This window comes from Scyliorhinus canicula, chromosome 14 (assembly GCF_902713615.1).
Source record: "Scyliorhinus canicula chromosome 14, sScyCan1.1, whole genome shotgun sequence".
NCBI lineage: Eukaryota > Metazoa > Chordata > Chondrichthyes > Carcharhiniformes > Scyliorhinidae > Scyliorhinus > Scyliorhinus canicula.
Genome location: NC_052159.1, coordinates 26,517,552 through 26,589,640, shown reverse-complemented (window position 1 = coordinate 26,589,640; position 72,089 = coordinate 26,517,552). Strand labels below are relative to the sequence as shown.

The 72,089-nt window shown below is 45.6% G+C and overlaps 1 protein-coding gene and 1 pseudogene across 13 annotated transcripts in view; both read left to right on the top strand.

Annotated features, from left to right (window-relative positions):
- LOC119977492 (inositol polyphosphate-4-phosphatase type I A) overlaps window positions 1–8,276 on the top strand; it is a 246,016-nt gene extending 237,740 nt beyond the window's left edge. For 8 of the 13 annotated variants that reach the window (XM_038818515.1, XM_038818517.1, XM_038818516.1 and 5 more), the window contains one exon: window positions 3,706–3,886. In XM_038818515.1, coding sequence (XP_038674443.1) covers window positions 3,706–3,886 — 181 coding nt within the window. Of the gene's footprint in view, window positions 1–2,685; window positions 3,501–3,705; window positions 4,527–5,623 lie in introns of those variants that run through there. The other 5 variants (XM_038818525.1, XM_038818520.1, XM_038818524.1 and 2 more) reach the window with 3 other exon arrangements.
- Window positions 8,277–34,213: 25,937 nt separating this feature from the next.
- On the top strand, window positions 34,214–62,154 carry LOC119977871 (annotated as a pseudogene).
- The last annotated feature ends 9,935 nt before the right edge of the window (window positions 62,155–72,089 follow it).

Genomic DNA, 72,089 nt, shown 5'->3' with positions numbered 1-72,089 from the left:
AAAGATGAAGACAAGACAAGGCCAGGCATTGTGCGTTTTTAAAAAAAATCAGACAGGATGTCAGAGCATGATGGCCCTTTTCAAAGATTGATTTTTAAATTTAGAGTACCCAATTAATTTTTTCCAATTAAGGGGCAATTTAGCTTGGCCAATCCACCTATTCTGCACGGTAGCATGGTGGTTAGCATAAATGCTTTACAGCTCCAGGGTCCCAGGTTCGATTCCCGGCTGGGTCACTGTCTGTGCGGAGTCTGCACACCCTCCCCGTGTGTGCGTGGGTTTCCTCCGGGTGCTCCGGTTTCCTCCCACAGTCCAAAGATGTGCGGGTTAGGTGGATTGGCCATGCTAAATTGCCCGTAGTGTCCTAAAAAGTAAGGTTAAGTGGGGGGTTGTTGGGTTACGGGTATAGGGTGGATACGTGGGTTTGGGTAGGGTGATCATTGCTCGGCACAACATCGAGGGCCGAAGGGCCTGTTCTGTGCTGTACTGTTCTATGTTCTATCTTTGGGTTGTGGGGGCGAAACCCATGCAGACACGGGGAGAATGTGCAAAATCCACACGGACAGTGACCCAGAGTCGGGATCGAACCTGGGACCTCGGCGCCGTGAGGCAGCAGGGCTAACCCACTGCACCACCGTGCTGCCCCCTTTTCACTCCCAACTATGAATTAAAGTGGGCAGCACGATAGCATTGTGGATAGCACAATCGCTTCACAGCTTCAGGGTCCCAGGTTCGATTCCGGCTTGGCTCACTGTCTGTGCGGAGTCTGCACATCCTCCCCGTGTGTGCGTGGGTTTCCTCCGGCTGCTCCGGTTTCCTCCCACAGTCCAAAGATGTGCAGGTTAGGTGGATTGGACATGATAAATTGCCATTAGTGTCCAAAAGTGCCCTTAGTGTTGGGTGGGGTTACTGGTTTATGGGGATAGGGTGGAGGTGTTAACCTTGGGTAGGGTGCTCTTTCCAAGAGCCGGTGCAGACTCGATGGGCCGAATGGCCTCCTTCTGCACTGTTTAAAAAAAAAAAAAAAAAATTCTATTCTGAACGATTCATGTAAGCGCTTAAAAAAAAAAGTGTTCCTCCCACAGCCCCGCCCATCCAGCTGCAGTTTCCTCATGATACAACTCCGTGACCCTGGGGGTTATCCTTGCAACCTGCTTGTTGCAGCAACTAACAAGAAGGTTGTAGATTAAAGGCAGTCAGCAGGAAAAAAACGCAGAACAGACGAGGGTTTTACAACAGTATACTAACAATAGTGACTGATAACCATGCCAATATGGTCCAGTTGGAGCCAAAACTTGTACGACTGAAGGAAGGGAGGAAAAACTTCCATTAGCTGTTCAGGTGCCTCTCACTTTCTGGTGAATCAACCTGAACCAAGTGCCTTTTGCTGTCCCAATAGATCTCTCTTCATTTAGTATTGTTTTATAATTGTGTAATTCGTGTATCAAGGAATCCTTGTTTCAACTTTTATTTTGCATCATTTGATGAGAATTGAACGATGTATGCTTATCTTTAGGAAAATGTTGAGAGTGGATTCACTTTATGTAAAGGAAAGGGTAGGCTTTTTCCAATAATGCAAGTCAATTATCAAATACCTTTCTATACTAACGTGTTTTGATGTAGAAAAACAGACCGGGGTTTTAAAACTGCATTTCCATACAGTGACTTCACAGGTAGGTTATCCCTTAGTGCTGTGGAGCAGGGTTTAAAACTGCATTTCCACACAGTGACTTCACAAGTAGGTTTATTGCTATGGATCAAACATCAATCATGTAATGCCTGTGATCGAAGTTTCTCTCCCAGTGAATAGTTTGGATATTCCTAGATATCTGGATTTGGATATTTTGCCTCCTGTCTTGGTGGTGGGGTGGGGGTGAGGGCTATGAAGGGTGTGTTGGAGAGGCAGAAAGACAGAGAATGGAGATGGTACAGCAGCATGGTGGAAACAGATAGAAGTGTATCAATTACTAGTTTTCTCCACTTGGTGGTTCCCAGAGAATATAATCTTTCTGTTCCCAGCTTTGGTTCTGTGTGGAAACACAAAACTGAAGGCCTGCTACCACCCCACGGGATGGTGGAATCATTTGCCCTGTGCCCTGAGCTTACTGACGGCTGACTCAGGAAAGGCCTTTGCAAATGATGTAGCTTCATATTGCCCATTTTGCAGCTACATCTTCCAGGGAAACTACGGCAAGAAAAAAATAAAATAAAATAGAACAATTTGTCTTTTTTCAAAGCAGTACGTAATTAAATTGAAAGCCATGATGTGTCATTTTAAAAACTAATCTTACCATCAGCATTTAAGTTGAATTAGGAGATCCACATGATTGAGCGCAAGGAGAAGTGGCTTTAATAGCTGGAATGGTATGCTCAGATGTAATCTTCTGGCATCGTCTATACAAAATAAACTCTTCTGCAGTTTGCTCTCGTTGCATTCGCTCAGTTCGCAGCAGCAGTGAAATTGCTTGTTACTTGTCCATCAGAGCTACGTGAATGTGACAAATTAAGGAACTGTTTGAGCTTTTCTTTTTGTTTCTAGAGTTCTCATTTATGCATTATTCATCAGTTTTGTTCCATATGTTTTACAAATATCATAAACATGAAACCCTTTAAATAGCGCTCAAATATTGAAAACGTTTCAGCACTAATTAAGGACATGTTCTAAATTTGCTGTACATCTATAAGAAAGGATAAGAACACAGTAAATGGCCCACCACCAACTGTGGTTGAACCCTGTTTGCATTCACTGACGTTTTAAGGTTAGTTTTATTGTGTACCTTGTCTCAAAGTTTCTTGTGGTTTTCTTATCCTTTCTCTGTTTACCTGTCATTTAACCCTGTCTCACCTAAATATTTCAGAGGGGATTTTAGCTGGTGGTCTAAATTTCTCCAACTAAATGATTGCCTTTTTTTTTCTGACAACTAAATTATTTAAAGAACATTCTAACCATTATAGTTGAATATAAAGCTAACATTCATACTTCAAATTCCAACCCAATTCTCATCAAATGATACAACTTCCCATGTTTGCGAAATTGGTATCGTAAACATAGTGTGAATATTTTCCACATTCCCCCCACCCCCCCAAAAATGTTTCAGCTTTCTGAAAGAATAAGCTTACTATTACACGAGAAACAGCAACCAAATACATCTGTTCACCACATTGTGACCTGCAGGAAACATTCTAGATAAATTAAAAGAACAACTTCATTTCTGAGGCATCTTTGTGTAATTTACTTTCCCTTTGAAGGTGAGAAAGGGTTAAATACAAGGATGGTTATTCACGTTCAGTTTGCTTGTATAGTTAGACGCATGATCAGGCATGACAAACGTGCAGCATGTACTTGATGCATACAGACTGAACATGAGAAACCATTGTCATTCTTTCTGAATTTTCAACTTTTCTCTTTTTTTCTCTTTTCACTCTTTCTCTTTCTAATGTGTTAATTTTGTCACTTTTCTTTTCATTTGCTGGTTTTGGTGCTTCCCTTTCTAATTTCTCCTGTAATTTGTATCTGTGAACTTCATTTTTGTTTTAAACTTGCTCCTTCTCTCCACCCCCCCCCCCCCCCCACCCTTCTATTTTAAATATTCTTGCCTATTCTTTTTATGCTGTGTTTGCTGCATGCTTGTTTTGCTTTCTTCCAACACCACCACCCCAAACCCTCTCCCCCTTTGCCATTTCCTACATTCTCCCTTTTCACAGCATTGGAACGCGGGAGGTAGTCACACAGAAGAACTTGAGTGGCCTGGTGCCCATCCGTGATTGCAGGCTTGACCCCAGCCTCCTTTATTCCATCCCTTTACTTGCTCTTAGCCCCAATTTAATGATTGTATGCGTCTTTCTGAGCCTGGCGTATCTGCTGGCCAGATTTCGATGCCAATGAAGAGAAGCCACTTTTTTTTTAGGTTTTAAAAAACAAGTTTAGCTACTTGTTACTCAGCCACCGAATGGAAGGATGTGCAATAGTATTGTCCATCTTAAAACTTGCCTTACAAATGTCAAACTTTACACTGTACTTTATGTATATATTTTATCAAAGCTTAAAATAGAGGATGTATGAAAAATTCTATTAATTGTATACATTAAACTCTTGTAATAGAAACATATGACAAGCCCCTCAGTTTCTTGAAATATATCTAAACTAAAAGAACAGCGCATATACTGTGTTTTAAAGAAATTTATTTAATCCCTTTCTACACATTCTAGTGCAGTCAGAACATTTCTGTTAGCTGTTGTGTGACTGTTCTATTGTAATTTTCTTTTTGTGTTGAGTTCTGAAACCACAGCACTTTCTTGGAATAAACCGCATAAGTGGTAAAACCTCTTCAAAACTGCTTGTCTGTATTTAACAAAATAAAATTGTATTTAAAATTATTTTGAAATATTATACTCTTTTAAAATGTATGTTGGCCATTTTTGGGCTAACTTGCTTTGTGACTTATGTGACTTGCTTGCATAAGAAATGCTTTACTATTAAAGAAAGATCTGTTCAGACATCTGAGCAGATTTCCCATGACAACTAATTTGCTTGTGTAAATAGAAGGCATCTGTTGTACTGCATTCTGCTTCTGCCTTTATAGCACACCCATTTAGTCTGTATAAGTGAGTATCAATCAGTAACATTTTCAGCATGATATAGATCTATTGCAGCAATATGGAGGAAGAGCAGGGAAGTGGGACTAAGTGGATAGTTTTCTACAAAAAGCCAACACAGGTGATCTAAACGGCTACCTCCAGTGCTGTATGATTATTAACCAAATGCCCTTGTATATTCTTCCCTTTAATCCTCTTCTGAAGGCAGTGTTTCATCACTACATAAGCGGCCTTCAAGACCTCACCAACCTAATCCAATCCTAATGTAGGTGAGAGCGTTGATGGATATTTGACCGTGGAGTCATTGATCCTGCCTTAACATATCACCCATGTGATTGTATTTCTAGCCACTGTCTCATGATCAGAAACAGGAGCCCTGCTGATTTTCCACTTTCCTAACCTTTAGCCACCAGTGATTTTTTTTTATAAGTATCCTAAATGTTGCTAGTTATTTCAGCACACACAATAGATCAACCCTGTAACTTCTCCTGGTCTGTGATTCATGTTCACACTGGTCAATTACTTTACCCATTAAACATAAAGTGCACTTAGCTTTCACACAAGGAGGAGTTGATTTTGAAAATAACTCCTCCTTTGGCAGCTCTGACGTTATCAGAAACATGTTGCATTGGGCTGCCATTATTTCCAGTGACATTCACAGGTCAACAAACTGGGAGTATTTATAACCATTTTTATATAATTCAACTGCTGATCTGTAATTTGTGGACACAGGTATTTGATGTCAGTATAAACCATTGATGTAATTCTGAACAGGAGGATCTAATCAATGATTTTGGGTGTGTTATAATTGGATTCAAACCTGGCTTAAAGCTAACTTTTTAAAAACATGACTACAAACCTGAGCAATCTAGTACTACTCTATAAAGCACATAATTACATAATCACTACTTCCCATTCAGTTGCCCTTTTTATTAACCAAATACCCATCTTGTTGTTGTCTTAAGAGTTTTTTTGTATCATTTTTTTTCTTTGCTGCTATCATTCTCTGTACTTGTTTCTTCCCCAGCGAGGGTTGTCGCCGAGAAAACACGATGAAGAATGTTGGATGTCGCAAGTATGCGTTTAATATTCTACAATTGAAGGCTTTTCCAAAACATTACAGGCCACCAGAAGGAACCTTTGGAAAAGTCGACACTTAAAAATAGGAAAAAGACCTTAACAAAATGTGACTCCTGTGAATGACTACTCGTTTATAGTGATAGTTGTGGGGCTTTTACAATGAAACATGTATAGTGAAGATAGCTGTCAACCAAAAGAAAAATAGCTTGTTGAACAGTTAAATGTTTCCTGAACATGTAAATGTTCCACAGAATCACCCAATTTGATCTTTTTCCTCTATATATGTAGAGCATGCTCTTTTGACTAGTTTGTCAATATGTAATATAGTACAGGATAGAGTAGATTGTGGAGCTACCATTTAAAAACAATCTGTGTAAAACAAAAAATTAGAAGCACACAGGAAATAGAGGTCCCTTAAATATTCGGTGAAAACAGTACACTCTATTTAAAGAAGTGACCATTGGCATTGTGTAGAATTGAAATAAATTAGTTCCATCTCCGCGCACATTTCAGATGGCTTATTAGATAGAGACTTGGTTTTGTGTTTTACAAAGGTACTACAGATTTTGAAGATGTGTTTCTTTGCTACTTTTGGAAGTGACCGAGAAACATTTGCTTAAACTTCCCAATTTCCAGCCACCGATATAGATAAACCAAAGCAACATTGTGTATTGTGTTTACTGTTAGACTGTCAAACCCAATGGCAATAGCTCCTGCTTTACAGAATATCTATTCATTGTTTTCCAATTCTAAGCAGTAAAAGCACAGGCTGGTCATGTTTTTTTTTCAAAAATGTATGCTGTTTAGTCACTGTCAGATCTGAGTTTTCGGCTAAGGGCATTGAGTTTATACAAGAAACAATATTGTGATTCCAGAAAGAGAAAAGGAGAGTTTTCTTTCTCAGAGTTTGCCCTGATGTTGCAAAATTTGGATTGCTTTAGAGCATATAAATCGGGATGAAGAAAGACTTTGTTGCAACTCATTAAATCTCTTCCTGCTCCCCTCACAGTAGAACCATACAGATTTGCTTCAACTGTTTTTCTACCATTCCAGTTTCTGCAACCAGTTCCCATTATGCTTGCTGCTTAGTAATTACTTGTTAACCGTAATCATAAGGCAATCTTTGTTGCTTAATATTGAGCTAATAAATCCCCTTCCATCTTGTCCTATTTTATTTGGTATGTCCTTGTATAAAATACTTGTTTTACTTTCTTTTTTGGCTTCATTATATTATATTCTTATGAACGTGAGCTAAGCTATAATTCTATCGCAATTACCAAGAAAGTGATGCACGATGAAGCTTTTGTTGTTATTAATTAAACATATATTTTGGTCAGACCATTTGTACTTCTATGCACCTTGGTTGATTTTCAACCAAACATGCATGGTTGTTTCACAGCACTTTTTGTTTTCTTGCCTAAAGGGTGTCCTGAAATACATCTCTGCTTTGAGAGATGTGGGATTGTCTAACTGCAGCTGACATGGATCACTGAAGAATCATATAATTGTTAAAGTACAATTTGAAAAGTTAATTTGGTCTGTGGCACCTAGAATGCAGTACATATCTGCCAGGCTCCAAACAATGGTACACATTCCAAGTGCTTCTGTGTGGGTATATGCAATTATACACTATGTAAGAGTTAAAGTTGTATGAATTTTCACATTTAAAGGCACATACTTGGATTAAAACCCTGCTTGGAAAAATAACATGGGGTTCTTGTATGTAAAGCCCCAAGTAGATAAAGTAAAATGCATTTTTATTGCACTATTAATTTTGTTATGGAAATGACACAAGATTTATTTAGAAGGTTTACAAAGTTTTTAACCTTTTTATGTAGAAAGTATTTGTTGCTGATCTACAAGATGCAAAAGAAAGTTGGCGCAAAGTAATTTCACTAATTGTGTGAAACCGTTTTTCCTGTTAATTTTTGCTCCAAAAGTGTTGCATTGCTTATTAAGATTCTCTCCAGATACCATACGGGACATAAAATTAAGAAACTCAAACACACCACTAACGTCACAGAAGAGCAAGCAATCGGAATGGAGATGTATATAGCTCTGCAGGACAAGTGTGCTCATTTTTAATTTAGCTCACGTCTTTTCAGTGGGGCAATTTGTGCAACATTTGGAGCCTTATTTCAATTCAAAAGAATTTGTCAAAAGTTTGAGTAGAAAATGGTCCGTTTGTAAAACTAAAATGGTCATAGTTGAGAACATTGTAATAGAAGAAAACGAAGTTGTTCTTGTATACACTCAATTATGTTGTATTATACTGGTAAAGTTTGCCAATTCTGTAAATTAACAGATGTGTAATGCATATCTTATTAGCCATGTAGACTTTGGGGATGCAGTTATGGTTTAAGTCACATTTTTTAAATGTATATAATGTATATGAAAATATCATTCCCGTCCAAAGCTGTTTCATGTAACCTTTTTACAAATTTTATTTATTTATGTTCGCAGTATTCAAACTGTTATGAGCTTTTTATCAGTGGAATTATTTTTGTTTCCTCTGATTGCATTAGATTCAAGTAAGCTGTATAATGTGCTCTCCAAGTGCTCACCTATGGTATGAAATATTAAACAGAAACTGACAAGTTGCTTGTGTTTAGTTGTGTTGCAAATCTTTGTTACAAAACAACAAGTTGAAAGTGCTCCTAGATAGCTTCTTTTATTCTGATCTTGTGTTAGTAAATGTTTTGATGGTGCATTGAAGAAACATTAAATCATATCAAACCGGAAGCCCCAACTTCAATTCAGGGTCTGTGCTGAGTTATCTGATCTCAGTCTGGGCCACAGATCAGTTGCTCCAATTGGTCTTTGTGTCTAAAGTAGCCAAAGTTTCCATGGCAGTCACTCCTGATAGTGTGCATGTTTGAGGTACGTTTTCGGTATTATTGAGTTAAGTCATGTTGTCCTCTGCAGGCAATACTCCTTCCCAGAATGGCTCTATTAATATCAAGCTCAGACTGCCATGGTGTTGGCTTGTTTTCTCTATACATCCAAATGACTAACTAGAATCAACTTGTATTTAAATAATGTCAAAGAACATAATTTAAATAGCCCACGTTATCGTAGTGGTGGGTCGGTTTAGTTCAGTTGGCTGGATAGCGGGTTCATGATGCAGAGCAAGGCCAACAGCACCGGTTCAATTCCTTTACCGGCTGAGGTTATTCATGAAGGCCTCGCCTTCTCAACCTTGTCCCCTTGTCTGAGGTGTAATGATCCTCAGGTTAAATCAGTGCCAGTCAGCTCGCCCCTTCAGAGGAGAAAGCAGCCTGTGTTCATCTGGGACGATGGCAACTTTACTTTACTTTCAATTGGCCATAAAATCATCTAGTAACTGTTGCAGGAAGATAGTCTTACAACATGTGAGCCACGTTACACACACTACATTTTTGCTAGTGCATATCCTGTGAAAAGTGTAGAACAATGCGAATGTACAATAATACAATATTCCACGTAAAATAAATCTGATTATAAATGCAGAATTTTAATTCATACTAATGCATAATCTTCAAAAGTAGCAAGGCTGAAGGTTCACCTCGGGCACCTAATATTCTTGCACCGACCCAGATTTAATTATTCCTAGGTGGAAAGTATACTCTCCTCACAGCCCGCCATCTCCAAATTGCGATAAAAGCATCCATAATTCATTTGTGCACTTGTGACTAATTTACCATTAGTACAAGGCGAAATTGTAGGGGCAAGGGATCAAAGTCTGTGTAGCAAGGTGTCGAGACAAGCTAAGAGAGAACGGTACTGATATGGGAAATTATTGGCATAGAAACTAGGAGCAGAAATAGACCATTTGGCCCTTTGAATCTGCTCCGCCAATCAATGTGATCATGGCTGATGGTCCATGTCAATGCTGGATTCCGCTTTCCATACCTCTTGAAGCCATTAAAATCTAAAAATGTATCTATTCTTGAATACGTTTAGAGACTTGACCTCCACAACCTTCAGTGGTAAAGAATTCCACAGTTTCACTGCCCTTTGAGTAAAGGAATGTTTCCTCACCTCAGTCCTAAATGGTCTGCCTCACATCCTGAGACTGTCCCCGGTTCTAGATTCCCCAACCACGAGAAACATCCTCCTTGCATCTAGTCAGTCCAGCTCTGTTAGCATTTTATATGTTTCAATCAGATCTCCTCCTAAATTCCAGTGAATACCGGTCCAGTAGAACCAATCTCTGTCATAGGACTGTCCCATCAACCCTGCTATTAGCCTAGTGAACTTCTGCTGCAATTCCTCTATGGCAAGTGTATTCTTTCTCAGGTAGGGAAATCAAAATTGCGCACAATTTTGTTTATATAGTTGCAGTAAGATCTCCCTATTTCTGAAGTCAAATTCTCTTGCATTGAAAGCCATATGACCATTTATTCCCACCCTGTTTCCTGTCTGTCAACTAATTTTTGATTTATGCCAATGTATTACCACCTATCTCAAATGCTTTAATTTTGCCCACGAACCTCTTACAAGGGACCTTATCAAAAAAACCTGAAAATTCGAGTGCACCACATCCATAGTTTTCCCTGATCTAACCAGTTACATAATTGAACTTGATTTGCTTTTTTAATTGCTGGCTTTGTCCAATCCTGTTAATGATCTCCAAATATTCTATTACCACATCTTTAATAATAATAATTTATTTTTAAAAATATTTTATTCAGGCGACTTCATAAAAACAAACCAAAACTGAAGAAAAATCGTGGAACATAAATAACCAACACCCACCCTCGCCCCTGGACTCTCGTGTCTTCCGACACCCTGAAAATCGCTACTTCTGGACATGGGGCACCTTCATCCCCAGCACCTTGGACATTATGTCCACAAACCCCTGCCAGAACCCCTTAAGCTTCGGACATGACCAAATCTTGTGGGCATGATTCGTGGACCTCCATACACCGCGCACACCTATCCTCTGCACCATCAAAAACCTACTCATCCGTGCTGCTGTCATATATACTCTATGAATTACCTTTAACTGAATGAGGTTTAGCTTCGTACACAACAAGGATGCATTCAACCTCCGCAGGCCCTCAGGCCATGTCCCGGCCTCTACCTCCCCTCACAACTCCTCCCACTAGCGCTTTATATCTCCTGCCCAGGTCCCCTCGCAATCCATAAACTTGTAGACCAGGAAAAGCTAGCACCTCTCCTCACCAAATCCCGGACCCGCAGGTACTTAGAACCGTCCCCCTTAGGCAGCTCATATTCTTCCTCCAGGTCCTACTCAGAGAGGTGTAAGGGCGTGGAATGCCCTGCCTGCAACAGTAGTGAACTCGCCAACACTAAACGCATTCAAATGGTCATTGGATAGACATATGGACAATAAGGGAATAGTGTAGATGGGCTTTAGAGGGGTTTCACAGTCGGCGCAACATCGAGGGCTGAAGGGCCTGTACTGCGCTGTAATGTTCTATGTTCAACTTCGCCAATCTGCCCCCTATAAACAGGTCACCAAATTGCTCATTCCCTGCCTGCATCCAACCCCCCCCCCCCCCTCCGCCCACACAAACCCAGAAATCAGTGCACTAATCCTTTTAAAGACCGTCTTCAGGACAAGGATTGGGAGATTCGCCGACAGCTGCCTCTCAAGAGCCCGTTTGGTTCTTGCCTATCACTCCCAGGACACAGTCTTCAATTCTCAAAGCCAACACATTCGCCAACAACTTGGTGTCTACGTTCAATGGCGATATCGGGCAGTACAACCCACACTGCTCTGGGTTTTTGTGTCCTTTTTCAATATCAGGGCATTGGAAACCTGCGATACTTTAGGGGGTGTCCCCTCCCCTCTGCCTAGCCTTGTTGTATGCCCTTACCACGATCCTCAGATTTTGCCTTCTGGAGCAATTCTCCAGATCCTCCACCTTCTTCAGCCTCTTCTGGGTCTCATGCATCATTCCCGTCAGCCAACGGTGATGCCAATTGCTCCTCGTGCTCCTCCACCGCCTCCTCCTTTCTGGATCGCCCGGCCCTTGGGACTCCAGCCTCTGCTCCACTCTCTCGATCCCTGCTTTGATCGGCTCGATCACTTTGGCCATGTCTTCCAGGGCCTCCTTCCTCTGCTGGCTGAACTCCACAAGCTGCTTTGTTGACCACTGGGTGGGCAGGGCAGACCCCTTGCCCTCCACCATCTTATCTTGTGGCGCACCACGAAGACTCTCCTGTTCCAGCAGCTCAGTCTTCTCGCCCAACTCCTAGTTCATGGAGCCACACCAGAGGAGTAACACCTTCTAAAGTTACTCCTACACCTCTTTCCATCAGAAACTTCACCCTCCAGACGGGGAAAAGACCAGAAAATACCGTCTTGAGCGGGCGCCACCAAATGTGCAACCATTCACTCCATGGCTGCCACCGGAAGTCCCACATTTTTTTATAATAGACTCTAGCAACCTCCCCACTACTGATGTCAAGCTAACTGGTCTGAAATTCTCCCTTTTTCTCTCTCTCTCTCTCTCTCTCTCTCTCCCTTTCTTAAACAGTGGGGCTACACTTGCCACCCTCCAATCTCGGAACTGCTCCAGGGTCTATAGAATTTTGGAAGTTTACCATCAATGCATCCAATATTTTCAGGGTCACTTCTTTTAATACTCTGGATGAAGATTATCAGGCCCTGGTGATTTGTCAGCTTTTAAACCCATTAATTTGGCGGTACAGTGGTTAGACTGCTGCCTCACAGCGCCAGGGACCCCGGTTCTATTCCAGCCTTGGTTGACTGTGCAGCACTTTCTCCCAGTGTCTGCGTGGGTTTCCTCCCACGGTCTAAAGATGTGCAGCTTAGGTGGATGGGCCATGCTGAATTGCAACTTACTGTCCAAATGTTAGGGGGGGAGGGGGGTTCTGAGATCGGGCAGGGGATCGGGTGGTCTTTCAGAGAGTTGGTACAGACTCAATGGGCTGAATGGTCTCCTTCTGCCCTGTCGGGCTTCTACGACACAAATCTCCTGCACCATTTTCTTACTAATACTGATTTCCTTCAATTCCGCCCTCTCACTAGACCTCTGCTTCCCTAACAATTCTGGGAGGTTATTTGTGCTCTGTTTTGTGAACGGAGAATCAAAGTATGTGTTGAACTCTTCTGCCTCTTCTTTGTTCTCCATTTTAATTTCCCCAGCTTCTGACTGGTGAAATTTGTCTTTACTAATTTTTTTCTCTTCACATTTTTTAGAAGCTTTTACAGTTCCCTGCAGTTTTACTCTCATACTCTATTTTACCCCTCTTGATCAAATTTTTTTTCCTCTTTTGCTGAATTCAAAAATGCTTCCAGTCCTCAGGCTCGTTGCTTTTTATATCTCCTCTTTGGATTTAATATTATTCCTAATTTCTTTTCTAAGCCATGGTTAAGCTACCTTTCCTCTTTTTGCACCAGACAGGAATGAATAATTATTGTAATTCATGCATACGTTCTTTAAATGTGAAACATTGGCTACCCTTTAGTGAGGTTCCCCAATCTATCCTTTCCAATTTGCGCCTCATATCCTCATGGTTCCCTTTATTAAATTTCAGGATCCTTATTTCTGATTTGACTACTTCATTCTCTATCTTACGAAGAATTCCATCATGGTCACTCTTCCCCGAGGAACTCCGCACAACAAGATTGTTAATTAATTAAACAAGGACAGAGGTTCTGTTAAGGGAAACAAGCAGCTAGGGGCGAAATTAAAAAGCAGATCCAAAATGGTAATAATCTCTGTATTACTACCTGAATCATGAGCCAATTGGCACAGAGTCAATAAGGTTAGGGAGGTAAATGCATGGCTTAAAGATTGCTGTGCGAAGAATGGGTTTGAATTCATGTGGCTTTGGCACCAGTACTGGGGAAGATGGGATTTGTTCTGATTGGATGGTCTTCACCTAAATCATGCTGGGACCAGAATCCTGGTGAAACGTAGAACCAGGACTGTAGATAGGGCTTTAAGCTGAATTGGGGGGGGGGGGTTGGAGGAACATAGGAATTAGGAGCAGAAGTAGGCAATTCAGTCCTTCTAGCCTATTCCGCCATTCAATTAGATCATGGCTGATCTCTTCCTGGTCTCAAATCCTCCTCACCTGTTCCCTATATCGCTTTAACCCATTTTAAAAATCAGACATATATCTATCTTCTTCTTGAAACCATTTATTAATTCAGATTCCACTGCACTATGAGGCAGCACATTCCTCAAGCTCACCACTCTGCGAGAAGTAGTGCCTCCTCATCTCAGTTTTAAATCTACCTCCTCTCAACCTAAATCTCGTTCTAGATTGTCCCACAAGAGGGTGCATTTTGTCTTTTTTTTATCAATCCCTTTTTAGTATTTTAAATACCTTGATCAGATCCCCTCTCTTCCTTTAACGAGTATGAGTGGGAAGGGGGGTTCAGTTGCAGGGAAAATTATAAAATCAAAGGAGAAGGTAGGTGTGCAGATTAGTGATGTGGCAGATACCTACCAGAAAATAAAGCGAGGGACAAGGGGTGAATGTCTTTTTTGCAACAAGGAATTATAAAAGAGTAGGGAAATTTGACAATGGAACAACTTTAAAAGCTTAGTATCTGAATACACAAAGCATTCGGAACAACATTAGTCAGTTAATGGTGCGGCGCTGAGAAGGTGTTTGACCGGATAGAATGGGGGCACTTGATGGAAGTTCTGGAGCGGTTTGGGATTGGGCCAAGATTTATGAACTGGGTAAAGCTACTATATAAGGAGCCAAGGGTGAGTGTCTGCACAAACAACATCAGCTCGAGATACTTTTCTCTCCACCGTGGGACTCGGCAGGGGTGTCCTATGTCCCCCCTGCTGTTTGCACTCGCGATTGAGCCGTTGGCCATCGCATGAAGAAGTTCGGGGGTATGGAAAAGACTAGAGTGGGGTGGGGGGATAGAGCATAGGGTGTCCTTATATGCCGATGATTTGCTGTTATATGTGCCGGAACAGAATGTGTCGATAGGGGGAATATTGGAGCTGTTTTGAGTGTTTGGGTCTTTCTCGGGGTACAAACTAAATCTAGACGAGTGAATATTTTGTGGCGTCTCGGCCGGGGGTAGGGCAGGGGTGAGGGGGGCTGCCATTCCGTAGGGCAGGGACTCACTTTAGGTACCTGGGTGTGCAGGCTACCCAGGAGTAGTGGGGGTGGGGGGCGCTCCGCAAGTACAACATTTCTAGTTTGGTGTGGAGAGTGAAGGCTGATCTGGCAAGGTGGGATGGTCTGCCTCTGTCACTGGTGGGTCGGGTACAGACAGTTAAAATGAACGTGTTGCCGCAATTTCTGTTTATTTTTCAATGCCTGCCGATTTTCCTCCCAAAGGCTTTTTTCAGAGAGATTGAGGGAAGGATTATCTCATTCATATGGGGAGGGAAGGTGGCCAGAGTGAGGAAGGTGCTGCTAGAGGGGAAGGCAGGCAGGGGGTTTGGGTCTTGCGAACCTGATGTATTATTACTGGGCAGCGAATGTGGAGAAGGTGCGGAGCTGGGCCAGAGGGGTTGATTCCCAGTGGGTCAGAATGAAGGAGAGTTTGTGCAGGGGGTCGAGATTGAAAGCAGTAGCAACAGCACTGTTCCCAATAGCCCCGGGAGTCCGGTAATAACAGCTTGATTGAGAATTTGGAGGCAGTTTTGCCAACACTTCGCGTTGGGGGCAGGGTCAAGGGAAATGCCGATTCGGGGGAACCACAGATTTGAGCCAGGGAGGTGGGGTGGCAGTTTTTGGAAATGGGAGGAGAAGGGAATTAAGACACAAAAAGATTTGTTTCTTAGGGGTTGTTTTGCAGGACTGATGGAGCTGGAAGCAAAGTATGGGCTGGAGCAGGGGGAAATGTTTAGATACATGCAGGTTCAAGATTTTGCCGGAAAGGAGATACAGAGCTTCCTGGTGGAGCCGGCCTCCACATTACTGGAGGAGGTGCTGATGTCAAGGGGACTGGGGAAGGGGGTAATGTCAGCGGTTTACGGAACTATTTTGGAAGAGGAGAAGGCACCACTGGAAGGGATCAAAGCAAAGTGGGAGGAAGAGTTGGGAGAGGTGCTCCGGAGAGTAAATGCCTTCACCTTGTGCGCGAGGTTGGGGCTGATACAGCTGAAGGTGGTGTACAGGGCACACCTCACGAGGGCGAGGATGAGCCGATTCTTTGAAGGAGTAGAAGATGTGTGTGAACGTTGTGGGGGGGGGGGGGGGGGGGGGTGCTAATTATGTTCATATGTTTTGGTCCTATCCAAAGCTGGAGGATTACTGGAAGGAGGTTTTTAGGGTAATTTCTAAAGTGGTGCACGTGAAACCGGGCCCCCAGGTGGCCATATTCGGGGTGTCGGACCAGCCAGAGTTGGAAACGGGTGCCTCGTTGATCGCCTGAAGGCGGATCCTGCTGGGTTGGAGGGCAGCCTCTCCACCCTGTGCCCTGGTGTGGCGGGGGGACCTGTTGGAATTCTTGACTCTTGAGAAGGTTAAGTTTGAACTGAGGGGAAGGACGGAGATGTTCTAGTCTGGGTAGTAAAAGGGAAGAGAGTTGCTAAGGAAGATGAAACCAGAGAGTTAATAGTGGGGAATACAGAAATGGTGGAGATGCTAAATCAATATTTTGCCTCATCGCAGTGGAGGACACTAGTACCATCCCTATAGAGACGGGTAATTCAAAGGTAATAGAAAGGGTGGAACTTATCAATATCAATATGGAAACATGAAACAATATGGGATTGAAGGCAGACAAGTTCCCCAAGCCTGATGGCCTACATCCTACGGTGTGGAAGTGCCAGTTGCGATAGTGGATCCATTGGTTATAATATTCCAAAATTCCCTGAACACGGGAAAGGTTCCAGTGGATTCGAAAAATGCTAATGTAACACCCTTATTCAAAATGGGAAGGAGGCAGAATGTAGGAAATTATAGACAAGTTAGTTTAATACCTGTTATTAAGAAATAGTTTGAATCCATTATTAAGGAAGTATTGTCATGACATTTGGAAAATCAAAACACAATCCATCATAGGGGCTGTTTAACACAGGGCTAAATCGCTGGCTTTGAAAGCAGACCAAGGCAGGCCAGCAGCACGGTTCAATTCCCGTACCAGCCTCCCCGAGCAGGCGTCGGAATGTGGCGACTAGGGGCTTTTCACAATAACTTCATTTGAAGCCTACTTATGACAATAAGCGATTTGCATTTCATTTCATTTTTTATCAGAGTCAACATGGTTTTATGAAGGGTAAATCATGTTTGACTATTTTGCTAGTGTTCTTCAAAGATATAAGAAGGCAAGTGGATTACAGGGATCCTGTAGATGTAGTACATCTGGACTTACAGAAGGTGTTTGATAAGGTGCCACACAGAATGTTAATTCACAAGGTTAGATCACCTGGGATTAGGAGTCATTTATTAGCTTGGATAGAAGAGTGGCTGGCAGACAGAAGACAGAATGAATGGGTCTTTTTCTGGATGGCAAGGTGTAACTAGTGGGGTACCACAGGGTTTGGTCCTCAGCCCCCAACTATTTACAATCTATATTAACAACTTGGATACAGGGATATAAGGCTCTATAACCAAACTTGAAGGTGACACTAAAATAAGTGGGGCAGTAAGATGTAATGAGGGAATAATAACCTTATAATAATAATCTTTATTAGTGCCACAAGTAGGCTCTCATTAACACTGCAAGATAGGTTAGGTGAGTGGGCCAAAATGTGGAGATGGAGTTTAACATGGATAAGTATTAATTTTGATCAGAAAAATGGGTAGGCACCTTACTATCTAAATGGGCAGAGACTTTGGGGTGCTCCAATGCAGAGGGATCTGGATGTCCTCGTGCATGAGTCACGGAAAATGAGCATGCAGGTGTATCGGGTAATGAAGAAAGTGAATGGACTGTTGCCATTTATAGCTAAAGAACAGAGGTGTAAAGGTAAGGAAGTGTTGTTGCAACTGTACAAGGCATTGGTGAGACCACACCTGGAGTATTGTGCATAGTTTTGGTCCCCTTATTTGAGGAAAGATGTAGCGGCGTTGGAGGCAGTTCAGAGGAGGTTCACTAGGTTGATTCCAGAGATGAGGGGTTTGTCATATGAAGAGAAATTGAGCAGTTTAGGCCCATACAGGCTGAAAATCCCTTATCCCAAATGCTTGGGGCTGAATGTGTATTGGATTTTGGAATTTTTCAGATTTTGGAATATACTGCGTAAGAACGACGTGCATTGGGAACTGCCCATGTGCAGAATGTTGGGAACTGCGCATTTGCAGTGCATTTTGGAACTGCATATTGTAGAATTGTTGGAACTGCGCTTTTGTGGAGATTGCGGATTTTGGAATTTCGGATAAGGGATGCTCAATCTGTACTCTAGAGTTTAGAAGAATTTGGGGAGATCAAATTGTGGTATATAAGATGATAAAGGTATGGATAAAGTAGACGTGGAGCGGATGCTTCCTCTTGTGGGGCATTCCAGAACGAGAGGTCACAGTCTCAGGATAAGAGGTAGCAAATTTAAAACAGAGATGAGGAGAAACGTCTTCTCCCAAAGGGTGAAATCTGGAATTTGCTACCCCAGAGTGTGGTGGATGCTGGGACAGTGAGTAAATTTAAGGAGAAGTTAGACAGATTTAAAATTAATAATGGGGTGAAGGGTTACGGAGAACGGGCAGAACGATGGAGTTGAGGCCAGGATGAGATCAGACATAATTGTATTGAATGGTGGAGCAGGCTTGAGAGGCTAAATTGCCTACTCCTGCTCCAAGTTCTTCTAAGAAAGAACTATTCTGTCTACTTTTCACCTTCCAGCTCTTGATCTGTAACCCTGGACTGTTTGAGGCCTGTCGAAAATCCCAAACAATGTTTCCTGCTCCTTGGTGTTTCTTATCCCAAATAAAACAGATTCCACATCATGATTTTCAGAGCCATCCTTACTATTGTATTGATTTCCTCCTTCACCAACAATGCTACCTCACCTCCTTTCCCATTTTTGTCTGTCCTTCTTAAATAATGAATACCCCTGGCAGGAACAAAGAATGCAGATTTAAGTGTAAAGCAGCAGACAAGGCCAGATGCAACAAAAATAATAAAAGGGCAAAACTTAAGGATCTGAATGTGCACAGTATTTGAATCAAGATGGAAGAAACGATAACGCAAATAGAAAGTAATAAGTACAATCTATTGAGGACTTCAGGGAATGTTTTTGGCATAGTTTCTGAGAACAGCAAGTTCTGGAGTCAACCAGCAGACAGGCTATACTACCTGGCATTGTGCAATGAGATAGGATTAATGATCACCTCGTAGTGAAGACACCCCTAGGTAGTAGTGATCATAATATGTTTTAACTTTACGTTCAGTTTCAGAGAGACAAGTGCATCCAAGACTATTTTGAACTTAAATAAGGGCGATTATGAGGGCTTGCAAGGGGAGCTAGCAAAGGTAAGCCTGCATAACGGATAGATTAACAGATGTTCAGTGGCAGACATTTAAAGGGATATTTCAAAATATCAAGAATCACCACATCCCAATGCAAAAGAAAAATCCCAGGGGAGGGCCCATCTGTGGTTGACTAAAGAAGTTAAAGACAGTATTAAACTTAAATAAAAAGCACATGTTTTGTGCAAAGACGAGTGACAGGTCAGAAGATTGGAAAGAATATAAAGAACATCAAAGAATGACAAAAGGATTGATCAAGGGGGCAAAACTAGAGTATGAGAGAGAGCTAACCAGTAGTAATGGACAATAAGAACTCCTGTAGATGTTTGAGTAAGAAAAAACTTAACCATGCCTGTGCAGAGTCTGCATGTTCTCTGAGTGGGTTTCCTCCGGATGCTCCAGTTTCCTCCCACAGTCCAAAGATGGGTGGGTTAGGTGGATTAGCTATGCTAAATTAACCCTTAGTGTCCAGGGACGTACAGGTTAGGTTACAGAGTTATGGCAGGGTAGACGGGGGAGGGGACATGAGTAGAGTACTCTTTTGACGGGTTGGTATAGACTCGTTGGGTCGAAAGGCCTGCTGGGATTCTATGAAAGTGAGTATTGGTTCCATACCCGGGTTCTATTCTTGGCTTGTGTCACTGTCTGTGCAGAGTCTGCACCCTGTGTCTGCGTGCGTTTCCTCCGGGTGCTCCGGGTTCCTCCCACAAGTCCCGAAAGACGAACTTGTTAGGTGAATTGAACATTTCTGAATTCTCCCTCAGTGTACCCGAACAGGCGCCGGAGTGTGGCAACGAGGGGATTTTCACAGTAACTTAATTGCAGTGTTAATGTAAGCCTACTTGTAACACTAATAAAGATTATTATTATTAGTTCATTTTGATCTAGGGAAGCTAATTGCTCTCGCATGTGACAGATCACCATACGGGCTAGGGACAGTTCTATCCCATAAGATGGATCAGAACGGCCAATTGCCTTTGTCTCAAGGCATCTCTCAGAATTTGAGCAAAGATACGTCCAAATTGAAAAGGAGGGACTTGTCGTCATCTATGGTGTTAAAAAGTTCCACCAATTTGTGCACAGACAGCATTAGTTACTGACCTTAAGCCGTTATTAGGCCTTTTAAGGGAAGACAAACTGCTGCCCCCAATTGCCTCCGCCAGGGTGCAACGTTGGGCCTCATTGCTAGCAGCCTGCAATGATACCTTCCAACATAGATCTGGTACCCAAATCTCCAATGCGGATGCATTGAGTCGACTACCCCTGACAAAGAGCTTGACGCCACCGCCTGTATCCCAAGAAATCATCTTGCCGCTGAATTTCCTTGACATCTTGCCGATGTCGAGCATACATACAATAAGGACCCACCAAGCTCTGGGTATTATCCAAGGTGAAATGGATGATACAGATTGGCACCGTAAGAAGTCTGACCAGCTGAGGCCTATTAAACCTGCAGGGACAAGCTCACCTGTGAGGATCGAATAATCCTTTGGGCTATTGTGTCGTAATACCAGCCCCAGCGAAGGAACACCTCTTGCAAGGATTACACAGTGCTCATCTGGGCCAGGGCAAAAATGGAGATGCTGCATTTATTCTTCTGAATACTGAAACCTGATTGCATTTATTTCTTTACTTTAGCTCTTTGGCTTTTAAAAAATAAACATACCTACCCTATATTTACCTTATTTACTTACACCTTTCACAACCTGCATATATCCCCTTTGATCTGTAACACTCCATTCAAAACTGTTACTGCTTTATGTAAATTTCTGATTCAGGTTCCTCATGGTTTATTAGCACATCAAAATATTTCTTACTTTGGTTTTGATTCTTGCAGCCGCTCTATTTCTTACTCCAATTGCCATATTTACAATCCCAACCGCTTGTCTTCCAGTGCATAAAAAACATGACAATATTACTAAAAGGGCAGCACGGTAGCATAGTGGTTAGCACAATTGTTTCACAGCTCCAGAGTCCCAGGTTCAATTCCCCGCTGGGTCACTGTCTGTGCGGAGTCTGCACGTTCTCCCCGTGTGTGCGTGCTTTTCGTCCGGGTACTCCGGTTTCCTCCCACAGTCAGTGACAGAAAGAGTTTGTGGATGGGGTGCCAATGGGCTGCTTTGTCCTGGATAGTGTTGAGCTTCTTGAGTATTATTGGATCTCCACTCATCCAAGCAAGTGGAGAGTGTTCCCTCACTCACCTGACTTGTGCTTTGTAGATGGTGGACAGGCTTTTGGAGGGGGTCAGGAGGTCCGTTATTCACCGCAGGGGTCCTAGCCTCTAATCTGCACTTGTAGCCACCATATTTATATGGCTAGTACGTTTCAGTTTCTGGCCAATGGTAACCCCTGGATGGTGATGGTGGAGAATTCAGCGATGGTAATGCCATTGAATGTCAAAGGATGATGGTTAGATTCTCTCTTGGTCATTGGTCATGGGGCTAATCGCTGGCTTTGAAAGCAGACCAAGGCAAGCCAGCAGCACGGTTCGATTCCCGTAACAGCCTCCCCGAACAGGCGCCGGAATGTGGCGACTAGGGGCTTTTCACAGTAACTTCATTGAAGCCTACTCGTGACAATAAGCGATTTTCATTTCATTTCATTTCATGTCTGGCATTTGTGTGGCATGAATGCTCCTTGCCACTTGTCAGCCCAAGCCTGGATATTGTCCAGGCCTTGCTGCATTTGGACATGGACTGCTTCAGTATCTGATCATTTGCAAATGGTGCTGAATATTCTGCGATCATCAATGAACATCCCCATTTCTGACCTTATGATGGAAGGAAGATCATTGATGAAGCAGCTGGAGATGGTTGGGCCTAGGACACTACCTGAGGAACCACTGCAGTGATGTCCTGAAACTGATATATTTGACCACCACCAACCACAAACATCTTCCTTTGCGCCAGGTATGATTCCAACCAGCAGAGAGTTTTGTCCCTGATTATCATTGACTCCAGTTTTGTTAGGGCTCCTTGATGCCACACTCAATCAAATGCTGCCTTGATATCAAGGGCAGTCACTCTCACCTCACCTCTGGCATTCAGCTCTTTTGTCCATGTTTGAAGGCTATAATGAGGTGAGAAGCTGAGTGATCCTGGCAGAACCCAAACAGACTGTCAGTGAGCAGGTAATTGCTGAGGAGGAGCCGCATGATAGCACTGTCGATGACACCTTCCATCACATTATTGATGATTGAGAGTAGACTGAAGGGGCGGTAATTGGCCAGGTTGGATTTGTCCTGTCATTTGTATACAGAATATATTTGGGCAATTTTCCACATATAGTCGGGTGGATGCCAGCACTGTCGCTGTACTGGAACAGCTTAGCTAGGGGTACAGAAAGTTCTGGAGCACAGGAACAAGATGTTAAGTAAATATGCATTCAAAGTACATTTACCTGTATTATGTAAGGTGTTTTCTTTTAAAATTAATTAATGCATGTTCTCACCAAGCCACAGCTATGGCAGGTCAACATCTATTGGATGGTTCCGATGAAGACAAACTAATGCCCTGGCATCACCCTCTCTTCACACAACTTTTAAGCTGTGAACAATGACTTAGACCTGCCAATCTCATAAGGTACACAAATAAGCAAATAAATTGACAAATGACATGGTAATTTTGTTATGATATCATGGGTAGTATTGGAAACCAAAGTTTTCTGAGATGTTACATTTTCAGCAGCTCTGATGCAAACATCAGAACTCGAAACGCAGATGTACTGCCTGTCTTTTCCCTATTGCTATCCCTGTTGTACTTTCGGACTTTGCCAATCTGAGAGCTGTAATATTTCCATTTTTCTAAATCTGAGAATTTATGAAGAGTAAAGAATCTGGTGTGGAATCTGTCACTGAAATGAAATGAAAATGAAAATCGCTTATTGTCACGAGTAGGCTTCAATGAAGTTACTGTGAAAAGCCCCTAGTCGCCACATTCCGGCGCCTATCCGGGGAGGCTGGTTCGGGAATCGAACCGTGCTGCTGGCCTGCTTGGTCTGCTTTAAAAGCCAGCCATTTAGCCCAGTGAGCTAAACCAGCCCCTGGTGTCGGATGCTGCATAAAAGCAACTTTTGGGTTCCCCAGCGTCGCATTTAGGGGGTGCCCGATGATGCGCTGGGGAATCCTCGAGGACGTTCCCACATCAGGGTTTACCCAGCAATGTTCAATAGTGCTAACTTCCTCTGGATAGCTGTGCTGGACTGTGAACCATCCGACAGAAGCGATTTAAATTGCTCACTTCGGACGGTTCTGCCAGTTTTACCCTGGTAGAGGGAAAAATTCACTTCTAACGCCAGACTATTTAAACACCATGGCCTCACACAGGACACCCCTGGGCTACCCCCTCTCCCAATGTCACCTGGTCCAATTCCACCCCATCTCCCAGACTGATCCTCCCACCTCCAGTTTGAACCTTCCCCCCGACCTCTTTATAACTTTTCTTTTTTCTTTTTCTGGGCCAATATTTTATCAATTTGGCTTAAGAACTTAAGAAATAGCAACAGCAGTCGGTAATTTGGCCCCTCGAGTCTGCTTTGCCATTCAATAAACTCATGGATGCTCTGATCATGGCTTCAACTCCAGTTCCTGTCTATCGCCCAAACATTCTTGGCCGGGATTCTCCGGCCCTCCGCGCCGGAATCATGCCCGGCGCGGGGGAGGAGAATAGCCATTCATGCCGGAAATCCGGTGTGACGGCGCTTCCGCGATTCTCCGCGGACCCGCTAGTCTCGCATGCGCGGTCAACGTGGTGCCGGTCGAGGACCTTTGGAACAGACCCCCTGCGGCGATTCTCTGTGGTCGACCGGTCGAACTCCTGCCAGTGTGGTTTACATGTGGTACCACCCGGCGGGAGCTGGGACCCGCGGTGGCGGTCCTGGTGGGGGGGTATCCGACTCCGGGGGGGGGGGGGAAACCTCAGCGGTGGCCAGGCCCACGATCGGGGGACACCAATTGGCGGGCCATTGCGATCTGGGAGGGAGCTATCTTCCTCCACCATGTCGGTGGCGCCCACGGCGAGGTGGGCCGCTGCGCGGTCTGGCGAGCAGGGCTCTGCCAGCAGCCAGAGCTGCAGGACGCACGCCAAGGCTCTGCTAGCCGCCCGGAAAACGGTGAATCACCCCGGACCTTTGAGGAAAAAGTCCGAAGTGATTGTCGCCTGTTTTCCAGAGGGCGTGGGACTTAGTCCCCAGAAGGGAGAATCCCACGCCTTGACTCTCTTCTGGATCAAAAATCTGGGTTCGTCTAGCTCAGCCTTGAATGTATACTTAATGACGAGTCTCTGTGGAAGAGAATCCCACAGAATAAAGATCCTCAGAGAAAAATGATTATCTTCATCTCAATCTTAAATGGGTGGTCTCAAAATGTGTCCCCAGTTCCAGATTCCCCCTGACAAGTCCCTCGGAATTGTATATGATTCAGTGACATCACCTCTTGCTTTAAAGAAAGAAATAATGCAGCTTATTAGAAAGGCACAGTAATAACCATGGGAGAACCTGCCTGATCGTTTTACTGGGGATAATTGGTTACGCCATGTGTGAGTTTTAGGATTAATCAACTCAGGGATAAATTAAAAGGGTGGCTCTTGGTAGGGGCACTGCCCAAAATAATCAAGAGCAATGGAAAGTTACCAAACATCAAATCAAAATGTGGTAAGAGGGGTCGATAAAGCAATCCAGCCCTTGTGGGGCCCACTGAGCACCGAAGTCTCGAGGGTGCCCGTGGACACCCTATGCTCCCTCTCCAGGGATCTCGACTGCAAACATGGTCACGGAAGACGGGCAGACACTCCGGCCGGACAGTCCCCTTGGTTGCCCGCTGCCTGGGCCTGTTGGGGAGCTTCGCCAGGCCCAGGAGCAGGTTCACAAGGAGGTCCACTGCCTTTCCTGCTCCCTTCCACACCGGATGCTGTAAATCAGAAGTGTGGGGCTGAAGTTCAAACAAAATTTCAAAAGAAGAGTTGTCAGGAAACTAAAAAAGGAGTGTAGCCGAGAACATTCAGCTTAGACATGGCTCACAGACTCCACAAGACTGCAAAAATGCCATGGTTCTGGGCCTGTGTGAACCGGTGCAGACGGTGAATTCACAGTACTGCTGCGTGCATCACTCTCCACTCTAGGTTCACAAGATTGAAGGGAAGGAATCCTCCGTACAGGGACCATCAGTGGGGACCTCTGCTGCCGGACGGCAACGAGGAATGCCAAGGCGTGTCCGTATGCCGGGTGAGGGCAAGGAGGTGAAAGGTGTGCCGCAGCTCGTACAGGAAACCCCTCCGCGCAGTGTGAAAAGGCACAGAGTGTATTTCTGCAAGGCAGCCAAGATTGTGGGGCACTGGATCCCGAGGGAGGGCTCGGGGGCTTGGGGCCAATGTGGAATTCCGTCCGAGCAGGAATCCGCTCAGACGGGAGGCCACCGCACACCTGCGCCACCTCGAGACCGTGAGTGCCTTCGGGTCCGAGCACGACAATTTTGAGGCCTTGGATGGCATTTCCGCAAGCTGGTAGCCACCGCTGCCGTTTGGCTTGGTTACCCCATGTGATCCTGGGGAATATGAGCTTCTCCAATGAGGGGGGGGGGGGTAATCATTAGCTTTACAGTTGTATAAACAGAACTAGCCAGCGTGGTACCGCCTAGAGAGGGAACCAATAGTGAATTACTGGTACTGTGTACATATTGTTGTAACTAAAGTTACTTTCTATTTCATTCGACAAGCTCGTGCTGGATTCTTTGTGACCCTCACAAAAACTGGAAAAGTAGCTGAAGTTAAAACTCACAGCTATTCTTAGACTTCCCCCTATACCAAAAAGGGTCGATATTCTAAATGGTGAACAGGGATTCTTACTCCCTGACTCCGATGCAGGTTTCAGTGGGTGCTATTCAGGTCAAACTATATTTTCAAGTTATCCACCGGTATAACCCATATCTTCACTGAAGAATTTTACCTACTTACCCCTTAGTAGCATCGATGTCCTGGGCCCTGCGTTGTTAAGTAAGTAAAGTAGGCTAATAACCACTGTTTCAGGTTAAAACTTTTAAGTTATTTTATTGTTAGAATTTTTCTTTTAAAAGCAGCAAACACTTTCTTTACAGAAAAGGTAAAAAGATCTTGCTTCTGGATCCTTCTGGTTGGTTGAAGGGACCTTCAGGCCCACCTTGACAATCTTCTTTTTAAAATCTGGTCTTCTTTAGATGTATTCGCTGGTGAACTCGGTTGCTGTGTCCTATCCTCCCCATGTTCCGAGCTGTGAGAGCTGGCTGTCCCCTTTCTTCGGGTTTATATTCTCTTTTGAACAGTTATTTAGTTTTAATGACTTTATTGTAAATTAGCTTATTTCACTTTGATTGTAAAAAGTATCTTTGATCTAAACATTCTAATACAACTAAGTATTCATTTTGGGCATGGCCTCAGCCCTCAAATCTGATTACATTGTCCTTTGTGATGTTCAAATTTCCTTTGTGATATTCAAAAATGCTTTGGTTTCAATAGGTGTTACTTTTAATTCCTGTCATTTCAATAGTTTAATTTTCCAATTGTCCCCAGCTCATAACTTTGCCTTTGATTTTGACTTTAAATTATGTTTCTCATAGACCGGTTGTCTCCAATTTTCTTTTAATTTACTTGGTATTAGTAGAATTTCACACTTAGACTTGACACCAAATTCAACTGAACATCATCCTTTCCTTTCCAGCTGTTTACTAAGAGAGTTAATTTCAATTAAGGTGTGAAACCTTTGCTTTTAGCTGTATGCTAAAATTTCACTTGGTTATGACTTGAAAGACCTGCCTGTTTTAAACACTCGTCACTTAATTCAATTGAAACTCTCATCCATGCTTTTCCAGATGCTTCCTAAGATAGTTACTTTCAATGAAGGTGTGAGCCATTGTTTTAGCTTAATACAAGAATCCTGTGTGTTTGCTAAGCCTGTTTGTGAGAAAGAATCTGCATTTTATAATCCTGCTCTTTGCAGCTGCTTTTAACCCTTCATGGGGTTAAAGATAGTAGCAAACTTAAAGGCTCCTCATCAAATAAATTACATTGACTACAACAGTGAATGGACAACGACAGTACAAGTGAATAATTGCCCAATACTATTCAAACTTGACACTGGTGCTTCAACAAACCTGATGACTAGCAAAGATCTCTCATCAATCCATGGAGATTACGAGATAGTACCTGCGGCATGCAAGTTGAAAGACTACACGAAACCAGATTGCTTCACGAGGAATTGTGCCATTTGGAAGATGGTCAATATAAAATCAGAAACACTTTGTTTGAAATTGGTGGATATCAAAAATCTTCTCTATTGGTGCTCAAGCCTGCAAGGACTTGCAGCTTGTCCATAGAATCTTCATGACACAAAGAGACATCACGACTGGAAGAAGACACCCAGCAACTGCGAAGTGAATACCCTGACGTATTTCGAGGTATGGATGCCCAAGGTTTTGTTGCGAAACCCATCAAACATCCACCAAGAAGAGTACCAGCTCCTCTGCATGAAAGACTAAAAGCAGAATTACATAGATTACAGTCTCAAGGACTCCTCTCAAGAGTCACGCATCCGACTGACTGGGTCAGCACATTGGTTTGCGCCAAGAAACCTTCAGGAGATCTCAGAATCTGTATGGATCCCAAAGATCTAAACAAGAATATCCGTAGGGAACACTGCCCTATCCCTAAGCGAGAGGAGATAACTTCTGAGATGGCAAACGCGCGCATATTTACAAAATTAGACACGTCACAAAGCTTCTGACAGATGCAACTAGATGGTTCCAGCAAATTACTCTGTACGTTCAACACGCCTTTTGGATGTTACTGTTTTAACCGAATGCCTTTCGGGATCATCTCAACCTCAGAGAGTTTTCACCGAATCATGGAGCAGATGACAGAAAATATTGAAGGTGTCATAGTATATGTAGGTGACATTATCATTTGGTCAACTGTGGAGGAAGAACATATTGCAGGATTACGAAAAGTATTTCACAAAATACACCAATATGGACTAAAACTCAACCAGTCCAAGTGCACATTTGCAAGTTAATCATTGAATTCATTTAGAGGAGATGTACGAGGCAAGTTTTGTACACAAAGGGTAGTGGGTGCCTGGAACCCGTTGCCGGAGGAGGTGGTGGAAGCAGGGACGATAGTGACGTTTCAGGGGCATCTTGACAAATACATGAATAGGATGGGAATAGAGGGATACGGACCCCGGAAGTGTAGAAGATTTTAGTTTTGACGCGCAGCATGGTCGGCGCAGGCTTGGAGGGCCGAAGGGCCTGTTCCTGTGCTGTACTTTTCTTTGTTCTTTGTCCTTTAATTCCTTGTGTGATACCATATCAGTTCAAGGTGTCAGGCCAGATAATGAAAGGATATCTGCAATACAGAATATGCAGCAGCCAAAAGTTAAGAAAGCTGCGCTTCAATTTCTTGGATTCATTAATTTCCTGGGGAAATTCATTTCAAACTTATCAACATGAACTGTAGTTCTACAAACTTTGTTCAGAAAGAATACTGAGTTTTAGTGGTCTCCACGCTGCCAGGCAGAATGGGTGGACCTCAAGCAGCAATTGATGACATCTCCAAGTTTACATTTTTTTGATCCAACCAAACCCACAAAGATCTCAACTGATGCCAATCAAGGTGGGATTGGTGCGGTTTTACTTCAACAAGACAACCAAACAAACTGGCTTCCTGTAGCATACGCATCCAGAGCGATGACCATCACTGAGTGCAGATATGCACAAATTGAAAAAGAATGTCTTGGACTGATGACAGGCATCACAAAGTTTCATGACTATGTGTACGGTTTACCTAAGTTCATTGTAAAGACAGATCATAGACCTCTAGTCAATATCATAGAGGAAAGCCTCAATGATATGACACCTCGTTTGCAAAGAATGATGATGAAGTTGAGGAGGTATGATTTTACATTAGTCTACCCTCTCGGAAAAGACCTCTTCATAGCAGACACACTATCGAGATGCATCAATACTGACAACTTACCTCCCGAGTCCATTAACAACATGCTCAATTATAGTTGTAGAAAGAAAACCTGCATCTGATGAAAAGTTGAAGCAAATACGTGATGAGACAGAAAAAAAATGCAACCTTGCTTAGAGTTATACATCATCTACAACATGGTTGGCCAAAAGGACACTGTCCTCAGTTCCAAAACATACAAGCAGAACCTACAGTGAGAGATGGATTGCTACTAAGAAATGACCAGATCACCATTCCACTAACTCTCAGGTCAGAAACGCTTAGCAAGATCCACGGAGGACATCGCGGAATCAAGAAGTGCTAAAGAAGAGCAGGACAAGCTGTATATTGGCCTGGAATAAATAAAGACATTACAGACATGATAATGATGTGTTCCACGTGTCAATGGCATCAACCGGCACAATGTAAGGAGACACTCCAGCAGCATGACATACCTATGTCACCGTGGACGAAAGTAGGCATTAACTTGTTCCATGCTAAAGGGAGAGACTATGTTCCAGAAGTGATGAGACTTTCAGATCTCACCTCTACGTCAGTGATCAAAGCTTGTAGGGAAACTTTTGTGAGACATGGCATTCCGCAAACCGTTAAGCCAGATAATGGTCCCTGCTTTGTGAGCTGGGAGTGAGCAGAATTCTCAAAAAGATATGATTTCAACCACGTCACTTCTAGTCCGCACTTTCCTAAGTCAAACGGCAAAATAGAGAAAGGTGCGTACATTGTAAAGCAATTAATAAGCAAAGCAAGTGTTTCGCAATCAGATGTTCACTTAGCTTTCCTATCATATAGAGCCTCATCATTAAACTCAGGTTTGTCTCCGGCTCAAATGCTTTTCCATCGTGAAGTAAGAACAACGCTACCAAAGACTCGAGTCAATAATCCAGATCAACTGGGTGTGCTGAAAAGAATTCAACAACAACGCAACAAGCAGCGACATTATTATGATATGCATGCAAAACCACTGGAACCTCTAACAATAGTTGATATTGTTAGAATTCGACATCCAGAAGGAGGACGGTCTCAAACTGCTACGGTAATCAGACAAGCAGCTCCACGCTCCTACATAATCAAAACTGCAGAGGGTGGATTGATTAGAAGAAATAGACGGGACCTTTTAAAAGTACAAATTCATCAACATGTATTTCCAACTTTGAATTTACATCAATCTCGAAAGCAACATGTGAATGTCAGAAAACCAGCTGAAATTGAACAGAAGGACATTAAAGTATCAAACTCGCCAATTCAGTTGAGAAGATCAAGCAGACGGCGATGGAAACCTAATTGTTTAAACTTATGAACATTGGACATATTGATTCATAACCTGTGTATAATGCATGACAAACTGCATTGTTTCTTTATGTACAATTTTCTTTACAACACATAGGAAATATGTAACTATTATGGGCCACGGTTTAGAGAACACCAAAGTACATCATGGAGTTCACCTGACCCACAACTTTTAATAGATTTTAGTCATGGGGAGCACAAGGGCCCACTTTACAAGTGTGATGCAACAGAGATTTAAAGTATTTTTAAACAAAACTTGTTTATTCGACGAATCGAGTTAACATTTTATAAACACACAGTAAACATCTTATCAACTACCAACACAAATACCCCCCAAAGATACAGTACTCTATAGGTAACCCTTAGTAACTTTCCTAACAACATCCATAATTCAAAGACCCTTTTTAACAAAGACAAGAGGTTTACAATCCTTACAGAAACAGGTATTACTTTGAAATCATCAAGTGATCTGGAGACATTCTTAAGCATGCAGAGAGAGAGAGAGACCAAAATACATCTCCTTGGTTTGAATGCAGCACTCCAACTGAAAATTGAACTAAAACTCAGCTACAAAACAGCTTCCAGCTCAGAACAAAAGTAAAACACAGAGCCAGATCCCATCTCCACCCACACAATGGCATCACTGCAGCCACCTGAGAAGACAAACATTTCTTAAAGTGACATTCCCATGACATAACACAAAAAAGGGGGATGTAGTGATCTCTGTATATGTAAATACATGATTGGTTAATGTGCAGTCAGTACAGTCAGATGATCACTAGAGGGCAACACTAACAGGGAGTATATAAGCAAGCTCAAACTATTTTCCCTCTCTCTTCGTCTGTGTTGTAGCTAGAGAAGAGAAGTGTAGCAAGCTCAGAGTGTAGTGTATTATATTCATTGTTAATTTAATTCAACCTTGTTTAATTTGACTACTAGTAAAAGGATTGGATTGGATTGGATTTGTTTATTATCACGTGTACCGAGGTACAGTGAAAAGTATTTTTCTGCAAGCAGCTCAACAGATCATTCAGTACATGGAAGAAAAGGGAATTAAACAAAATTCAAGAAAATACATAATAGGGCAACACAAGATATACAATGTAACTACATAAGCATTGGCATCGGATGAGGCATACAGGGTGTAGTGTTAATGAGGTCAGTCAATAAGAGGGTCATTTAGTAGTCTGGTGACAGTGGGGAAGAAGCTGTTTTTGATTCTGTTCGTGCGTGTTCTCAGACTTCTGTATCTCCTGCCCGATGGAAAAAGGTGGAAAAGTGAGTAATCCGAGTGGGAGGGATCCTTGATTATGCTGCCCGCTTTCCCCCGGCAGCGGGAGGTGTAGATGGAATCAATGGATGGGAGGCAGGTTCGTGTGATGGACTGGGCGGTATTCACGACTCTCTGAAGTTCCTTGCGGTCCTGGGCCGAGCAGTTGCCATATCAGGCTGTGATGCAGCCCGATAGGATGCTTTCTATGGTGCATCTAAAAGTTGATAAGGGTTAATGTGGACATGCCGAATTTCCTTAGTTTCCTCAGGAAGTACAGGCGCTGTTGTGCTTTCTTGGTGATAGCGTCGACGTGAGTGGACCAGAACAGATTTTTGGTGATGTGCACCCGTAGGAATTTGAAACTGCTCACCATCTCCACCTCGGCCCCGTTGATGCTGACAGGGGTGTGTACAGTACTTTGCTTCCTGAAGTCAATGACCAGCTGTTTAGTTTTGCTGGAATTGAGGAAGAGATTGTTGTTGCTGCACCACTCCACTAGGTTCTCTATCTCACTCCTGTATTCGGACTCGTCGTTATTCGAGATCCGGCCCACTATAGTCGTATCGTCAGCATACTTGTAGATAGAGTTGGAACCAAGTTTTGCCACGCAGTCGTGTGCGTACAGGGAGTAGAGTAGGGTGTTAAAAGTATTAAAGAAAAGAATTTGTTATTCAATAAATAATTTGTCATCACTTGAAGACTTTGAGTGTTCATCATCAAAGTTAAGTTTAACTCAGCATAACAAATCAGTAACATATATTACTCCCAAATAATATAACAGGCATGACAGGGCTCACGTATATCATAGAATGCACAAGGTGAGATTTCTCTTGTACACTGCATTACAGAGCTGAAACTATGCAAAGAAACAATTCTACTGTTTTATTTGGCAAACAACAAATTGGGGAGCAACAAATAATCTTTGCATTTCAAGATTATTGCCTTATGATTACGAAAGAACTATTCTACCAAGGCACTGCCCCAATACAGGATCCGTAAACAGGATGCATTGCTCATCTGTGGATCGGCACATGCATTTCTCCTAACAGCCAATCAGTGCTGGCTGAAGCAGCCATGTCCACATGTGCTAAAGTGGAATTTGGTGATATATGCTTTGTTGCAGGCTTTGCAAACCTGAACTAGACCTATGTTTTATTTCAGTGTTTCTGATTCTGTACTGAGCATTAATGGATCTGCTATTTGTGAGTCAGCATTCATGTTTATAATCACAGGAGAGAAATGCCCCAAGGACAGCCAGTTACACAACAGCATATTCACAAACCACCTGGTGGGTGCAAGGGTGATTGGTATCCCAATGAATTGTAATAGAATTAAACAAAGTAAGTGACTGAGAGATAAAATCTAGGAAGTAGGGAATAAATCAGTCACGGAGGGGCGGGGGGCTGATAGCATAGTGGTTAGCACAGTTGCTTCACCGCTCCAGAGTCCCAGGTTTAATTGCAGACCTGGGTCACTGTCTGTGCGGAGTCCGCAAGTTCTCCCCGTGTCTGCGTGGGTTTCCTCCGGGCGCTCTGGTTTCCTCCCACAGTCCAAAGATGTGCAGGTTAGGTGGAGGGCGTGCTAAATTGCACTTAGTGTTCAAAATGTTTAGATGGGGTTACTGGGTTACGGGGATAGGGTGGAGGTGTGGGTTTAAATGGGGTGCTCTTTCCAAGGGCTGGTGCAGACTAGATGGGCTGAATGGGCTCCTTCTGCTCTATAAATTCTATGTACAAAACACTCGAACTCCTTGCAGAAGATGAATCCTGAACGAGTCCTTGGTATGTGAATATTGGTACCTATAACCTATATGCGCTGTTAGTCTTTTATATATCATTGACTAGATTTGATAAAAAAGTGTGTCAGTCAGGAACTTTAAGTTCTCCGATGAGAAAGACCACAAGGCTATTTACGGACAGTAGTGGACTGAAAAGTCAGTGCTGGAACTCAGTACAGTGATCAGTTTAGTGGAAATGCCACTGGAAGACTGAGTTTTGGGAACCAAATTGTTTGCCCTACTGTTGAGGGAACAGTGAATTTAAAGGTGTTGCTGAGCTGCCTTTTTGACCCCTTGCAGTACATATGGTGTAGATACACCATCAGCTCTGTTAGGGAGGGAGTTCCATAATTTTGACCCAGCCACTTCGAACGAGCAGCGGTATAGTTCCAAGTCAGAATGGTGAGTGACTTGGGGGGGGCGGGGGAGAACTTGCAGGTGGTGGTGTTCCCATGCATCTGCTGCCTTTCTTCTAGATTGCAGAGGTCACTGGTTTAAGAAGGGGTTGTTGATGGTGTCTTGGTGAGTTGCTGCAGTTCCATCTGGCGCACTGCAGCTATTGTGCGTCATTAGTGAGGGAGTGAATGTTTAAGATGGTGGGCGGTGTAACAGTCTAGGGGCTGGATGGCGTTGAGCCAAAGTTGAGTGCATCATCATACTCCTCACTTGCGTCTTGTAGATGATGGACAGGCTTTGAGGAATCAGGAGGTGAGTTGCTCTCTGCAGAGTTCTCAGCTTCTGACCTGCTTTTGTAGCCACAGTATTTAAATGTCTAGTCCAGCAAACATATGTACCAGAGAGATTTGAAGAATTACAATGTTACTTTTACAGGATAATGTTTTGTTTTAAGTCAATTTCTCAAAGTTAAGAGGGAATTAATCCCTCTGGATGCAAAGCCATGCTGTATTGGTGTTTTTCAAAGTCAAGAGTTAACTTGTTACTATTTGCACATCTCAGAGTTCCAGAAGGAAACGAGAACATTGAAATGCTCTTTCGGCAGATTGACCCATTCCAGGGATCACCAGAACAGCCAGAATAAATTTTCCGTTGGGGCATCTTGATTCTTTGAGATTGTACCAATGTGAACAATGTAAGAACACTATTCATGACGCCCTATGCTGCTCTTGCTCATGTATTTCCTTTGTTTGTCCCTTGTTCCCCCAATCACTATTTGTTGATGTACTTTTGTCTATTATTCTTTTTGTCAGCTCTGTACGTACTGTGTACATTCCCTTGGCTGCAGAAAAATACTTTCCACTGTACTTCGGTACATGTGACAATAAATCAATCAATCAAAATCAATCAATCAATATCAAGACTCCACCTTGATAATTGGCTCACCGTACACATTCCAATCCTCCATCGCAAACATATTCCAATCCTCCTCGCAAAGAAAGAAGCCTTTGGGACCTTGAACGCAGGTAAGCTGCCTCAGACTGCAAGGGAAAACAAACATCTTTTTTATGGATGAGTCTTTCAACACGGGGGTTGAAATTATTTCAAGTCGTAAGGAAATTGGCCATGCCAGTTTCTCCACTTCCTTAATCCTCTGCTGTATCTCTTATTTCTAGTATGTTTTTTTTGGGGTGTTGATAGTATTTTTTATTAATCTCTTCAGCTGCAACAATTGAGGATGACACCATTGTAAAACGTGATTATTTCCTTTCAAAAACATTCAAAGATGTAACTGACTGTAGAGTTCATTTTCTGTAAATAGGGTATAATAAACTCAACCAAGAGGTCAATGGGTGACCAATACAATAAACCATTTTTCAGTGAAGCTTGTTTATGACCACCTGAGGAAGGTCAACTCCGTAAACTGTTTGAAGCGTGCTCGGAGGTCGTGTAACTATGTTCTCTCCCGTCAAATCTTACCAATACTAATTCCAATCTTTTTTGCTCGTTAGGACACGATTTCTTCAAGTTCCTCTGTGAGGGGAGAACGGATTTATAAAGTCAGAGCAGGGAAATTCCTGCAACTGGTTGTTCAGATATCTAGTAGAGACTTGGAGCCTGATTCTCTGGAAGAATTTCCAAATGCTATAGCGAGCAGGAATTGCCGCATGTTTCCCAGTGCTTGGCCCAGCGAGGCCGGCAATAGTATTCAACATTAATTGGTCCACTCAGAGAGGCCTCACGGGCTTTCGCCCTGAATGCCGGCTTGCCAGCTGATTGGCCGGGATCATGCTCACAGCTAACAGGGCAGCACGGTAGCATGGTGGTTAGCATAAATGCTTCACAGCTCCAGGGTCCCAGGTTCGATTCCCGGCTGGGTCACTGTCTGTGTGGAGTCTGAACGTCCTCCCCGTGTGTGCGTGGGTTTCCTCCGGGTGCTCCGGTTTCCTCCCACAGTCCAAAGATGTGCGGGTTAGGTGGATTGGCCATGCTAAATTGCCTGTAGTGTCCTTCAAAGTAAGGTTAAGGGGGGGGGGGGGGGGGGGGGTTGTTGGGTTACGGGTATAGGGTGGATACGTGGGTTGAGTAGGGTGATCATTGCTCGGCACAACATCGAGGGCCGAAGGGCCTGTTCTGTGCTGTACTGTTCTATGTTCTATTGTCAAGCAGCATTTGAGCTGCCCTTGCTCAGCCAACCCCAGCCACAATGGCGCCGAGCAGACAAGCCCCAAGATTCAGGGATGCTGACCTGGGGAGGCTCCTGGATGCGGTGGAGGCCAGCAGTGATGTCCTGTTACCCCCAAGGATCCCGGAGGGTGACCCACAAGGCAGCCAGTGCTGTCTGGGATGAGGTCGGCAGCTGGCTGCTTCCACCTCTGATGTGCATCCTGGGGACACAACTAATCATAGTGGTAGAGTTCAGAGGGCAAAGCACATCGAGGATCACTGAGGGCAGTGGGGGAGGGGGGATTGGGTAGATAGGGGGTGGGGGGTGACGGGGTGGGAGGGTGATGCTGGTTTAGCACACTGGGCTAAATCGCTGGCTTTTAAAGCAGACCAAGGCAGGCCGGCAGCACGTTTCAATTTCCGTACTATCCTCCCCAAACAGGCGCCGGAATGTGGCGACTAGGGGCTTTTCACAGTAACTTAATTGAAGCCTACTCGTGACAATAAGCGATTTTCATTTCATTTCATGCACCATCGGGAGAGCGGGAGCATATATTGAACAATAAACACCCTGTGCTCAACCAGCAGGATGCCATTGTCGCTTTTCCCCGCAATGCATTGCTGCATGCATGTGAGTGATGGGTGTGAGTGAACACTCAGCAGATAGGCAAGGGTCAGATTATGGCATAGATTGAGGAGCACCAGCGTCTAGCTGTTTGTGGGTTATCATCACCCCCCTGCCCTCGACAGTGACCCGCAGACAGTGTCGACACAAACCCAGCACCCTGGAGTGATGTGACACATACCTTGGGAGGGTCGGAAATGGGGGTGGCAGGTGGGCACCAATGCGACGATGGTCCAGGCCACATGCTAAGTGAATTGGGCCAGTTTGAGGGCCTCCCAGGCCCTTTGGGCTTGCCGGGCCCTCACCACCACCACCTGTCCTACCGCCTCATTGTATCGGGTCTCCACTATGGTCACCGGCCTCCATACTGGCATCATTAGCCAGGTCCTCAATCGATATCCCTTAAATCCCCAAGAGCCAGCCGTCCATCCTGGGGTATTCCTAGAAGGGGGCAGGGATGACCGACTGCGCCACTCCCCGGGAAGCGCTCACACACATACACTATCTGCAACTAGTGTCACACACGAGCTGTACATTCAGAGAGTGGAACCCCTTTTGGTTAACATAGGCAGCCCCAGATGATCCGGTGAGCGCAGGGCAACATGTGTGGCATCTATGAATCCCTGGACGTGGGGCACCCCGGCGATGGTGAAGAAACCTGATGCCCGGACCTGGTCCATGTCAAAAATGATGTAGTCTTCCGCCCGGGCATACAGGGCATTCGTGACCTGCCGGATGCAGCTGTGGGCAGTGGCCAGTGAGATACCACACAGGTCCCCATTCGAGCTCTCGTATGTTCCCTTGGCATAAGTGTTCAGGGCTGCAGTATCTTGGTGGCCACTGGGAGCAGGTGCCCTCCTCCACCTAGTGACAAGTCCGCAAGGATATGGCACAGGTGTCGCACAGTCCCCTTGTTGAGGCGGAGCCTCCTGCGGTATGCGCTGTCCGTCACTTGTTTGAATGACCAGTGGCACCTGTACAATCTGGGCCGTCGTGGGTCACCCCCCTCTGGGTCCCTCCTTGGCCTGATTGGCAGCCAGGTCCTCCGGGCTTGGGGCGGAGGCTTATAATGAAACATTTTAGAGGCGTGGGATTCCACACATGGTAATGTCCGATAATGCTTCGCGAGCTGGGAATGGACAGGAATTTCCAATAATTACCACTTCCGTCATGTGACATCTGCATATCTGTATGTATACAAGGGGTTAATGTATAGACATTAACAGCTAAGTGATCACTAGAGGGCAGCACTACAAAGGAGTATAAAAGACAAGCTCAATCCGAGTTCCCGCCTCTCCGTGTGTATAGTGACTAGTGACCAGGAGTGGAGAGAGGTAGCTCAGAGTGCAGTGTAGATAATCATAGTTTAATCTTATACAATCTTGTTTATTTAATATAATATTGTATTATTTAATACGGTATAAGTGTTGGAGAGAGAACAAACTCACAGTTTATTTGTTTAAGTTACTCAATAAATGAGCAACATCGAGTTTAAGATCATCCTGGTAATCTTGGTAAGAAGCAAATGAAAGGTAATATAACAAGCGCGAGTGTAACAGGGCAGGAAGGTCGCGCCCTTGGAGTTTCTGAGCGTCGTCAGTATAAGCACCAATACGCCTTCGGCAGCTTGAGCTGGAAGCTCAGAGAACTTGCTAAACCGAAAACCAGTTAATAAATCTTTCACCCCTCTTTATGCCATGATCTCATTCTAATTTCAGTAATCTTCAAGTTCAAATTTGCACCCACCAGCTGAATCCCCTCCTCCCCCATAATGTATCACGGGCACTTTATCTCCCTCTCTGTCCCTTAGCTCCTCCAGCTGTCTCTCCCCAACCTGCCGCTGGACTATTGTCTCTCTCCCTCGGTCTCACCCCACCCTGACCGTGACCCTCTCTGCTCCCCCTCCCCGCCGACATTACATTAATGTCTTTACATTACATTACAGCTTTACATTAACTTGCAATTTGCGTGTTATCCTAATGAAATTTCAGCCGAGGTGCATCTTGATTGTACACTTTTTATATTCGTTGCGCAAAGAAAATTGTAATAAAAACACAACTGACCATTGCAATGGATTTTCATGCAGGGATATAATAATGATAATCTTTATTGTCACAAGTAGGCTTACATTAACACTGCAATGAAGTCACTGTGAAAATCCCCTAGTCGCCACATTCTGGTGCCTGTCCGGGTACACTGAGGGAGAATGGAGATACATTTCTACATTCAAACCTCTTATTTCTCTTTGTGCATGTTCATGAAGACTCTATAGTTATGTGAAGTGATGCGCAGGGTATTGTTTTTTTTGCATGATACCACTGTTATAAATACATGTCTTCAATAATATTTATTTTCAATTGGAAGGACACTGTGCTATTTGAATATTTTCTTGGGAACTTGGCCGGCACAGTATCACAGTGGTTAGTACTGTTGCTTCACAGCGCCAGGGTCCCAGGTTCTATTCGTGACTTGCGTCACTGTCTGTGCGGAGCCTGCACGTTCTCCCCGTTTCTGCGTGGGTTCTCTCCAGTTTCTTCAATGGACTGAATGGCCACGTTCTGCACTGTAAATTCTATGATTCCTCCCATAAGTCCCGAAAGATGTGCTATTAGGTAATTTGGGCATTCTGAATTCTCCCTCAGTGTACCCGAACAGGCGCCGGAGTGTGACGACTGGGGGATTTTCACAGTAACTTCATTGCAGTGTTAATGTAAGCCTACTTAGAACTTAGAACATAGAACATACAGTGCAGAAGGAGGCCATTTGGCCCATCGAGTCTGCACTGACCCACTTAAGCCCTCACTTCCACCCTATCCCCGTAACCCAATAACCCTCCTCACCTTTTTGGTCACTAAGGGCAATTTATCATGGCCAATCCATCTAACCTGCACACCTTTGGACTGTGGGAGGAAACTGGAGCACCCGGAGGAAATCCACGTAGACACGGGGAGAATGTACAGACTCCACACAGACAGTGACCCAGCAGGAATTCGAACCAGGGACCCTGACGCTGTGAGGCCACGTGCTAGCCACTTGTGCTACCATGCTGCCCCCAAACTTGTGACAATAATAAAGATAATTATTAATATTCTGTTTATTTTGGACTGAGCAAACCGCTGTCCAATGATGTCAGAAAACTGGCCAAGTAGGAACCTGAGGGGATCAGAACTATTCATTACTTGGCCTTCAATTGCTGAGGGGAAATAAATGACTTGTTTTCAGGCTGAGGCACTGGTGATTTTCTGGAAACCACCCGACTGAGATTAACTTTGGACTTGGTTTTTGAAATAAACTGAAAAAGTTGCCGAACTTGACTAGAATTGCATGTAGTTAGAAGTATCTCGCTAGAGATTCTCATCTCAATGTAACTCATCTGCAGTGGAAACTTGATGAAATGAGAAAGAAATCTCAAGGATATTAGTTTTGCTGTTCTCCTCCACACCAAAGCTTCTTTGGAAAGTACTTATAGACAACTACTGTGACCATTGATCATATACAGGTCATCAAAAACCTTCGAAAATGATCCTTTTCCTGAACTTATTGCATTGACTAGAAGGTGCTTTGTTTCCCTTAAATGCCAACCTCTGCAGTTGTTTTCGTCGTTTACGTGTGTCACACCCTGGGCTTAACACCATCACAAAGACGATAAAAGGGATTTCAATGATTTACTTCGATTAATTCTATTACAATTCATTGACATACCAATCACCCTTGCATCCACCAAGCATTTTGTTAATATGATGTTGTGTAACCTGGCTGATCTATAGAATCAGAGAATCCCTATCGTGCAGAAGGAGGCCATTTGGCCCATCAGGTCTACACTGACCTTCTGAAAGAGCACCCTACCTAGGACCACTCCTGACCCCTTTCCCCTTAACCCCACCTAACCGGCACACCTTTGGAGTGTGGGAGGAAACCAGAGCACCTGGAGGAAATCCATGCAGACACATGAAGAACATGCAAACTCCACACAGTCACTCAAGGCCAGAATTGAACCCGGGTCCCTGTTGCTGTGAGGCAGCAATACCAACCACTGGACTACCGTGCCACCTTAGACATATTTCTCGCCTCTGATGCTAAGTATGAATGCTGGCCCCCAAATGGCAGATCAGTTCAGTCTCAGTACAGAAACAAAAACACTGAAAAACAAAAAAGGTCTATTTCAGAGCCAATTGATTTGCAAAGTATGCAACAAGGCTTATATCACCAAATTCCACTTTAGCACAGACGTGGCTGCTTCAGCCAGCACTGATTGGCCGTCAAGAGAAATGCTTGTGCCAATCCCCAAATTAGCAATGCATCCTGTTTATGGATCCTGGAATAGGGCAGTGCCTTGGTACAATAGTTACTTCATAGTCATAAGGCAATGATCTTGAAATGCAAAGATCATTTGTTGCTCCCCAATTTGTTGGTTGCCAAATCAAACAATAGAGTTGTTTCTTTGCATAGCTTCTGCTCTGTAATGCAGTGTACAAGAGAACATCTCACCTTGTGCAATCTATGATATCCGTGAACCATGTTATCCAAAGATAGCCCCTTCCAGATAAAGCTGTTATCTCTTAAGGATTGCCTCCATTGCACCATTGCCAAAGGGGTCCATCCCTCAAAGGGTCCCATTGGTCTTGTCTCTGGGGCTCAGCATTGCACAGCAGAATCGTCTAATTAACGATGAGCTTATGAGCTCATCCATCATGAATGACAGATCTTGCACGAGGGGAAACTTATGCACCACTTGTGGGACAATTCCCCAATGCCCCTTTGCTTCAGCTGCTAGTTGCATGTCTCAAAGGGGAAGCGTGAATAAGTCCACAAGCAGCCCCACAACTCTACGTTGTCTGGAAGATGTGTCAGCAAGTGTACATTGGAGGTCATGGAGGCATCACTGTACTTCTTCCACAACTCCTCCAAACCTGCAAACCGTCCTTCTAAAAATAAGTCCTTCATTTCCAGCACGCCTCACTCCTCCCATTCCCAAAACCTCGCATTCAGCCTCCCTGGCTCAAACCCATTGTTCAAACCCAGCAGCAACTTCGACGCCACCCCCACCCAAAAGTGCTGCCTCCATATTGTCAGCGTGGCCACCACCACCAGATTCCCCGAGTACTTCCCTGGGGCCAACAGGAGCGGAGCCATTGCCATTGCTTGCAACCCTGATCCCTGGGGCAGGCACAGTGGTTAGCACTGCTGCCTCACAGCTCCAGGGTTTCAGGTTCAATTCCGACCTCGGGTGACTGTCTTGTGTGGAGTTTGCACTTTATCCCCATATCTGCGTGGGTTTCCTCCGGGTGCTCCGGTTTCCTCCCACAGTCCAAGATGTGAAGATTAGGCTGTTTGGCCATGCTAAATTGCCCCTTAGTGTCCAAAAGGTTAGGTAGGGTTACTGCGTTATGGGGATAGGGTGGAGGTATGGATTTAAAAAGGGTGCCCTTTTCAAGGGCGGGTGGAGACTCGATGGGCTGAATGGCCTCCTTCTGCACTGTAAATTCTATGATTCTTACAAGAGCCTGCCTACATTTTCACCCACAAAGCCTCCATCTCCCTACTCCAGCCCCGCACCTTCTCAGCGTTCGCTGAGTATAGTATAACAGGTTAGGAAGGGCCAGGCCTCCCTCCCCCGACTGTCGCCCTCTCTGAAGCACCGTCCACCTAATCTTTGCCACTTTCCCTGCCCACACAAATGATGAAGCCAACCTATCCACCCTGATATAAAAAACAATTTTGGCAAAAAGACCGGTAGGCACTGAAATAAAAATAAAAACCGCAGCAAGATGTTCATCTTAACCGCCTGCACGCTGACCCAGTCCAGAGCCACCTGCACTCCCAGATGGGAGCCCGTCAGAGTTGACGATGTGTGAAAAATTATTTCAATCATGAGGTGGCTGGCCTTCCCCAGATATTATCCTGTAATGCTCTTCATCATATATGTCCTCAATATTTCCCTTCACCAGATCTCTATGCTTTTCATTGTGTTTCAGATTCTCCCTTATTTCACCTCTCTGGAACAGTGACTACAGATCTGCCGCTGGTTCGGTTTTGTGACACACGGCTGTACACAATTAGGATCTGGAACTTCTTGTTTTTCAGGAGCTCTGAAAGAGTTAACATAACCATAGCTACAGAGGCAACAGAAGTGGATCTTTTAGCTCACTGCATTGTTGGAGCAGATTTTTTGAACATTGACTTTGTGGATTTAAATATCATTCTCCCACAATTTACAAGCTCCAGGAGTTGCATCACTGCAGCAGCTAATAAACAATTTCTCATAGCGAAAGTCAGAACCAACAACTGCTTCTGCATTAACATTCTGGGAATAGTGGATCATTAATTTGTTCATGGAATTAATGTCTTGTCTCAAGTCCTTATCCTCTTGTGGTTCTTCCACTTCACAGCCATGTGCATATTTAGCATCTGCAAAGAACAACATCGAGTGGACCTGAAACAATATTTATGGGGATAGGTCTTGGCGGGCAGGAAAACGCTCTTGTCCCAGTTTCAGTTGACGGTTAATTACCATCACATATTGCAGTAACATTCTTTGCTAAAACTATTTTAGGAGCTGGACCCAAGAGGAGACGTCACCATTCAGAGTAGTGTAAATATTCTGCCTGGCCAATTCAAGACACATTCAATCTAATCGCTTGAGAGTGAATCACAATTGTGGTTGAGTAGCTGCACTTGGATTATCTGTGACTGATCTCTCAAAGGCCCCATGATGATATACAGTGTCTCGGGATACAATACATCTCTCCCCAGAATCCTAATCAAAATAACAATTGGCCTGGAATTTCACAATGGCTACCTTGGTCTCCAAGGGTTCAATCCTTATCAGGTTTACGGATGATGTATCTGAAGCTCCATCCACCCAGTCTGTTATATCGGCATCTCCATCCTTGTCCTTCTTTCATGCTGATTGGATCCCCGTTGTTTCAGGAGAGGACCTGACTGAGGCACCATGCACCCTCCCTGGTGCATCAACATTGAGATTCTCATCCCTCTGATGCTGCAAAGGTTATCTGTCACTTCAGGTTCCTGTTGTGTTGCATCATGTTACTGTTCTGCCCCAACATTACCATGACTTGCAGATAGCTGTCCACAAGCACTGTTTCCTCTTAGCTTGTATACGCTATAGATGTCCATGCTTGTGATCTACTTGTGGTTCAATGTCTCACCTCTCCCTGTGATATATGCCACTATTGTGTCTTATGGTGGAATAGTGATGTTGTCATTGGGCTAGTAACCCAAAGACCCAGGCACTTCTCTGGGCCCTGGATTCAAATGCCACCATAGCAGACGCTGAAATGCAAATTTAATAAAAGTCTGTAATTCAAAGTTTAATGATGACTATGAAGCGATTGTTTGAAAAACCCATCAGATTCACTGACGCCATTTAGGGGAAGAGATCTGCTGCCTTTACCTGTTCAGGCCAACATGCAACTCCAGACAGTGATGTGGTTGATTCTTAAATGTGCTCTGAAGTAGCCAAACAAATCAGTCAGTTCATTAGGAAATTAGGAATGGGCAACAAAGGCTGGCCTAGCCAACGAGGCCCACATCCCATGAATGAATAAAAATCGTGACTCCAGTTGCAACTTTAATGGTTTCAATGAGTCAATGCTTATGATTTTCCTCTTCCTTCCATTTGAAGAAGGTGTTGAGCAAAGTTGAGGTTTCAAAGGAACAAAACAAGCTGAACAGTTACGTATCAGTACAAATAATGGATCTGATCCATGAAGCCAAATTGACTCAGCATAATATGCACAATTTACTTCCCAGGAATGCAGCATCTGGTTGTTTTTTTCTGTCATTTTTCAATGCTTTTTTGTCGCATTCCAAAAGAAATAAAGAAAAATTGAGAGACCAGCGGACCTTTAAATTGTAACTGTGACCGATTTCCTATTTGAAGCATTAACGCTGTGTTTGGATTCATTTTTAGGGTGTGGGTACATTGGCTAGGCCAGCATTTACTGCCCATACCTAGTTGGCCTTGAGAAGGTGGTGGTGAGCTGCCTTCTTGAAACATTGCAGTCCATGTGTTGCAGGTACACCCACAGTGCTCTTAGTGACAAAGTTCCAGGACTTTGACCCAGCAACAATGAAGGAACAGCGACATATTTCCAAGCCTGGATGATGAGTGACTTAAAGGGGAATTTCTAATCGGTGGCTCCTCGATTTCTGCTGTCCATGCCCTTCGAGATAGTAATGGTTGTTGGTTTGGAAGGTGCTGCTTCAGGACCCTTGGTGAGTTCCCGCAGTGCTACTTGTAATGGTACACACTGCTGCTACTGTGCGATGATGGTGAATGCTTGTAGAAGGGGTGCCAATCAAGTGGGTTGCTTTGACCTGGATGGTGTGAAGTATCTTGGGTGTTGTTGGAGCTGCATTTATCCAGACAAGCAGAAGGTATTCCATTACACTCCTAACTTGTGCCTTGATGGTAGACAGGCTTTGAGGAGTCAGGAGATGAATTACTCGCTGTAGGATTGTTAGTCTCTCACCTGCTCATGTAGCCACAGTATTTATGTTGCTAGTTCAGTTCAATTCTGGTCAATGGCCACCAGCAGGATGTTGATAATGTGGGGGGGGGGGTTGAGTAATGGTAATGCCATTGAATGTCAAGCGGCAAGGTTGGTTCTTTCTTGTTGGGGTTGTCATTGCCTGACACTTGTGACGTGAGGACTTATCACTTATCAGCCCAAGTCTGGATGTTGTCCGCGTCTTGCTGCATTTGGACATGGACTGCTTGCTTCAATTTCTTTTTTTTTCTTTTTTTGATAAATTTAGTGTACCCAATTCATTTTTTGTCCAATTAAGGGGCAATTTAGCATGTCCGATCCACTATCTTACACATCTTGGGTTGTGGGGGTGAAACCCACGCAAACAAGGGAGAATGTGCACACGGAGAGTGACCCAGAGCCGGGATCGAACCTGGGAGATTGGAGCGTGAGGCAGCAGGGCTAACCCACTGTGCCACCGTGCTGCTCCTTGCTTCAATTTCTGAGGAATCGCAACTGGTGCTGAACATTGTGCAAGATCAGCGAACATCCACACCTCTGACCTTATGATGGAAGGGAGGTCATTGGTGATGCAGCTGAAGATAGTTGGGCCAAAGGCATTCCCCTACCTTCCCAGCCTACATTCCCAATGTGGTGCACTTCTAATTTGCTTCCCGCTCATCAGACTGCCCCTAATTGGATCACAGAGTTTCCCTTCCACTTCTTTCACCCCATCCAATATCGTATAACCCAGTTCGCCAACTCTTGTTGGTCTCTCCAAAGATGCTACCAGACCTGATGTGAAATACCAGCATTTTCCATGTTTAGTATAATCGTTAACCTAATTCTTAACCTTCCTGTGTGAGACCCAACCTCACTGTATCCTGTAGTTTATCAATAGTTAATCTGATCACGGTAAGACTTACAGCCAGGCCCACTGCTCACGGCTCACTTAAGGGTTGTTGGCACAAACTCAACTATTCGAGGAGATAATATATTTTTTCGTACTTGAAAGAAATGCAAGTTTTAAACATTCATGATGTCACTTCTGGAGAATTGGGAGTCTGTGTAAACCGGGCAAACAAAATCTCATTGTGCTTAATTCGAAATCTAACCTGGTCACACACATCCTGCTGTTAATTTCAATGAAATCATTTATGTATTCATATCATTTACATATGTTTCAGAAATAGCCTGGAGGACATATCTTTCAAAAAACTGATTTGATTGGTGGCACTCCGGAGCTTATGCCCATCCTACACTCTTTAAAATGAACCAGTTCCAGCAGGTATAGCAAGAAGCTGAAGTTCAGTAGCTCTGAACATCTTTCTGGAGGAACGTTAAAGACATTGAGGAGCTGAATACGTTCAGTACTTTGCTAAATAAAAAGAAACAGGTCAGACAGCAACAAGAAATCTGGTGAGTGCAATTTCTTTTCTACTGGGGTGACCAAGGAGTCTTCTTCTCATTTTCTTGAAGAGTCCCTTGGGGAATGAATATGCTAGGAAATAGGAATAAGTGCTGGAAAAACTCAGCAAGTCTGACAGCATCTGTGGAGACAGAAACAGAGTTAATGTTTCAGTCCATATGACTCTTCTTCAGAGTTAAAGAGAGGGACAAATGTGATGTATTTTGTGTACTGATGCTCGGAAACAGTTCATAGAATTTACAGTGCAGAAGGAGGCCATTTGGACCATTAAGTCTATGCCTGCCCTTGGAACAAGGACCCCACTTAAGCCCACACCCCCCCCTAACCCAATAACCCCACCTTACCTTTTTTTGCACTAAGGGCAATTTAGCATGGCCAATCCACCTAACCTGCACATCTTTGGATTGTGGGAGGAAACCAGAGCACCCGGAGGAAACCCACACAGGACACGGGTGAGAACGTGCAGACTCCGCACAGACAGTGATCCAAGCCAGGAATCGAACCTGGGACCCTGGAGCTTGAAGCACAGTGCTAACCACTGTGCTTACCGTGACGCCCTTAAATAAATTCTCCCCATCCTGTCTTAACAGACAACCCTAATTAATTCCAGATTTTATTGAATTCAAATTTCACCATCTGTCATGATGGGATTTGAACCCGGGTCCGGAGCAAGACTCTAGATTATGGTCTGACGACAATACCACTACACCACTGCCTCCTAAAGTTGGGTTGTGAACTATCCATGTAAACCCACACATGATACTTCCGTAACTTATACAATATGAAAAATAAACATTTTCTCCAAAACCTGAAGAAGAACATCTGTGGAGTGAACATAACCAATCTCCAGCTGCCACATATGCTGAGCGACTAAAATTCCGTGACATTTGTAAATGACTGGGAGTGGCTGAAATGCTTTTGTGTACCTGAAAATGGAACTCCAGGCGGACTGCTTTTCGCCGTTTTCAGCATTATAATGCCAGATTTTGCAAACTAAAATTAATATTCGACATGCATGTAAACCTTCAATTCGCTATCATCTAGGGTCATTATTTTGGGTTTGGGTCATCATTTTAATGAAGGAGTGCTACTTTAAACACTTTCAACTCTCAGACAAGGGCAATGGAAACGCACCTGTCACTAATTATAAAGAAAATTGGGGGAAACTGAAGAGAGAAACCAGTAACAGCTGAAAGAAAAATGAGGCGATCAATCTGCAGTTGTAGAGAGGAGGTGTATTACCCTTCATGAGAATTGAAACATTACGGGATGAGGAAGCTTTTGATTAGTGGATGTAAGCTTTCAAAAATTGCAAGACTAAAATAAGTCGCTTTGAATGCTGCAGGAAAAAACAGCTGAAAACGGCAAAAAACCAACCCAAAGGAGTTCCATTTTCAGGTACACAAAAGCATTTCAGCCACTCCCAGTCATTAAGTAATTGTTAACATGCAGATGAAGCAGTAGGCAACATTTCCAGTTTCCTGCCCCACTATCTATCTAATTGGCCCATTGGACACTGGAGTGGAGGATGCCCAAAGAAGGTGGTACTGGGGTTTGAGTTGGTCCACGATGAATTAGAGATTCCGTGGAGATCTTGGGACTACAGCTTGGAAATGGAAACATCAGCGTTTGAGGAGAGCCAGAACCAGAAGGTGCCAGTGGGTGGGAACACAACAAGAGTCCTCCTCCAGCTGTGCTCCAATTTCCTCTACCCTTCAGCACTGTTAGCATGTGTGGCAGGAAACAATATTCCTGCATTAAATGATAATCAGAAGAATTGGCCCCTTTACGTGCAGATTTTCAGGATTTCAGTGAAGTGCAGACATTTATCAGCAGTTCAATTTCTAAGCATTGACTTGTTAGAGATGACTGAAGATATAATGAAATAGGTGGGGTGGGAATTAACAATGTGAAGGGATTTAAGGGGGGAGAATCTCTCAGGCAAACGCCAGGTTACTGAAGGCCAACACATTAATGCCACATTAGCTGTTGGGTTGCACTGTTGAGGGACAAAAGGATGAGGGTTTGGAGGTAAACAGAGGTGAGACCATAGAAGGATTTGCAAATGAGGACAGGGGTTTTGTGTTGGCGGTTCAGGGGAGGGACGATCAATAAATTCAGTCCCATCAGTTATTAGTGTTTGGTTGAATTATCAAGCAGCTTAAAAGTCCACATTTTATCCCTGAAATCATCAAGTAATGTTCAACTTTACATTTAATAGTGCCTTGTTTTAAAAAATAATTCTACTTTAGATTCTAAGATGGGAAAGAAGCGCTGCTTTTAGATGTTGACTGTGGGGTGGATGATGCCCAGGCGATGATGATGGCTCTTGCTGCTCCTAATGTGCAGATCCTGGGTATAACATGTACTCATGAAACACACCAATTGAAATGTGTGCAAAAATGTACTTCGGGTGCTACAGCTTTGCAAGAGGATGGAGGTAGGTGTTGAAGAGCTAGGGCACAGGTACAAGTATCTGTGAGTGGGATACTTTTCCCTTTTTATTCAGTAATAACTCAGTTCATAGAAGAATAAAACATCCCTGAAGCTTCAAAAATCACTTTTTTTGTCAAAATGCTTTCACTTGTTTCTGGTTTCTGATTACATTAAACATATTGTTAGTTGCATCGGTTTATTGCAATATGCTGTCAGTATTGAAATGAAAATGAAAATCACTTGTCACAAGTAGGCTTCAAATGAATTTACTGTGAAAAGCCCCTAGTCGCCACATTCCGGCGCCTGTTCACCTATTTGTCAGAGGATGGTCCTTTTTACTTTTGTTGCAGATTATGTATAACATCTGTGTTGTGCTCATTGAAAATGAATATCATTATTTTAGGCATATTTAGACGTCCATGAGTATCTCTGAATTTGCCTGTATAATGTTAGACATCATATAAGCCCTTTAAGAGGTGTTACATCTTTATTACAACAACATCACTAGCGCAGCATAATTTCTTCATTCCCGTGAAGGAAATTTTTTCCCCACATTTATTCTCTTCCCAGTTTTTCCTGAAGACAGAGTAATGCAGGAAAGGGATTTTACCCATAGAAATAGTGTTCCCAATCCTCAAACATCTAACATTATTATCATTTGACTGACAGATTTGCATGTTGAGAAGTAACATTTCTCCTGACTGGAATCGTGGCTGATTCAAGTCTTGTCCTTGATACAGAAATGTTAAAGCATAGAAAAGGCTGATTGTGTCTCTACTGTCTCCCCAAGTGAGCTTCATGCCTGGTGCCATTCCCCTTCCTTTACCCTGTGCCCCTGCACATTCTTCCTATTTAAGTAATCATCCAACACCCTCTTGACCCACTTGGGTGAAAAAGTTTTTTTCTCACGCCATATTTGCTTCTAGTAGGGTGCTGAATAATGTTCAGGTATTTGAAAACTCTGATTTCTTCACTTGAATGCACAATTCCTATGTGTAGCTCAGTGTTTAGTTTTTTTTTTAAACAAACAAACAAAGCCAACAATACAGAACCTGGAAACCATCTGATTTTTAACATATCACCTGTGCACTGGGCTGTCCAGTTACCAACTAAACCTTTCAGGGGATTGCTAGATAATGTGTTTTTACTATCTCTCATACATTTACATTGTTCATACTGAACAACAGATGACTTATGCTTTGCATTTCTGAAAACGATTTTTCCATGTTTGCACAGATTCCAGTCTACCGAGGTGCAGTTACCTCTCTCCTTGGAGAACGTCTGAATGATGCTTCTTACCATGGAGGGGACGGGCTGGGTGATGTGCCAGACCCCGATGCTCCAGGGCTGGAACATATACAAGCTGAGCACGCAGTTACTGCCATGATCAGAATTGTCAATCAGCATGTTGGTCAGGTGAGGTGATCTCTTCCTCAGGATTGAAGATGATTTGCTTGCACTCCAGTTTGATGGGTTCTGAAACAGCATAATTCGGGGATGTTTGACCTCTTCAATGCATTTTATTACAAACATGTATCAAACAGGTTATAGCAAATCAACACCCCAGGAAACATACTTCCTAGCAATCAACTATATAGTCTGTATATATAGTCATTTTTTTTTTTATAAATGTTTTTTTATTGAGTTTTCATATTTTATATATGACAATTACAGTTATTAGAGAGAGAGAAAAAAAAAAAGGAAAACACAAAAATTTTACATGAATATTTACAGGTAAGCATCTTCATAACAATAATTGTGGGCCGCCCCTTTAGCCAGCATACATATTTTACATTCCCCAATATGGCCGAGGCAATGTTTATAGGCATTTATTTATAGTTTGGTTTTGGGCCTTGGCTTGCCATCAAACCCCCATACCGAGCCCGTAGCCCCCCCCCCCCCTCCCCCCGGGCTACCTTCCCCCGATTCCACGCCCATTTTTTCCCTGGTTCTTGGCCACCGGACTATTCTTCCTCATTACGTTGGCCACAAACAGGTCCCGGAACCAGTTGCATGAATGGCTCCCACGTTCTGTGGAAGCCGTCGTCCGACCCTCGGATGGCGAATTTGATTTCTCCATTTGGAGAGATTCCGAGAGGTCGGACAGCCAGTCTGCAGCTCTGGGTGGTGCTGCTGACCGCCAACCAAACAGGATTCTACGGCGGGCAATCAGGGAGGCAAAGGCAAGGGCGGTCCGCCCTCCTCCCCAGGAATAGATCTGGCTGGTCCTGAAACCCCGAAGACCGCCACTATCGGGCATGGCTCCACCCTCAACCCCACCACTTTGGACATAGCCTCGAAGAAGGCTGTCCAGTACTCCACAAGTCTGGGGCAAGACCAGAACATGTGGGCGTGGTTGGCCGGGCCTCTCTGGCACCGCTCACATTTGTCCTCCACCTCCGGGAAGAACCTACTCATACGGTTTCGTTAAGTGGGCTCTATGTACCACTTTTAGTTGCGTCAGGCTGAGCCTTGCGCACGTGGAGGTGGAGTTGACCCTAGCAGTGCTTCGCTCCAGAGTCCCCACCCTATCTCCATCCCCAGGTCGTCCTCCCATTTCCTTCTTGTTGCGTCCAGTACGGTGTCGTCCCTGTTCTACCAGTCGGTCATACATGTCACTACAGTTCCCTTCTCTAGGATACTTTGCGTCCAGTAGGTCTTCCAATAGTGTCTGTCGTGGCGGTTGTGGGTACGTCCTTGTCTCCTTTCGTAGGAAGTTTTTGAGCTGCAGGTACCGTAGCTCGTCCCCCCAGCTAGCTGAAATTTCTCTGTCAGTTCGTCCAGTGTTGCGATCCTGTCGTCCGTGTATAGGTCCCTGACTGTCAGTGTCCCCCCGTCCTGCCTCCACCTTTTGAAGGTGGCGTCGGTCAGTGCTGGTTTGAACCTATGGTTGTTGCAGATGGGAGCCTTGTCCGACATTTTGTACAGGCCAAATTGCTGCCGCAGTTGGTTCCAGGATTGGAGGGTGGCTGTCACCACTGGGCTGCTGGAGTGTTTTTTGGGTGGGGATGGAGTGCTGCCGTGGCGAGGGCCCGGAGGGAGGTTCCCATGCAGGAGGCCTCTCCGCACGCACCCACTCGGCTTCTGGCTCCTGGATCCATCCCCTTACTCGCTCGGCTGTTGCCGCCCCAGTGGTAGAATTGTAGATTCGGGAGGGCTAGCCCCCCCCTGGATTTTGTTTTTTGTATGACCTTCTTTGGGATCCTAGCATTTTTACCCCCCAAACGAACGCCATGATATGTTGTCCAGCGCTTTGAAAAAGGCCTTGGGGATGTAGATCGGAATGGATCTAAACAGGAAAGGAACCTGGGCAGTACGTTCATTTTGATCGTCTGGACTCTCCCCGCGAGGGAGAGCGGGAGTGTGTTCCATCTTTGCAGGTCCTTTTTAACTTCCTCCGTCAGGCTGGTGAGGTTCCATTTGTGGATCCCTTTCCAGTCATGGCTTTTTGGATCCCCAGGTAGCGGAATTTATTTCGGGCTTGTTTGAACAGCAGGCCCTTTAGTGCTGCCCCCCCCCTTGCGGGTGCACTGGGAAGATCTCACTTTTGCTCATGTTGAGTTTGTAGCCCGAGAAGGCTCCAAACTCTTTCAGGAGCGCTATGATTCCGTCCATGCTGCTTTGTGGGTCCGAGATATAGAGGAGCAGATCATCCGCATAGAGTGAGACTCTGTGCTCTCCCCTTCGGATCCCCCTCCAATTTTTTGCTGCCCTGAGCGCGATGCTAGCGGTTCGATTGCTAGTGCGAACAGCAGCGGGGACAGTGGGCATCCTTGTCTGGTTCCCCTGTGCAGCTGGAAGTATTGGGAGTTGGTATTGTTGGTCCGTACACTCGCCATGGGAGCGTTGTATAGGAGCTTTACCCAAGCGGTGAACCCTGTTCCAAGCCCGAACCGCTCCAGTACCTCTATGAGGTATTTCCATTCGACTCTGTCGAAGGCCTTTTCTGCGTCCAGGGAGACGATCACCTCTTGTGTTCTCTCCCCGGAGGGGGTCATTATCACGTTCAGCAGGCGCCTGATGTTCGAGGTAAGCTGTCTACCTTTGACGAAGCCCGTCTGGTCCTCTGTGACCACCTCAGGTACACAGTCTTCTAGCCTTTTGGCTAGGATTTTGGCCAGTATTTTGGCGTCTGCGTTCAGCAGAGATATGGGTCTGTATGACCCACATTCCGGTTGGGTCTTTGTCTTTCTTAGGTATCAGCGAGATTGAGGCCTGTGCTAACGTGGGTGGCAGTGTGCCCCTAGCTAGCGAGTCTGTGAACATCTCCCGCAGGTGCGGGGCCAGCGCTGTCGCAAATTTTTTGTAGAAGTCCGCCGGGAATCCGTCCGGTCCCGGCGCCTTCCCCGTCTGCATGGAGCTAATGCTCTCCATGATCTCTCCCAGTGCTAGTGGTGCTTCCAGATCCCGTTTTCTGCCCTCTCCCACGACTGGTATGTCCAGTCCATCAAGAAACCGGTTCATCCCAGCCTTCCCCGTTGGGGGCTCCGAGGTGTATAGCTCTTGGTAGAAGGCCTTGAAGGTTTCGTTAATCCTCTCTGGTTCTGTTTCCCACGTGCTGTATATATAGTCATGACCAACAACCAGTTAGTTTGTTCAAAATATGGTTTATTTACATACACAAGAGTTATCTCAACATGCAAACACAATATCTACCATGTGTTAAACCACACCTATCAACTACAATAAAGTATACTTAACTTCAGGGAGACTGCCACTGTGCAAATGGATAAGGACTTTATCTGGATTTCACTTGGCTGGTTTGAAGTCAGTGGCTCTGTCTCTGATGGGCTCATCCGTCAGCTAGCGATCGTTGGTCTTGAACTTAGCTGGCTGTCCCTGCTGCAATTGGGTTGGCACAGGCCGGATCCAAAAGAGACAGAACACATGGCTGTGCTCTCTTTTATCCCTCTGGGATTTTACGCTCTTTGGGGCGGTCCTTAACCTTGGACCCAATAGTTCAACAGGGCTCTAATCACTCTCTTCGATTTTGGCCAATAAAGGGGTGAATGCCTTGGTTGCTGGGCGGGTCCTTAGTGATCATTGACCTTGGCAGTTGTGCTTTCTGAGTAAGGGGAGTGGCGCCAATCAGTCTGTGGCTGTACCGGTTGCTTGATTGGAGTTCTATTGTCCTGGGAGAATGGGCCATTAAAATGTAAACGAGTGGGGGTTTCGTTCAGGTCTGGTTACCTGTTTTTTAGATACACATAGGCTGTGTATCTGTCTGAGTCCTGGGTTGGTGGCCACCTTAGATGGCTACAGTGTTCAATCGTGATACGCGCCTATACGACCCACATTCCACTGGGTCCTTCCCCTTTTTTGGGATTAGCGAGATTACTGACTGCGTCATCATCTCCACCAGCTCCCCCTTCTCCAGTGCTTCATTTATCGGCCCCAACAGATGTGGTGCCAGATCCGTTGCAAATTCCTTATAAAATTCCGTTGGGTACCCATCCGTCCCTGGGGCGTTCCCCGACTTCAAACCCCTGATACTGTCCAGCATCTCCCTCAGCCCCAAGGGCTCCTCCAACGCCTGCCTCTTTGCTTCCTTCATCCAGGGAAATTCCAGCTTGTCCAGAAACCCTCCCATGTCCCCCTCCTCTCCCCCCGGGTCCGCCTCGTAAAGTCCCTGGTAATACTCCCAAAATGCCTCGTTCATCCTCCCTGGCTCCAACACCACATTCCCAGCCCCAGTCCATATCTTCAATATTCCCCTGGATGCAGCCTGCCTCTGCAGCTGGTGCACCAGCATGCGGCTCGCCTTCTCCCTATATTCATATTGCATCCTGCTTTCCCTACGCAGTTGCCCTACCGCCCTCCCCATTGTCAGCCTGTCAAACTGCCCCTGCAACTATTTCCTCCTTGCCAATCCCTTTGCAGTGGGCAGCCTTGAATACTCCGTGTCCACCTCCACTATATTGCTCACTGGGCGGTCATGTTCCTCCCTCCTTTCGCTATCCGCATGAGCCTTAAACAAAATAATTTCCCCCCAGACCACTGCCTTCAGTGCTTCCCAAAAAATGGCCACCGATACCTCCTCATTCTGATTCAACTCCACATAATCCCTAATCGCCAACCGCACCTTATCACAAAAACCTCCATCCACCAACAATCCAAATCACCTCCACCCCAGCCTCTACTCTCATCTTAATCTGAACTGAATCTCCAGCCAATGGCAGCATGGCCTAAAATAACTATCCCCGCATAATCTGCCTCCTCCACCCCAACCAAAATCTCCCGACTCACTACAAAGTAATCAATCCTCCATTACAACTTATAGATGTGTGAAAAGAAGGAATACTCCCTTCCCCCTGGGTTCTGAAAGTGCCATGAATCCACCACGCCCATCCGTTCTATAACCGCCCCCTCCCCCCAGCCCCTCGCCATTCGTACTCTGCCCATTGACCTGGGGCTCGAACTATCCACCTTTGGCTCTAGGACACAGTAAAAATTTCCTCCCATGATCAACTGGTGCATGACCAAATCTGGGATCGCTTCTAGCAACCTCCTCATAAAACCCACATCATCCCAATTTGGAGCATATACATTTACTAACACCACCGGTGTCCTTTCCAATACCCCACTCACAATCACACATCTCCCACCCAGATCCCTCACCTCCTTCGCACTCACAAATCCCATTTTCTTGCTCATTAAGATCACCACTCCCCTCGATTTTGAATCAAACCTTGAGTGGAAAACCTGCCCCACCCATCCTCACCTTAACCTAACCTGGTCCTTCACACGGAGGTGCATCTCCTGCAGAAAGACCACCTCCGCTTTCAAGTTCCTGAGGTGTGCGAACACCTGCGACCTTTTAACTGGCCCATTTAGTCCCCAGACGTTCAACGATACCAGCCTTACCGGAGGCTTACGCTTCGAATCCCCTCTATTGTCCGTCAGCTTGCCCACTTAACTCCCGTCCCCTTAATCCCACCCTGTACCAAGCCCATCAGTTGACCACTTCAGGGATAGTTTCAGAACATCCCTATAGTGTTTCTGCTGTCCTCTTGGGAGTCTCCTGCCATGTCCGAGTTCCGGACAGTACAGTTGCTTTGTAAGTCTGGTGTTGGGCATCCAAATAACATGTCCTGGCCAGAGGCTTTGAGTGCTTAGTGCCTTGATGCTGGGTAGATTGGTTTTGGAGAGGATGGCTTTCTTGTCATTAGATTTTGAGGATCTTGCAAAGGCACTGCTCGTGATACTACTCCAGTTCCTTGAGGGCCTGCTGTAGATGTGAGATGTGCAGCATTTAGGAAAGAAAAATTTGATGGCCCGATTGATAATTAATTTTGGGCTTAAATTCAGGAAATGTGAGTGAGCTAATCTTTTATATTGGCGCAGGGCTATGTAAAAGAGAGATTTAGCAGGGTTATCTTGGGACCATGGAAATTTGCACATAGTGATACTTTGGTATAAAACCAGCATAATTCAGTTCATGCTAATTTCTTTAGGGGAAAAAATGCCGTGGTTAAGTTACAGGGAATTCTGGCCCGTGAATTTAGTTTTATCACAAGCAAGTTGAACTTACTTAATGAGGAAAATATTGGCAATTCTCAATGTTCTGCAGATAATTAAGGTAAATAAGGAGGCTACTATAAAGGAATTTAGATTGTCTCCAATAACAATTCTTTCACCTTCTTAAGTAGGTTGGATGGAGTTAAATACTCCATCAGTTAATTGGTGCATTCACCATGTCAATGCCTCTACCAACCAGAGGCACCTTGCCTATCTAACAGGATTCTCTTCTCTTGCAGTATAAATTGTTGTTCCGATTACAATTTGATATTCATGTGAATTGGCCTGCTGAGTGCAAGACCAAAAGCTTTGACAACATGTTCTTTTTTAGCAATCCTCGTTGAAGTTTTGTAAATCTCATACATAATGCAGTAGCTTGAAAGCATTGACAAACAACGTGGTGGCTTTACTCTTAATGTTGAACAAATTATTTACCCTGTTACAATTTGCAACGAACAGAATGCTTCACCACTACTAGGCTAACATAGTTTCCATCATCTTGTAGGTCTCTCTTGTTGCTATTGGACCCCTGACAAATGTGGCTCTAGCTGTTAAAATGGACCCCACCTTTCCTTCAAAGTTGAAAAGTTTGTATATCATGGGAGGAAACACGGAAGGTATGCCTGCTTTACAAATGCTAACTAAACTTCCAATGCTGGAAATTTGAAGTAAAACCTGAAAATGCGACCAATACTTAGCATCTGAGGAAAGAGAAACAAATAGATGGAATAGCAGGGTGCCCATCTATTGGCTGGAAAACCCTTGGGGGGCACTTGTGACTCATGTTTGGGAGGCCTGACAGCATTTTGTAACCATCGGGCACTTACCTGGGTAGCATTGGGCCTCCTGTTGAATTAAGCCCAGCAAGATGGAAAGCCCCACACCCCAAGAGCTGCTGACCAATCAGGGACCAGCAGATCTCCAGTACTGGCAGTGCCACTGGGAGTGTTGACCACTGTTAGTACTGCATAGGCCATTATCAGGGATCAATGATGGATCCCCGGAGAGAGGCAAGTGTGGGCAGGATGGGGTAAGAAGGAGGGAAGTGCTGGCAAAATGGGTGAGGTGACCAATAAAGAGGACAATGGAAAGTCATCCCGTGGAAGACCCTCTACCTGATGTAGGTTCTCAATCACTACCTGAGTATGATGCTCACCCCCTCCTCCAAGTAGGCCACAGGAAAACTTAAAGGGGTTGCTGGATGGTTGACTCACCTGGCACATTCACACTACCTGTTGGGAAAATTCTAGAAGCAGCAGGAAGAGGAGGGGGGGGGGGGGGGGGGATCCTGAACAAGATGGCTAATCAATGTTGCCTTCTGCCAATTTTGTGCCCTCAAAATTTACCCTGTCTGCTTTTTTTTTCAGGCAGGGGGAATGTGAGAGTTTGCGGTGAGTTTAACTTTGTCACAGACCCAGAAGCTGCTTTCATTGTTTTCAGCCACTACACATGTCCAACTTACATTGCTGCCCTGGAGTACACTCTCCGCCATGTAGTACCATGGGTAAGTTGTTCAAAGTGCACAATAGCAATCTCAAAACTAGGAATAGAATGTTATGGGTGGCAGGGGTTTCCTGCAACACCAACTGAAGAGTTGGCAGAGAATGTGTCCCTGCCAATGCGGGCTGCCTGTCAGCCATTTATCCTCTGCCCACCCCACCCCACCCCCCACCCCCACTTGTGAGGAGGTCCCATGTCAGAGAGCTGCCAAGTCTAAATATCGCCATTGGAAAAGGGAGCCACTGTTTGCACAACATCAGCTCCCAGCAGAGAAAGGAAGCTCAGGACTGGACACAGTGATATGGGATGGTTCTCTCACTTGCACATTGTGTTTAATGCTGTTGAGCTTCTGAACATAATATGATGATCTTGGTCATGCCCGGTAATTTCTTTTCAATAAAATAAGAAAGCCAAAATCTGTTATTTACTAAAAGAATGAAGCCACACGTTTCCACGGTTTAAAACAAGATAACTTTTAATATGCAAGAGTCAAATAAAGAAAACAGTAAATACTATATTGGGTAACCACCTACACTCTAAATCTGTATTAGAGCCAAACATAGAAAACACCAAAACAATCTTGAGTAACCAGTATACTCTAAAGTCAAAAATCAACAAAGTTGAGGAGGAATTAACAGGCAAATTATGGTCATTCATAAACTATGAATTGTACATTACATATGACGATACAACTAAGAGATCTTACCAATTGTAATCCACTCAGCTTATCTGTTATCAATCCTATCACAATGTCCTTCAAAACTCTGGGTGGGATTCTCAGTCCCCCAGCCATGTGTTTCTCAGTGGTGTGCAGTTCACTGGCAACGGGATTCGCTCCTCCCACTGCTTGTCAATGGAATTTTCCATTGAAGCCACCTCACGTTGCCGGGAAACCCATGGGAGAAGGCACGTTGCCAGCAGGAAAACAGAATCCCAATGGCCAGAGAATTCCTCTTCCTCACAAAGAATTTTAGTTCCTCTTCTTCTTGGTTTTAGCCCTATCCTCAGTTGAGAGCAGAGCACAATCAAGCTGAGTTCCACAGGCATGGTCTTCAGCAAAATTGTCACTTGTCTGCAGAATTCCTGAATTCTGCATATAATAGTCTGGTTGGCATATGCGCACCAATGTATATAATGTAATATATATAATATGCCTACTCCAGGCTCCTGGATCAAGCTTCTGTCTTGATCAGCCTACCTGTACTGCACCACTGGAATCTTGAACTGAGCTTGGGTGGCTCTGTGTCCTTTCATATGGTTTCACCCAGTTTCAGTCCCCAAAGAGGTTTTGATTCCCAATCCAATTTTTAGTCTTAGTTTCCTTCGAAACGGAAACGTACAATTTTCTTCTTCACTTTCTCTCTTAAATTCGAATCTGTCTCAAAAAATACCAGCTTAGAAATGACCAATTCCATCGCAGTAGGAATTGGCATTTACACAATATGTTTGGTTTCCTAAAGGAATGAATAGAACTAAATCAAGTTTCTTCATGTGTTCACTAAAGCATTTCTAGTTATCCAAGTCACAGTGCCCATGGGATTTGAATCTGCCAAGTCTTCTCTTCTTGTCATCTCTGAAGATGTAAATCATTTTACCATGTTGCCAAAACCTGAGGGGGTGATTTGTGAGAAAATATGGTCTGTCTTCTTGAAAGGATTGAGAGGGTTGAGAGGGGATATGATGGAAGTGTTTTAAATTAAGAAATAATTATAATTTCCTGCATATATAAGGACATTAGGGTCATATAGTCTCCATTCAGCAGATTGCTCAAATGTGTGGTACCTTTTGTAGATTTTGTAGATCACCATTGACTAAACTAAAGAATGCATGCAATAAAATACAATTAGCTCATTTTAAACAGTAGTCCATGACCAATGCAAACTGTAAATCAATACTACTTAAAGGGGATTGGAAGAGCAGATGCACACAACAGGAGCATTAAAGTGATGTTATATACTTATGTTTGTTCTTGCATTCAGTGTATTTTAACACACTATGAATAAGCCGAGTTGTTTCTGCCCACAATAAAAAATGAATGTTGATGCAAACAGATAATCGTTTTCGCTTTCTCGCTGATACAAATGGCTGTGCATTTGGAACTTGAACGTTTTAACCGGTGGCAGACTGCATTAACAAGCTAAGCACAGCAAAAGAAAATAGGAAGTGTGGAAGGAATATTTGTTTGATTATACGGCACTATTGTGTATAACAGGTCACTGAGATAGGTGGTGGAACCAAAAACCTGAATGGTTTTTCAGAAGGAAGTCTACAGTTTAGTTGTCGGCAGTCCAGATTCAGGGTTATTGGAAATGCACAAAGGAATTTAGTGGATCTTCTTGTACCTGAAATGTTATGTTTCTATGTCACTTTCTTTTTAATTGTAGGACTTTTTTAACAAGTGGATAGATCAGAATACTGAGAAAGCTCGATTCATGAAGAAGATAACTGCACTTACTGCTGAGTATACCAAAACTGATGAAGGCAGTAATCAGTTGCTTTTTGGTCATGGGTTTCTGTCCTGTGATTCATATGCAATGGCTGCTGCGATTGATGAATCTGTTGTCACTGAAGGTGCACAATATGGGGTAAGCGTGGAACTACATGGAACGATGACCAGAGGAATGATGGTTCTGGATAACCTCGACTTACTGAAACTGAAGCATAAAGTTACAGTCTTTCTGAAATGTGATATGGAAAAGTTTAAGCAGCTGTTGATGAATGCTCTGAAATAGGATGCTGCAGGCTTCAAATTAAAGGAAAGAGAAAGTGCCACGTGCCTTTTATGTAGTGCAAATTCTAGCTCTTGGTAAACATAATTCAAATTAAGACATTACTAATGTTATCTAGCACGGGAGAACTTAGCTCCTAAATAGCACTTACTAATCAATATAATTGATCAATATAATCCTGATTAATGGTAGGATAATGGTTACATAAGAAATTTGAATAAATATTGTGGAGAGTAATTTCATTGGCTGAAATCTTCCAGTCCTTCCTATTGGCAGAGTTTTCCAGTCCCACCGATGCTGACTCTCCATGGCATGTTCCAGGCAGCGGAGACTATGGGGATTGCAAAAACATGTAGACACCAGTGGAACAATATGCCACTACCGGCCAATGGTAGGCCATCTCCACCACCGGTAAATACCTTGCGGAGTGGGCTGGAAAATCTCGCCCTTTATCTTTATAAACTGGCGAGTCTTAATCAAAATTTTATTTGGGGATTAAATGGATGGTGTAGAAAAATTGGACTGAAATTTATATATTTGTCCCATATTTTATCACCTGAGTCTTCCCAGCCTTGGTTCATCTGCTGAGGATTAATTCATGCCTTTGTGACCTTTAAACTTGACTATTCCAATGTTCCTCTGTTAACATCTCATCTTTCACCTTCCATTGACTGAAGGTCAGCCAAACTTCCAATACCCCTTTTCTAATTCCCGCCAAGTGCAGTTCATCCATCACATCCATGCTTGCTGATCTATATTGTCTTCCGGTCAAGCAACACTACAATTTTAGAATGCCTATCCTCGCTTTCAAATCTCTCCCGAGTTCTGAAACCTTTAGAGATTTCTGCACTCCTTCAATTTTAGTCTCTTGCACACGGATTTTCATCGTTCTATAATTTACAGACCTGCCTTCAGCTGCCTGTTCCCAAAGTTCTGCAATTCCCTCCCTACACCTCCCCATCTCTCTGTTTCCTCATTTTAAATCCTGTCTATTTGATCAAGCTTTTGGTCACCTGTCTTATTATTGCCACATGTGTCGGATGACAGCGTTCCATTAAATGCCTTGAGATGTTTTCTGATATTAATAGCACTGTGTAAATGGAAATTGTTTTTATTGATTACTGACATGCTAACTAACTCTTCATTACACCTTTGTACCATATCGGCTGACGTTATTCACGAAGGCCCCAACTTCTCAACCTTGCCCCTTGCCTGAGATATGGTGATCCTCAGGTTAAATCACCACCAGTCAGCTCTCCCCCTCATAGGGGAAAGCAGCCTATGGTCATCTGGGGCTATGGCGACTTTACTTTACTTTACACCTTTGTCTCAGAGTTCGGCATTTTAAGAATGTTATTTCCTTTCTTGAACTTGGATTGGATTTGTTTATTGTCACGTATACCGAGTTACAGTGAAAAGTATTTTTCTGCGTGCAGCTCAAACAGATCATTTAGTACATGGAAAGAAATGAAAAGACATAATGGGGCAACACAAGGTACACCATGCAAATAACTAGAAACCGGCATTGGGTGAAGCATACAGGGGTGTAGTATTAATCAGGTCAGTCCATAAGAGGGTCGTTTAGAAGTCTGGTAACAGCGGGGAAGAAGCTGTTTTTGAATCTGTTCGTGCCTGTTCTCAGACATTTTGTGCCCGATGGAAGAAGTTGAGTAATCTTCAAGTAATCTGCACACTATGTGAAAATCAATATTGTTATGGAAACTGTCTTTATTTAATCTCATAGAAAATAAGTTATACCTTATATAAATGTGGGCTTTGATTTACTGAATCTGGTGTATTAGCATATTGTGATGGATAAAAATGCTCATGTTGCGAATCAATGAAAAATAAATGTTGCATGTAACTAAACTGTTTAAAGTGCATTCATTTCCATTCAGTACATTGAGGTTCATTGAAATGTTGCCTCCTTGGTTCAAATAACCATCAACCTATGAAGTTTGCACCAGACAGTATAGCTGCCAGTCACAGAATGTTGGAAAGTGGAGTCCAAAAAAACTGCACGGTTATTATTTCTGCCTGGACCTAGGTAAAAATATGACCCTGTAGTACTTCCATCAATTATAACCTGAGGTAAAAAGGAAACTGGCATATTTCGTATATTTTGCAGATTTTGAAATTATTCTTTTGTACATTGTCCATAATATTTACTCAAGGCGAGCAAACGGGTTTCCAGACAGTTTTCTCTGCATTTTGAGCAGCAGGCCAACTTTTTAAAAACCAAGTTGATTGACAGCTGTCTGCCCGACTGGTGACAAGGCAGCTGAGGAGTGCTCGCCAGGTGGGTCAGAGATCGTGGGGACTGGAGCTGGGATATTGGGGTCAGCAGCCCGGCATTTCAGGGTGTTGGGGGTCAGAGATCCTAGATTGCAGGAGTTGTGTGAATTGGGGTCAGAGGGTGAAGATAGAGGAGCGGGATCAGAGATTTCAGGGGTCAGGGGAGTGAGGATCAGAAATTGCAGGGGCTGGGGCAGGAAATAACAGAAGCTTGGAGATTGTTGCTGGTGAAGTTTCACATTTGCCACTGTGCTAATCAGCTAAGTTTGGGTCTGGAGAAAATTCACATGGAAATACATTAACCTAATGGATCTGATCCTTTTAGTCCCTTTTACCAGATGTGATTCGTTGATTTTAGTCAACTTTAGTTAAATAAAAGTGGCAAATGTCTCTCTACTGATTAACCTTAGCCTTACATCAGAAGTTGGGAAAATGCTAGAATCTACTATAAACAATATGATAAATAGACACTTGGACAATCATGATCTGATTGGGCATTGTCAGCAGGAATATACAAATGGGAAGCCATGTTTGACAAACTTGTTGGAGTTTTTTCAAGGTGTTACCAACAAAATTGATAAGAGTCAATGGACGTGGTATATTTGGATTTTCAGAAGGCTTTTGATTAAGTTCCCCACAGGGAGTTGATTAGCAAAATTAAAGCACATGGGACAGGAGGCCATATACTGTCATGGACTGAGAATTGGCGAAAATGCGGAAAAGGGGGAGTAGGAATAAATGGGTAATTCTCACATTGGCAGGCTGTGACTAGTGGGTATTACACGGGTCGGTCTCTAGGCCCCAGCTGTTCACAACATGGGCGGAATTCTCCGACCCCCTGCAGGGTCGGGGAATCGCCCGGGGCCGGCGTAGATACCGCCCCCACCGTGGCCGGAATCCTCCGCCACCCAGGAATCGGCGGGAGCGGGAATCACGCCGCGCCGGTCGGCGGGCCCCCCACGGCAATTCTCCGGTCCGCGATGGGCCAAAGTCCCGCCGCTGACAGGCCTCTCCCACCGGCAAAAATTGGAGTACGTCTGGTGCCGGCAGGAATGGCGGCACGAGCGGGCCCCCGGGATCCTGGGGGGGGGGGGGCGCGGGGCGATCGGACCCCGGGGGGTGCCCCCACGGTGGCCTGGCCCACAATCGGGGCCCACCAATTGGCGGGCGGGCCAGTGCCGTGGGGGCACTCTTTTTCTTCCGCTGCCGCCACGGCCTCCACCATGGAGGAGGCGGAAGAGACCCCCCTACCGCACATGCGCCCGTGGTGACGTCAGCGGCCGCTGACGCACCGGCGCATGCTCGAACTGGCGAAGGCCTTTCGGCCAGCCCCGATGCCGGGCGGCGGGCGTCAAAGGCCGTTGGCGCCGGTTTTGGCGCCAGTTGGCATGGCGCCAACCACTCCGGCGCGGGCCTAACCCCTGATGCATAATCAATGAACACGAAACGTCGATGAAGTCCGAACGATGGGCTTTAATACACAAGAAGTGTACCCGGCAGCAGACGTACAGAAGAAAGGCCGACTGCCGGGAGGCACGGGTTCTTATATCCCGCCTCGTAAGCGGAGCTACCTACCTCTCAGCCAATCGGCCAATGGGCAGCGAGTCCTCTGCACCAATGGCAGCTCACACTTCCAGGTACCGTAATACCCCTAGTCATACTACCACATTCACCCCCTGTTGAAAAAGGAACGGGGAGGGTGCGGGAAACGCGGACATGGGGGGGTGCATGTCCAGCGAGTATGTGAAAGACTGGTAGTATGACTAGAGATGTGGGGTCGTACCATTGCATTGATGGCTGCCCACTGGCCCGCAATTATGTGCAAAATACAACAAAACTACGTACAGTGTGTAAAAAATGGGGGGGGGGAAAAATGGAGAACAGACAAGGAAGACAAGAGTCCATCAGCAGGTCACATTGATTCAATCAGTTGATCGGGCACCTTGGATGTCCTGCTTGACCTGCGTAGCTGTGCCGGCGACGTTGGAGCGGTGGTCGTCCGTGACTCCGGAAGCGATGATTCTGTTCCTGTGTTCATACCCCAGGTCGGAGCTAGCGGGTGCCAGGCCAGGGAAGGGTCATCCTGTCCGCTGGGCCGTGGGTGTGTAGGTGTTGGTGGGGCCGGGGGTGGGGGGGGGGCTTGCTGGGGGCGGTTGGGGTTCGGGGGGCGGGTGATGCCGCCGGGGGGGGGGGGGTGGACAGGATCCGGCGGCTGTCGGGATACTCCACATACGTGTATTGCGGGTTTGCGTGGAGTAGCTGGACTCTTTCTTTTTTTTAAAATAATTTTTATTGAAAAATTTTGATTTTATACAACATTGACGCACCTTAGTAAAATACCGAAAATAACAATAATATTAACAATCATATACATTCACCCCATCCCCATGAACAACCCAGCATTTTAACAACAACGCAAATTAACACACTATAAAGTTACAGAATAAACACTACAATAGTGCACCCCCCCCCCGGGTTGCTGCTGCTATTGACCAAGTTACCTATCTCTGAGCCAGGAAGTCCAGAAAAGGCTGCCATCGTTTATAGAACCCTTGTATTGATCCTCTCAGGGCAAATTTGACCTTTTCCAATTTTATAAATCCCGCCATGTCACTGATCCAGGTCTCCACGCTTGTGGGCCTTGCATCCTTCCATTGTAACAGAATCCTTCGACGGGCTACTAGGGACGCAAAGGCCAGGACACCGGCCTCTTCCAGAATTCTTCCAGTGCTGGGCATGCCCAGAACATATGGGCGTGGTTCGCTGGACTCCCCGAACATCTGCTGCACCTGTCCTCACCCCCAAAGAACCTACTCATCCTAGTCCCGGACATGTGGGCCCGGTGCAGCACCTTAAATTGGATGAGACTAAGCCTCGCACATGAGGAGGAAGAGTTGACTCTCTCCAAGGCCTCCGCCCAAGTCCCGTCCTCTATCTGCTCCCCGATTCCTCCTCCCATTTAGCCTTCAGCTCCTCCACTGATGACTCCTCCACCTCCTGCATTACCTTATAGATGTCAGACACCTTCCCCTCTCCTACCCACACCCCCGAAAGCACTCTGTCCATCGTCCCCTGCGAGGGCAGCAAAGGGAATCCCTCTACCTGTGGCCTAGCAAACGCCTTTACCTGCAGGTATCTGAACATGTTCCCTTGGGGAAGGCCAAATTTATCTTCCAGTTCCCCCAGGCCCGTAAACCTCCCGCCAATAAACAGGTCCCTCAATTTGCTGATGCCCGCCCTTTGCCACCCCATGAATCCCCCATCCGTGTTCCCCGGGATGAACCGATGGTTGCCACCCAGTGGAGCCTCCATCGAGCCCCCCCGTTTCCCCCCGATGCCGTCTCCACTGTCCCCAGATTCTTAGGGTCGCCGCCACCACCGGGCTCGTGGTAAACCTCTTAGGGGAGAGCAGCAACGGCGCCGTTACCATGGCACCCAGGCTGGTACCTCTACATGACGCCATCTCTATTCTTTTCCACGCCGCCCCTCCTCCCTCCATCACCCATTTACGCACCATTGACACATTGGCTGCCCAATAGTACCCCAGAAGGTTGGGCAGCGCCAGCCCGCCTCTATCCCTTCCTCGCTCCAGGAACACCCTCCTCACTCTCGGAGTCCCATGTGCCCACACAAAGCTCAGAACACTGCTGGTCACTCTCCTAAAGAAGGCCCTGGGGATAAATATGGGCAGGCACTGAAAAAGGAACAAGAACCTCGGAAGTACCGTCATTTTGACGGACTGTACCCTCACCGCCAACGACAATGGCAGCATGTCCCACCTCCTGAACTCCTCCTCCATCTGATCTACCAGTCTGGTGAAGTTATGCTTGTGAAGAGTCCCCCAGCCCCTGGCCACCTGCACCCCCAGGTACCTAAAGCTCTCCCCTGCCCGCCTAAGCGGGAGCCTACCAATTCCTTCCTCCTGGTCTCCAGGGTGCACCACAAACACCTCGCTCTTGCCTAAGTTTAATTTATAACCTGAAAAGGTCCCAAACTCGGCTAGCAACTCCATCACTCCCGGCATCCCTCCCACCGGGTCCGCCACATACAGTAACAGGTCGTCGGCATACAACGACACCCTATGTTCCTCCCCACCTCGCACCAAGCCTCTCCACCTCTCTGAATCTCTCAACGCCATCGCCAGCGGCTCGATTGCCAGTGCAAACAACAAGGGGGACAGGGGGCAACCCTGCCTGGTCCCTCGGTAAAGCCGGAAGTACTCCGACCGCCTCCTACCCGTGGCCACGGGGCCTCATATAGCAGCCTTACCCATCTAATGAACCCTTCACCAAACCCAAACCTCCCCAACACCTCCCATAGGTACCCCCCACTCCACTCTATCGAAGGCCTTCTCCGCATCCAGCGCCACCACTATCTCTGCATCCCTCTCAATCGCCGGCATCATGATGACATTCAGCAATCTCCGCACATTCGTGTTCAGCTACCTCCCCTTCACAAAACCTGTCTGGTCCTCGTGCACAACCCCTGGCACACAGTCCTCTATCCTGGTGGCCAGGATTTTTGCCAGCACCTTAGCATCCACGTTGAGGAGAGATATGGACCTGTATGAACCACACTGCTGGGGGTCCTTGTCCTTCTTTAAAATTAACGAGATCAGCGCCCGCGACATCGCCGGGGGCAAAGTCCCCCCTTCCCACGCTTCGTTGAGTGTCCGCACCAGCAAGGGGCCCACTAGGTCCACAAACTTTTTATAAAATTCCACCGGGAACCCATCCGGCCCCGGTGCCTTCCCTGACTGCATCTGCCCGATCCCCTTAACTAGCTCCTCCAGCTCAATCGGCGCACCCAGCCCCTCCACCTTCTCCTCCTGCACCTTTGGGAAAGAAAGCCTGTCAAGGAACCTCTCCATTCCCCTCCTCTCCCTCGTTGGCTCCGACCTGTACAGTTCCCCGTAAAAGTCCTTGAAGACCTCATTCACCTCTACCCCCTTCCGCACCACATTCCCACTCTTGTCTCTCACTCCAGCAATCTCCTTAGCCGCATCCCGCTTACGGAGCTGATGAGCCAGCATCCTACTCGCCTTTTCACCATGTTCGTACACTGCCCCTTGTGCCTTCCTCCACTGTGCCTCCGCCTTTCTAGTGGTCAGCAAATCAAATTTAGCCTGCAGGCTGCGCCTCTCCCCCAACAGTCCCTCCTCTGGTGCCTCTGCATACCTCCTGTCCACCTCCAGCATCTTTCCCACCAGTCTATCCCTCTCACTCCTCTCGCTCCTCTCCCTGTGTGCCCGGATGGATATCAGCTCCCCATGAATTACTGCCTTCAGGGCTTCCCAGACCATCCCCACCTGAACCTCCCCCGTATCATTCACCTCAAGGTACCCCTCAATACTTGCCCGGACCCTCCTACACACCTCCTCCTCCGCCAACAACCCCACATCCAACCGCCACAACGGACGTTGATCCCGCACCTCCCCCATCTCCAACTCTATCCAATGCGGAGCGTGGTCGGAGATTGCAATGGCCGAATACTCGGCCTCCTCCACTCTCGGAATCAGTCCCCTACTCACCACGAAGAAATCTATCCGAGAGTAGACCCTATGTACGTGGGAGAAGAAAGAGTACTCGCGTGCCCTTGGCCTCAGAAACCTGCATGGATCCACTCCACCCATCTGATCCATAAATCCTCTCAGTACCTTGGCCGCCGCCGGCCTCCTACCCATCCTAGAGCTGGACCGATCCAGTGAAGGATCCAACACCGTATTAAAGTCCCCCCTATGATCAGACCTCCCGCCTCCAGATCCGGGATCCGTCCCAACATACGCCTCATAAAGCCCGCATCGTCCCAATTTGGGGCATACACACTAGCCAGTACCACCTTCTCTCCTTGTAGCCTGCCCCTAACCATAACATACCTACCCCCCTTATCCGCCACCACCTCCGATGCCTCAAACAACAAATTTTTCCCCACCAGAATCGCCACTCCCCGGTTCTTCACATCCAACCCAGAGTGGAAAACCTGCCCCACCCATCCCTTCCTCAGGCGGACCTGGTCCGCCACCCTCAGGTGGGTCTCCTGAAGCATTGCCACATCTGCCTTTAGCCCCTTCAGGTGAGCCAGTACCCTCGACCGCTTCACCGGCCCATTCAACCCTCTCACATTCCAGGTGACCAACCGGATCAGAGGGCGTCCCGCCCCCCTCCCCCGTCGGCTAGCCATAGCCCGTCGACTGCCCGCCCCAGGCCAGTACCCCCTACCCGACCCCGTCCCCATAGCGACAACCCCTCACCTCTGTCCCCCCCAGCCCCCACCAGCTCCTTCTTGACCCTACCAGCAGCAACCCGGTATTCCCCTTTCCCCCCCTCTCTTCCCCCCCAGGCTAGGAACCCTCCCAGCCGTGAACCGTCCTCCATTGTACCTCCGTGGGTCAGCTAACTTCTGCTGACCCCGAAACTCCCGCCAATAGCCCGACCCCTCCCGAAGTGGGATCATCCCCCAATCTATCCCTCCTCCAGGCACCGCTCCAGCGTGGGGAAGAACCAGTTAAGGCCCCGCCTCCCCCATCACCGTCTCCACCCCCCCAGCCACGCAGCGCGGGAAACCAGAGGAAAGCCCGCGCTTTCGCCCTGCCCCACCACACCTTTCTGACGCAGCTCCCAAATATCAGCCCCACTCCATACCCCCACTCCGACATAGAATACAACAGACCCCCTGACCCTCTCCTCAAGGTACACAGCCCAAACAATGCCCCATAGCACAAGAACAAAAACATAGCAGAACAACCCCTCCGTAACTAACCATATCACAATTGCAAAAGTACTAAAACAAGAAGGAAAAAACAGAAGAAAAAGAGAACACAGCAACAGCCGAATCCAGCACTAATATCTCACAGCAACAGCAGAATCCAGCACTAATATCTCACAGCAACAGCAGAATCCAGCACTAATATCTCACAGCAACAGCCGAATCCAGCACTAATATCTCACAGCAACAGCAGAATCCAGCACTAATATCTCACAGCAACAGCAGAATCCAGCACTAATATCTCACAGCAACAGCAGAATCCAGCACTAATATCTCACAGCAACAGCAGAATCCAGCACTAATATCTCACAGCAACAGCCGAATCCAGCACTAATATCTCACAGCAACAGCAGAATCCAGCACTAATATCTCACAGCAACAGCAGAATCCAGCACTAATATCTCACAGCAACAGCAGAATCCAGCACTAATATCTGTAACTGGACTCTTTCAACCAACGGGTCCAACTTGTACACCCGCACGTGCTTCCGGAGCAGGATGGGCCCGGTGTTAGCCAGCCAGGTCGGGAGCGGGGTCCCTGAGGAAGACTTCCTGGGGAAACCAAGAAGGCATTCATGAAGCGTTTGGTTGGTGGAGGTACAGAGGAGTGACCGGATAGAATGGAGGGCGTCTGGGAGGACCTCTTGCCAGTGGGAGACTGGGAGATTTCTGGACCGTAGGGCCAGCAGGACGGTCTTCCAGACCATACCGTTCTCCCTTTCGACCTGTCCGTTACCCCGGGGGTTGTAACTGGTTGTCCTGCTGGAGGCGATGCCCCTGCTGAGCAGGAATTGACGCAGCTCGTCACTCATAAAGGAGGACCCCTTAGGGGAAACCGAACAGGGAGAAGATGGCGTGTAGGGCTTTAATAATGGTGGTTGTGGTCATGTCAGGGCCGGGGTTGGCGAAGGGGAAGCGGGAGTACTCGTCAATCACGTTGAGGAAGTACGTGTTGCGGTTGTTGGAGGGGAGGGGACCTTTGAAGTCCATGCTGAGACGTTCAAAGGGGCGGGAAGCCTTTATGAGATGCGCTTGTTCAGGGCGGTAGAAGTGCACTCCGCGCAGCTGTGGCATTCCCTGGTCACTGTCCTGACCTCCTCGATGGAGTAGGGCAGGTTGCGGGTCTTTATGAAATGGAAAAAGCAGGTGACCCCCAGGTGGCAGAGGTCCGCGTGGAGGGTTCGGACGCAGTCCACTTGTGCGTTGGCACAGGTGCTGCGGGACAGGGCATCGGGAGGCCCGTTTAGCTTCCCAGGACGATACAAGATGTCGTAGTTGTAGGTGGACAGTTCTATCCTCCACTGCAAGATCTTGTCGTTCTTTATCTTGTCCCTCTGTGCGTTGTCGAACATGAAGGCCACTGACCGTTGGTCTGTGAGGAGGGTAAACCTCCTGCCGGCCAGATAGTGCCTCGAATGTCGCACAGCTTCAACTATGGCCTGTGCTTCCTTTTCGACCGAGGAGTGGCAGATTTCCACGATCGGCGGGTGGGCCAGTGCCGTGGGGGCAATCTTTTTCTTCTGCCGCCACCACAGCCTCCACCATGGCGGAGGGGGAAGAGACCCCCCCTACCGTGCATGCGCCGGTGGTGACGTCAGCGGCCGCTGACGCACCGGTGCATGCGCGAACCGGCGAAGGCCTTTCGGCCAGCCCCGACACCGGGCGGCAGGCGTCAAAGGCCGTTGGCGCCAGTTTTACCGCCAGTCGGCGTGGCGCCAACCACTCCGGCGCGGGCCTAGCCCCTAAAGGTGCGGAGACTCCTCCAACTGCACCTGCACGCACCGTTTAGTGCTGACACCCCCTCATGCAATCATTGGCTCTGTGTCTGCATCTCCATTATCGATGGGACCTCCCTTTCCAGAAGCCCGAGACCCATCTGGATGGCAGCTAGTCCTATGGGGTCAGACCATCCTCCGACCGTCCGCCTCCTCGAGAGTTCCTGCTTCCACCTGATATACAACAGCACGCATGTGGCGAGCACCATATAGTACCCTAGGAGCCTCTTCACTAAAGTGTCGAACTGAGGTGAATGTCACTGGGGTGGTGGAGGGTGTTGGTGACAGCTGTGACGGGAAGTCAGTGTCATCCCCAGACTGGTGCTCTGGGGTGTCTCGGGCTGGAATTAGGGGGCTCTCTTCGCTATCCATAGCCTCTTCATTGCTCCAATCTGCTTGGGTTCGGCGCACATTAGAAGGGCTCGACTTGTCGCCCGGTGATCCTGCAAGACACAAGACATGAGGCATGATTGGGTGGTGGTCTGGGCTTGGCGAGGGGGTGGCAAGGTAGTGGCGGGGTAGGGTCATGCCAAGTAGCCCATGGGAAACCGCAACGCAATGGGGTCTCTCTTGGTTGCCCAGTGCTG